Source organism: Oenanthe melanoleuca, chromosome Z (genome assembly GCF_029582105.1).
Source record: "Oenanthe melanoleuca isolate GR-GAL-2019-014 chromosome Z, OMel1.0, whole genome shotgun sequence".
Classification (NCBI taxonomy): domain Eukaryota; kingdom Metazoa; phylum Chordata; class Aves; order Passeriformes; family Muscicapidae; genus Oenanthe; species Oenanthe melanoleuca.
Genome location: NC_079362.1, coordinates 49,540,204 through 49,605,611, shown reverse-complemented (window position 1 = coordinate 49,605,611; position 65,408 = coordinate 49,540,204). Strand labels below are relative to the sequence as shown.

General features: G+C 40.7%; 3 protein-coding genes across 3 annotated transcripts in view; 2 read left to right on the top strand and 1 right to left on the bottom strand.

Moving 5' to 3' along the window:
* CDC37L1 (cell division cycle 37 like 1, HSP90 cochaperone) overlaps positions 1-7,845 on the top strand; it is a 9,354-nt gene extending 1,509 nt beyond the window's left edge. Inside the window, exons 2-7 of the mRNA XM_056514046.1 lie at positions 13-294; positions 2,606-2,696; positions 4,649-4,764; positions 5,038-5,160; positions 6,118-6,273; positions 7,239-7,845. Coding sequence (XP_056370021.1) covers positions 13-294; positions 2,606-2,696; positions 4,649-4,764; positions 5,038-5,160; positions 6,118-6,273; positions 7,239-7,340 — 870 coding nt within the window. The 3' untranslated portion in view covers positions 7,341-7,845. The remainder of the gene's footprint in view (positions 1-12; positions 295-2,605; positions 2,697-4,648; positions 4,765-5,037; positions 5,161-6,117; positions 6,274-7,238) is intronic.
* Positions 7,846-10,008: 2,163 nt separating this feature from the next.
* Positions 10,009-22,134, bottom strand: AK3 (adenylate kinase 3). Its single transcript, XM_056514045.1, has 5 exons — positions 21,820-22,134; positions 17,523-17,642; positions 14,535-14,707; positions 12,767-12,885; positions 10,009-11,421 (listed from the first exon to the last, which is right to left on the bottom strand). Exons 1-5 carry the CDS (start codon positions 21,965-21,967, stop codon positions 11,298-11,300), a joined length of 684 nt encoding a protein of 227 aa, XP_056370020.1. The 5' UTR covers positions 21,968-22,134; the 3' UTR covers positions 10,009-11,297.
* Positions 22,135-29,244: 7,110 nt separating this feature from the next.
* RCL1 (RNA terminal phosphate cyclase like 1) lies at positions 29,245-64,108 on the top strand. Its single transcript, XM_056513197.1, has 9 exons — positions 29,245-29,682; positions 32,206-32,277; positions 33,088-33,263; positions 39,358-39,432; positions 40,579-40,703; positions 43,083-43,208; positions 44,613-44,769; positions 53,923-54,026; positions 60,103-64,108. Exons 1-9 carry the CDS (start codon positions 29,547-29,549, stop codon positions 60,251-60,253), a joined length of 1,122 nt encoding a protein of 373 aa, XP_056369172.1. The 5' UTR covers positions 29,245-29,546; the 3' UTR covers positions 60,254-64,108.
* The last annotated feature ends 1,300 nt before the right edge of the window (positions 64,109-65,408 follow it).

Sequence of the window (65,408 nt, the reverse complement as noted above, 5' to 3'; positions counted from 1 at the left end):
TTTTCCTTACAGACATACAGCCAAGGGATTGAATTAGCCTGCCAAAAAGAAAGAGAGTTTGTGAAGCATTCTGTAGAATGCACATGGAACCTAGCAGAAGCCCAGCAAAAATTTGGTAGTTTAGCACTGCATAATTCAGAATCCTGCGATCAGGAATCTGCTCAAGCAAGGACAGAAGCTGCCGAGTTGAGATGGAGAGAGGAAGAGTGGAGAAGAAAAGAAGAAGCACTAAAGCAGAGGGAACGACAGAATCTATGGAACACAGATCCTGTTAGTAAAGAAGTCTTTAATAAGGTATGACCTACATCATTGTGCCTGGAAACAAGTGCTAATCTCTTTTGTTCATTCCAGTTGTTACTAGTTTGAGTGTCTTCTGTGTCTTGTACAGCACAAAAACACATTATGTCCCTCAACTTCGTGCCTGGGAAGATCATGGAATAGACCCTTCTAGAAGCTGTGCTGAGGCACATGTAGGACAGGGAGGTGGTTTGGGGCAGCTAGCACAGCTGCACCAAGGGCAGGTCCTGCTGGACCAATTCAATTGCCTCATCAGTGGACAGGGAAGATGTTACAGATGTCATTTATGTGGAGTTCTAGAAAGCCTTTGATGTGATCACTCATCAAATCCTTCTCTCTTAAACTGGAGAGAGATGGATTTGATGAGTGGGCTGTTAGGTGGATAAGAAAGTGGTTGGTTGGTAGGTTGGTGACAAGGAAAGGGAATGGTAAATGGCTCAAAGTCCCAGTGGACATCAGGGGCCAGTGCTGTCCTTCAGGGGTCTGTGTTGGGACCAGTGGTATTTAATATCTTCATTAAAATTAAACAGAGGGATTGAGGGCACTCTCAGCAAGTTTGCAGGTGACACCAAGCTGAGTGGTGCAGTTATCAGACCTGAAGGAAGCCTTCCAGAGGGACCTGGAGAAGATGGAGAATTGGATCCTTGGGACCCAGTGTGTTTTAACAAGGTCAGGTGCAAGGTGCTGCACCTGGGTCAGAGTAATCCCAAGTACCAGCACAGCTCAGGGTAGCTCTGTTGAGAAGGACTTGGGGGTACTGGTGGGTGAGAGGCTGGACATGACCCAGCCATGGGCACTGCCAGCCCAGAGAGCCAAACGTGTGCTGGGTGCATCCAGAGCAGAGTGGGCAGCAGGGCCAGGGAGGGGATTCTGCCCCTCTGCTCTCCTGAGGCCCACCCTCAAAGTAATGTACCCAGTTCTGGGATCCCCTGTACAAGGGGACACTTGTTGGAGCAGCTCCAGAGGAGTGCCACAGAGATGATCAGAGGGCTGGAGCACTTTCCTATGCAGAGAGGCTGGGAGAGCTGGGGTTTTCAGCTTGAAGAAAAGAGGGCTCCGGGGAGCCCTTATTTACCTTCCTATGACCTTTCAGTACTTAAAGGGGCCTTTTAAGAAAGATGGAGAGAAACACTTTTTATCACAACCTGTAGTGACAGGACAAGAGGGAATGGCTTTAAACTGAACAATGGTAGGTTTAGATTGGGTATAAGGAAGACTTTTTTATTATTAGGGTGTCAAGACACTGGAAGAGGTTGCCCAGGGAAGAAGTTGTAGATGCCTTGTCCCCAGAAACAACCAAGGTCAGATTGGACTGGTCTTGGAGCAGCCTAATCCAGTAGAAGATGTTCTTGCCTGGGCAGCGAGGGTTGAAACTGATCTTTAAATGTCCCATCCAACCCAGAATATGAAACTGTTAGTTTGCCTCTAATGCTGTCTACTGAAAAATAACTTACTTATATGAACTCGTTTTTTTAATAGTAGAATCTCATATTTGATTTCACAATTTAATTTCAACAGTTGTTGTTGCCTTTTTCTTAGCCCTAAAGTCACAAGCCAGACACAGTCAGGTGATAAATGTGGTTGACTTTGTATGAAGATGCACCTTCATAAAAAGGTGCACAACCTTCATTAAGGTGCACAACACACCAAAATACATGCTGAAAAATGCCCCAAAGGTGCACGTGTGACATAGAGCAGCTACAGTTTTATAAATTTAGCAAATGATCATAATTTACAAGAATGCCCACTTAGAAACACAGATGCTGAGGTAATTGCCCCTCTAGGTTTGACTTTCTTCTGAAGGACCCCCTTCTTCTCTAGGTCTTCATGGAAGAGTGTTCTCCTTGGTGTTGGAAGAACTAAGATTAGGATTGAGCTTTTAGGAATGTGTTTTGTCTTTCTTGTTAACTGAGTAGGTAAAATTCTAACTATGAATCTGTATAGTTATACAATAGTAGGCTACAGAGCTACAAATATACATTAAGAATATATAAAAGCAAAAATCTGTTTGGCATCATTATCACATCTCCTAATTTTATTGATTTAACTGATCCAGGCTGCAATGTACATGATTCTCATGACTAACAGATCAGTAAGTTCATATCTGAAGACAGAAATTTTTCAGAGACTATAAGGAGTCTTTGAAATTCTGTTAATAGATAAAAAAAACACCTTCTCAAATATGATAAGACACTAAAATTGGAATATAGCCATTTAAATAGAAACATATTAAAATATAATAACTCCTTTATATCACTAAACAGTATGTGTGGAGTTTATGTGATAGTACAATCTTTCTCTTCCTCAGAGTTTTATTAATCAAAAAAGAAAAGAAATTGAAGATGAAGCTGTGTCTGAACCACTTATGCAAAAACATGAACAAAAGATTAGACACTTTGGTGAGTCTGTTTTGCCTACATCTTGTGGTTCCTACAGAATTTGTGTTGGTTTGCTCCTTCTTGTACAGAATGAATGCTAATAAGTGGAAGACCTAAATGACAGACTGTTTGGTTTTATTTTATCAGGACTAAAGGGATATTCCACATCACTGGGAAAAAGCAGGGACATTCCTGGAAATATAAGTCATGTATATATAAGTGCATGGGTCATTGTCTGTGGCTCTCTCCTTTTTTAATGGAAATGAAATTAAATGTTTTATTAAATGTTCTTCTGTCACCTGTTAATCTGTAAGGGTAATGGCTGATTAAATGGACATACTCGTTAGCACCAACACTGAGAGTACTTGTGTTCAGAACAGTTTAAAACTGTTTAAAACTATACGTAATTATCCACTAGGTGTCACTTTAGCTCTGTTGTAATTGTTAAACCCGACTAAACACAAAGCTGATCTTGTAATGTAATCTGACATTTTTGTGGTTCTCTGAAGTGCTTGCCACTCATGCTATAAAATAGTATAACCATATTTGGAATTCTGGTACAATCAAGAATAATCAACTAGATTGGCAAAATTCAGTTGCTCTTAAAAACTTGTTTTTATGATTTTTTTTGGCTTCTGAGGGGCTTAAAGCTGTTTTAGAGATAGGACTTCGAGCTCTGTTAGCCTTACCAAGCCTTTCAAGTATCAAGTTGAGGCACAACATCGTCAGAGTATGCAAATAGCAGTAATAGGCATAGGTTCTCTAAATTACATTAACTGTTTAATGTAATGATATTTGAATTAGAAAACATCTCCCCTGCTGTGCATTTTAGAAGGTAAAAAAAATAAGATGCCATCTTTAGGCTTCCTTGTTGAGAGTTGGGCAAAATTATTCTTTGTCTAAATTCAAATTAGACTGTTACAGAAGCAATCATGTTGCAGAAGGTAATTTTTTTTTAATACTTCCTGAGCTCAAAGCTATGTTTTTATTTTAATTTGTGATAGATAAGTCCATTGTAGAAAGTCACAGTACATTAATGCTTTCTGAAGTCACTTATTCCATGCTAGCTGCTGCCAAGGAGCAGTGCAGACCTTGCTATATTGCACGAGTCCTGCTTCTGGATCCTGCTGTGGCTTCAAAGCAATAAAGAACTTATATAGAATAACTTGAAAACAGTCAAAAGAAATATAAGCTGTTGCTTTCTGTTTCAGCAGTTGTTTGCTAGAATTAAGATTAGCTTAGGTCATTACTATTGAATTATCTTTAGCCAAGTTATTATATGCTGATAGACAGGTGAAGCTGTGCATCTGGTACCTGTTGCCAATAATGACTGTCAGAGATATTTGAAGGGCAGTTTTAAGAAGTGCTCTGAGCATTGAGTTCTGATTTTTAAATTCAACTTATTACCTGAAGCTAGTGCCATGATACCACAATTCAAAGTTCTGATTAACTTTCAAGTACTGGTGTGGCTTTGTTTTTTGAGATTAAGCTGTATGTATAATCAATTTGAATTTTTCTAAAAATCTAACAAACTGTGTGTTAAAAGCACATTAATTTTTGACAGATTACAGGTTCTGTTCTTAGCATTTTTATTTACAAACATTTAGAGGATTTGTGTTTGTTAGAATCACTTAATGTAAATCACTGTCCATAGACTTTTTTAAGCTATTTGGTGTTGAAACTAATATGTACCTACACCACCTTGATAGCATATGAGAACTGATTAAAAATAAATTATCAGCATTACTAGAAATGAATGACTTATAATCTGCTTTTACTATCTTCAAAATCTATTTATGCCTTCTGGTAATGCTCTTTTGGCATTGGTTAGATGTATAAATAAAACCCCCAAATTTAGCTGCATGCTGTTATTCTGAGGTTAGTAAATTTCCAAGTCATGTACACAAGTAAGTTCCTTGCTGCATTAAATCATTTATCTGTTCAGAATATTTTAACTGTGTTTCTCTTATTAGGCATGCTGAGCAGATGGGATGATAGTCAAAGGTTTCTGTCTGATCACCCATACCTTGTATGTGAAGAAACATCTAGGTATCTCATGTTGTGGTGTTTTCATCTAGAAGCTGAACAGGTATGAAGATGTTTAAATCTTTAAATTTTCCCATTTGCACTGTAAAAAGGTGACCAACTTAATTATTTAACTGTTTGTCCAAACCTCTCTATTGATAGTGCATTGTCACCTTTGTCTAGTTATAGCTAATTATGAGTCCCCTTGTTTCTGTGAGCATCCGTTCACATCTGCTTAGGAACTGAAGCAAAAAGGATTCTGCTGAGTTTTAGAAATATAATTGCTGGAAACTTCTTTTAACCAGAACTTCTCAACTCTTTTTTCCCTTTTTTTCAGAAAAGAGCCCTGATGGAGCAAGTAGCACACCAGGCAGTTGTAATGCAGTTTATTATAGAAATTGCCAGAAGCTGCAATGTGGATCCAAGAGGATGTTTTCGTCTCTTTTTCCAAAAAGCCAAAGTAAGTTCTCACATTATTACCCAAGTAATAATGTGAGAAACTCTTGCTATTGTACAGGAGACCAGTGTCTTAGAGAGGGTTTCTTCCTAACCATGGGAGGCTAAATAATTTGTTGACTGATTTAGGCTTATGGGAAAGTGTTTTGCTAGCAATCATTTTCTGGACAGAACACTTCATTATAATTCCAAAAACTATAATTCTGAAAATGAATAACGGATTTTGCTTGTTGCAGGTGGAAGGCATGATGGAGCAGTAGGACAGCAGGTGTGTTACAGACCAGTAATAACTAAGTAACAACAGCAAACATGGTCTGGTGTTAAACTGGTCTGACTTTTGACTAATTACACTTTTTCAAAGTGTGGTTGTGTATTGTCACAACTTTTCCATTTCATCTGCATTTTACAGTGGGGTAGATATACAAATAGTGTCCTTTTTTAATGACTGAAATAGGGCAGTCCAGAGCCATGCGGGAAGAAAGTGAGAAAACTGAAACTGTGATTTGATGTAGACTGTGTTCAATTGTTCAAGACTCTTGGATCTAACATTAATAGGCTAATATATAAGACTAATGGATCTTAATATTGCCTGAATGAGTGTAGTTAAAATGTGATTTAGTTTGTGCTTTACTTTTTACCAAAGGGCTTTGGCAAGCACCTGTTGTAAGGATAGCTCCTGAGTTGGAATAAATGAAAGGCTAAAATTAGATTTAATTTTACATGTTCTCAGAAAATCAGTTACTTCACTTATGCATATAAATGCTACAGATTGTCTTAAAAAGAAATCTACCTGTAATGTAATTTTAAAATTAACTGACATTATTTCTGAATCATTCCCAGTTGTTATTCTCCAAAAGGTATAGCATGTCATTACTACTTGGATTTTTTTCAGCACTATGTATGCTTACAATTCAAAAGTAAATCTGGCTGAAGAACAAATGTTTCATTTTCCTTTTTGCAGACAGGAGAAGGCTACTTTGAGGCCTTTAAAAATGAACTTGAGGCATTCAAGACGAGAGTGAGAATCTGGTCACAATCACATGGCTTTCAAACAATGTTACTCCATGATCTCAATGTCAGTCCTGGTTGCATGGGAGAATGGACATCCTTTTTACAGGTAGGTTTATTATTTCTAAAATTTAATTTAACTAAAGCAGGATTAGATCCTGCCTAGAGAAGCTTTACCTTTCTGTGATATAAAGAGGATTGTTTCGTGAATTGGTGGTAGTGCTTGGGATATATCATGCAGTGTTACTAATGCACAAGGCATATAAGGGCTTTCTTTTTACTTGCTGGAATTCACACAGTGTCAGCATAAGGTCAAAATTGTTTGTTTAGTGCCTTTACATTTTCATGCCTAATATAAACACTGCACAAAACTGATCATATCCTAGAACTATATTCCCAGTCATCACCATGAGCAGTATAAAATCATGGGATCAGTCAAGTAAGTCCCAGAATCGCAGAATACTTTGAGTTGGAGCAAACCTTAAAGATCATCTAGTTCCAAACTCCCTGCCATGGCAGGGACACCTTTCATAGACCAGACTGCTCACAGCCCCATCCAGCCTGGCCTTGAACACTGCCAGGGACCCCACAACTTCTCTAGGCAAGAGCAGTGAAGCCTATGGAAAGTCTTCCTTTGTGATAAAAGGAAACTGAGCATTCTTTGGTATTTTTTGCATTTCCAGTTAGGCCACATTCTGGAATGAAGAAACAACTAGAAAGATTGTCAAAAATATGTATTAGGAAAGGAGCTGCAATTGAAAGTACTTGTTTGAAATAATTTGATTAAAGTACCTCTCAGAGGTATATTAAACAGCTGAATTTTATGTAAATGTGCAGTTAAGTGCTAGAAATATTAAGACCAAATACAGGCTATGCTAGCAAATTTTAAATGTTCTTGATAGAGTGATGTAATACTGGTTGATGATGTTTTCAGACCTTACTTCCTTTCTATTGTAAATTTGTCTCATCATAAGGTAGACAAGGCAAGCATTCTTCCTTATTTCCTTCTCACTGTTTTTCCCTCCATGTGTACAATTACGGAGCATTAAGCTGTCAGTTTTTAATCTGTTGCAGAACACAGGAGATCTACAAGGTTCCATAAACACAGATGCCTGCAGTTTCAACTCTGTGATACAAAGAGATGAAGAAGAATCCAAAATGATGGACACATTATAGTACTTTTGAGACTGAGGCCAAGTACTCTCTTATTTCCCCTTTGGTTTTTTTTTTTTTTCCCAAAGAAACAAACATGGCTATTTTCTTGACACTTATTTTTCTGGGTACTGCACTTTATTTTTCGTGTCAGATTTTTGTTGTTTTTGTTTGACTGGGGATGGGGAGGGACTTTGAAGGGTGGGTAATTAAGAAAAAACTTGTAATATTGTTTGAAATGTGCTGCTAGATTTTTAGTTGTCCTTGAAGAGCAGGGTTCTTATATTGCCGAATGTGAAACTGGATGTGTTTTCTGCTACTAACCTTGCCTTTCATGATTTTAGAAATTAAACATCTGCACAAATACAATGTTTACAAGAAGCAGCAGATTCTTGCTAGAATCTGCTATTGTCTTACTACAGATGTGGATATGTGGAGATTGCAACTGTATTCATGCTACCTTGCTGACAGTATAAGCTCTCAAATTTGGTTATCACTAATAGCAATAAATCAGTATCTGGTATCAGTATTTCTGATCTGAATGGATTAGATTAAAACACTGGCTTTCTACCTCTACTAAGGGGATTTAAATGTTATATTGTACTTTCATTAAACATAACTTGGTTTAATCCTAAGACATAAGCAACACTTGTCTACAAATGAGTGCTGGGTTGTATGATTTCTGGGAGTCATTCTCTTGTTCATCAGGCTAACTTCAGATTGTTTTTTTAAAACGAAGTTTTGTTATGGTGGAAGTAGTTGATGAAGGGAACTTGTACAAGGGTTAGGCTAAGACCTTAGTTAAAACAAAAAGCTTTGTTAAAGGTCATATAGAGTGAAGTGTCACAGAGTGTTTGAAAGGTACTTAATATGCTATTCAACCAAAGTGGGTTTATGACAATGTCAACTCAAACATCAAGTGGAAAACCATGAAAAGCTTCTTATTTAAGAAGCTAGAAATCCAAATATATTTTCTAGACAAGGCCTTCCACAGTACCTTGCACTCCAAAATTCTGCTGTGCTTTTCGAACTTGCTGCTATTACAGCAGGTCTGTCTATAAAAATGTGTACTGGAAGATGTGTAAAATGTGTATTGGAAGACTACAAAAACAGCATGTGTCTCAGATAATGGTATCAGTATACACTCCATCCATTACTGAATTGTTCTGATTGTATGTAAGGTGTGGAAGACATGTAGATTTCAAAAGTTCAGTTATCATAGCCTACCTCCAGTTTTTAGCTCAGGCAAAATAACCCCAGGCCATGCCATAGGCTGGGGCAGAGTGGCTGCAAAGCTGCCACAGGAAAAGGAGCTGGGGGTGCTGCTGACAGCAGCTGAACATGAGCCAGCAGTACCCATGTGCCAAGAAGGCCAATGGCATCCTGGCCTGTTCCAGCAATGGTGTGGCCAGCAGGGCAGGGATTGTCCCCCTGAACTCAGCACTGGGGAGGCCACATCTCAAATCCTGTGTCCAGTCCTGGGCCCCTTACTCCAAAAAGGACATTGAGGGGCTGGAGCAGGTCCAGAGAAGGACAGTGAAGCTGGTGAAGGCTTTGGAACATAAGTTCTGCGAAGAGCAGGTAAGGGAGGTTGGGGTTGTTCAGGCTGGAGAAAAGGAGGCTTAGGGGCACATTATCACTCTCTACAACTCTCTTAAAGGAGGGTGTAGCAAGGTGGAGTTTGGCCTCTTCTCCCAGCTAAGAAGTGACAAGAGGAAATGGCCTCAAGCTGTGCCAGAAGAGGTTCAGGTTGGACGTCGGGAGGGCTTTCTTCACTGAAAGGGTTGTTAGGCATTGGGTGGATTGCCCATCGAGGTGTTGGAGTCAGCATCCTTGAAAGTGTTTAAGAAATGACTAGACATGGCACCTAATGCTGTAAGTTATTTGGCAGGGTGGGGAAAGCCAGAGGTTGAACTCAATGATTTTGGAAGTCTTTTCCAACCTTAATGATTCTATGATTCTGTGAAATAGAATCCAGTAATATTCAGTTTTGCCTACAGCCAAGATATGGAACAGTCTAAGTCTGCAGAATATACCCCAGAGTATTAGTACCAAAGCAATAGCAGATGCACATAGAAATAGCTTTCCATATGACTTCTGCTCTCTAGCCTTCTTTTGCAAACAGACTGAAGATAAGAGTAAGGAGCAGTTCTGTCCCACATGCAAATTCGAGATAAAACTACAAGTTTCTACTGCATCTGCTTAAGTTTGACAGATACTCCAGAAAAGGATAAGTAAATACTGCCTCCTCCTTAATAATTAGTTAATTATTAAGGGGAACTTAAAGGAAAACAAGTAACTATAGGTTGTTTTTTAATGGAATGTTGTATGCAAGGGTAGGGGTAGTAAGGGCAATATGACTTGCAACTGCTACCCTTAGCAGTAGAGCCATTGATCTAGCAACCTGTTTGTTCCACAGTAGAAATTATTTTTTTAGTTTCTAATGGGATAAAACTGGATGGTGCAGAAATAAGTGTCAAATAATGAGATTCCTTCCCCCTGCTCCTTCTGGCTCACTGAAATTTGTATGTGCTGGCAAAAAGTAATTCACTGTTTTTTATGTAAAAATCAGCTACTCAGTTTATCACTGTAATATGTAGACATTTTCTCAAGCGGACAGTACAAGTGGTCAACCTTCTTGGCAAGCTTTCTTTAAATTAAAGGAAAACTTATTGTAGTCATAGCTGCTGCTTAGATTGTTCATTTATAGAATTCACAAATTCTACAATGACCATTTCTTTTTAGACTCAAATGTGTCTCAATATTCATAATGCTAAAACTGGATGTGCAGATGCAGTCCAAAGTATATCAACACCCCAGCACTGTACCTGTCACTGCTAAAGGAGATTGAACCTGCATTACTAGGACACAGCTACTTCAGACATTACCTAGACAGAGTTGTTTGTTTCTCAGATTTTGCTGACTCTTGTAATTCCCACTCTGACGAGCATTAAAAAAGGGCTGGGAGGAATCACTGAAAAATAGCAATGTCTGCGTTCCCTGGGCTGTTAAAAAAGTGTGGACTGTGGAGGTTTGTATTTCCAGTTATTTCAGAAATAAACACAAGAGCCGGTCAGAGACAAGAATCTAATGAAAACCAGTCCAGTTGCTACAGTAATATGCCAAAGTATTTTGACTGCTGGAAATCATGTCACTGGCATCAGTGAGCACTTGTTTTCAAAGATTGTATTGGCATTGACATTCGCTGATCAAGATCATCTAGCTACAGGTTTACCAGATTACACTTAATCTACTCAGTATCTGCTATCTTTTTACTGATAAAGTCTTGCAGGGTCACAGAAAGACAGAGACTTTACCAAATGTGTTACATATCATTGAAACTCCATTTCCCATGCCTGCAAAATAGTTGTTCTGAGAGTAGAAATGTAAACATAATACTTGCTTACATAATTTGCCCTGGTACTAAGCATAATTTATTAACAAAATCAAGTCACATCTGTGCAAGCAAACAAGAAGCTAACTTTTCCATAAGATCAGTTTCCATACACAGCAGCTCTGGTCTGAAATGGCTTTTTGGAGACCAGTGGTCATTTTTCTTCACAGCTTCTGGCTAGTTCCAGCTAGGCACATGTTCAAGAAATGTGCTTTCATGTTCTTGCCATTGCTTCATTTACTAACTGAATAAATCAGTCAATGTGCTTTCTAATTAAGCTGTATTCTGAAATGTGTTTCCTTCATCAATCAATATTGCAAACTTTTTTTCCAAATAAGAGACACAAGAGTACCTGCTTTTGTTTAAGGCAGTTACTGTATTTTTAAAATTAGGTATATTTAATATTAAAAAAAATTACAGCATTAAAGTGATAACCACAGGCAACAAAATTTTACTATAATGTAAGTTAAGGACAGCATTGGACTTTAATTATTGATGAGTGTGGTAGACTACTTGGACAAATCCTTGATTGCAGAATCTTATGTAATCGGGAGTGAGCTATGACAGGTGAGAAGTTTGACCTATTTTCACCTGGGGTTGGCAGCATCTTTTTGGCTCACATCTGGCAACTTGGTTTGAAGGAAAGCATAGATATGTGGCCAGATCTTATTGGTTTCTGTTCCAGAAAAGGATTTCAATAACCCTCTTTTCCTAAGGAAGAAACACAAGAAAGCATTACAGATGTCAAATTGTTTAATTGTTCCAAAATCTCCACCTCACTTGAAGATTACTATGGCAGGAGTGTGAAAATATGCATGTGATGTAACACCAAGAACAGCTGTAGCATTTGAAATGCAGACTGTACATTCATTTCACTGCTCCTCAAACTGTTAGCTACTGACCACATCAGTTCATGAAACTGATGGCTGTCTGCAGAGCACTTAATCACAAACAAGGTAAAGCAGCAATATAGCCATCAAGCATGTGCTATTACAGCCATTGTCCAGATGACTGTGACTAACACAGGTATTACTGGTTGCAACTCATGGATAAAAGAATATGTATCAGGACAAGCAAAATTAGTAAGTTATTCTGAATTTGTAGGAGCTAGTTTTATCTGTCAAATACATTATTATCGGGAATAACAGCTTAGGCATCTGTCTTACTGTGGTGCTCTGAGGCATTTTCACTTTAGAAATCAAACAAAATTGGGAATATCACTGTCTAGATAAACTTCTTAAAAACCTAACCACACCAAACATGGAGCTTCTAGCTTTCTGCTGATCTTAGAGGAATACAATGAAGGGTGATGAATATGGAAATACAGAAAGTACAATCATTGATGTTGTCAAAGTCTGATTTCTTTGTCTAGGCAATATAAGATTTTGTAAGACTAAAGCTCTACATGGAGACCTCCTATATATCTATATATTAGCAGTATGACACTTGCAGCTTTACTTTAGAGGAAACATTGTGTATAATTTTGACTTTTAAAAGAACTAGCAATTCTTATCCACTCCACAATGCAAATGACAATTCTGAATTAGCTACCTCTTCCCAAAGAGTCTTGCTAGCTCAGTCCAATCACAGTCCTGTTCTTAGAACAGCCACATTTAAATCCTCATTAACAGTTTCTCTATTTGTATATAATTTCTTAACCCCTTGCACTTCTACTTATACATTCAGAAAACAAAATACTTGGCAAAAAAAAGGAACTGTCTCTGTTTCCTCACCCACCAGAGCTGTTGTTGCTGAGAACAGTACTATGATGCATTGAATAAAGCATAGCATTCTTTATAAAACTAAATGTGGCTGGCTGCAGTGACAGGCTATATTACCACACAGATTCCAGAAGGTCACATACATCACTGGAAAACCATACTAAATACTAATTCTACTGGGTTGATTTCTTACTGAGTTCATGGAAGTTACACAGCTACTCACACTGCACTCACTGTTGTGGTATAATATATTCTGTAACTGGAGAGATCTGTTCCTCGCTATGCTGATGCACAATAAGATTTTGGAATGTGGAAGAACAGATTTTACTACTTACCGATAATACTCTAGAACAGGTTTTGTTTGTGCATCATAAGCCTGCAGCCTCTTGCTGACAGTCTCGGGCTTGTCATCGTCGCGCTGAACGAGCGGCTCGCCAGTAATGTCGTCAATGCCCTAATCAAGGTTAAAAGCAAACACAGGACTTCTTACTTCTCTTTAAGTGTGCTTTGTGTGATTTTCTATTTAAATTATGATCAATTTCCACTTAATCAGGGTGTAGATTTCTGCCTATAAAGAGAGAGGCTTGCTGCCTGTGTTCTTATGTGGAATGTAAGTTGTTGACTTTTCAGTAAAACAGTCTGTTAGTTAAAAATATTTTATCAGTATTGCCAATGAATATAAGATCATAGTAACTTGACTAATTTGCCCCCTGGAGCATTCATAGAACATGGGGAATATGAAGACAAAATGTTCACATACAAGGGAAAGCAATATTGTTGGTAATACATTCCTGTAAACAGGAAATGAGACCAACTGGACCTTCATTTGACAATACTAAAATGTGCAAAGGAGTTAATGGCCCTTTGATTTGAAGCTGCAAAATTGAGGAGTTACCATTTAGCAACAGCTGTACAAAAAAATGGCATTAGAGTGAGTTGAAGCTTTCCCTACAGAGGTAGGGACCTAATGTGTGAACTTTTGTGCCTACTAGATAAGTAAGCACTTTGAAGGTCTATTAAGATAATAGAGACAAATGTATTTCACCTGTTTAGCTCTATTCCATGTTTTAAGTTTAAGTATTGCAGTCCACTGTGTTGTGTAAGTACTAATTAGTGAAAGGTAAAGCAGTTCCTAACAGCAAAGCTCTGGCAGCCAAAGCCTACGCTGGTAAGTCTGATAATTCTGTTCCATCTTGCCTGTGCCTCTTCTACAACTGAGAATAACCATGATTTTAAACACCTTGTTTTAAACAAAACAAAGGCAATATTTTCAGTTTCTCACTTCCAGTGCTTACCTGGTATTTCAAGCTGGCCTCTTTTCCTGCAACACTGAAATCCAAAAACTACAGTGCCTGCTGTGCTTCTGATGTAAATTAATAGAGCTTCCAGGTGAAATGTGATGCCACAACAGCTAAGTTATTTAGAGTTAAGGATAAAATATAGTTTTAGCTAAGTTGCACTAAAGCAAATCCTTGTTCTTAAAAACATTTAAGGTAACAATGTACAGTCTTTATCTTCAAGCTCTTTTTAGGATATCTCAAGTCATTTTCTTAAATCTGTTGAAAAGCTTCCCTGATTTGAAAGTTTCTACATCCAGTTTTGCAGTACAGCAGCTCTTCCCTTGAAAATACCCATCCTGGTTAAATATAAACACAGGGAAAGCATTAAGTGGATTCTTCTGACTGGTGGTTTGGTGTTTTCCATATATAAAACATGACTCCTATGGAGGAAGGAAAAGAAAGCTACATTTTGGACTGAACAGGCTGCAAACAGGCTAAGGCCATGCCCAGATCCTGTGCCAGTGCGCAAGGCAGACAGCATTCCAGATCAGTGAACAGCTTTAACAGCTTACAAAACACCATGGTGTTCCACTCTGCAGGGGACAAATACACTGTCCACCAGCTTGAGGTTCTACCAGATCACTAACATACCCTCGTCCCAGCACAGCGTTGCCAGAAAGATTCAGTGCTCCCAAGAAATGAAATAAGCCTTTTTCTTCTGAGCTGCTGTGTTTTGAAACAACATATGTAAACAATATTCTACTGCAGCTAGCAAATGCAATGCAGCAGTTATTTAGTGCCAACACCAATGCATATTGCTTACCTGCACTTTGGGAGGACTGAATTCAAGATTGTAGACTCTGCCACTGGCAGGGTGGATCCAGCGTGCTGTAAGCCGACACTTTATGGTCTCAAATGGCACGTCTAGGTCAATCACAGTGTCTATGTGACATTCTTTATCGAGGGCTTCTGCCTGAGCAACTGTTCTGGGGAAACCTTTTTAAAGGAAACAACTTCATAAAATTCCAAAAGCAGACTTATAGCAAAAATTACCTGGATTGTGTTATTAGAGAGAATAATTGTTACACAGCAGAAAAACCAAAAAGCATTGTCATATTCTATAAAGATGAAAGAAACATCAGATTTTCCAGTATCTTTCAGCATGTCATAGCATTTTAACTTCTTAAATGCTTCCCAGCTTTCATTTCTTCATTTCAGCTAATCATCTTCCCAACAGTGTAACAAGTGAGTGCAAAAAACCCCCATATTCATGTGCACAACATACCACTAGACTGCATAAAAGCACTGTATACACATTTGGAGTAATAAAAGCTCCAGTAAAAAGTTTCAAAAGTCAGAACAACTTAGAAACATTTTGATGTCTCTTACTTTTGCAGCTATGTAAGTCTGGCTTAAGGTGGTGGCCATTACAAACCTGTTTTACTCAGCTGCAGTAAGCCAAATATATTTACCAGAGGCAGGGTTTAGAAGGGTTGCAGAAGTTTTAGTGTATCAAACGGTCCTCAGATATGATGACTGTGAGAGCACTCAGGTTCATCAGGAACCTGTCTCTTCACTTCAAAGATGCTGCATTTTGCTCCATAAAGTCTATGGCTCCCTACTCTATGCCCTAAACTATTAAATAAATCTAGTGGAACTTAGGAGGGGTGCAGTGGAAACAAAGAACAGGGAAGGTCTCCACAAAGAATTTGAAATGAAAAATTGAGCACAAGACCTTCAGTGGTCAAAGCTACTGCAGAACATGCTATTGCATCCTATAGTCACTGGAACAATCCCTCTCCTCAAAAAGCTCTAACATAGTGTCATGTTCTTAGTAGTTTGTAATTTGCATCCTACTGTACAAGTAAATTTCTCCATAAAGGCAGGTACAAACTTAAGAAACTCCTGCATAATGTTGGTTATCTGTCCGTTGCATGAGTGAGGGAAAACATTAGAAAAAGACAGAGATGATTAACTCAGACCAAGTGCTTGCTTGTGCATTAAGTCTCTTGCACCTGGTTTGCATCACAGTCATGAGCTGTCCTTATCCTATTTCTCACATATACACATTATCTCATGGAAGTGCTTCTAAATGTTAAGAGCAGAAGAAGAGCCAGGTCTTCAACACTGCTGTTAAACACAGTTCAAGAGCTGCTATTCTTTCTTACTATTAGCAGCCGCCATGCTTCTAAGTTATGCAGCTGGAAAATGAGTTTGCTTGGTACTGAGTAATGAGAAAATTCCTCAACAAATTGAAGTGCCTTTATAAAAGCATGTCATTGAAATTGAACTGGCATTTTCTACATAGTGTTTTCTCTATACAGAAAAAGATCTGCAAGATGTAATGAATTATGAAGATTCCAGGAGCACAGAGGAAAGTAGTCTAGGTTATACAGCACATAAATCTAAATGGATTAAACCCACAGACACATACGACTCTAGAAGACATCAACCTATTGTAAGGCAGTAAATAGGTGTTTAGCTAAGTGAGCATACAAGCAGTTCAGCACCTCTGCTTTGAGATAACTGACCCTGTCTGTTTGTTCTGCATTGCAGTTACCAAACTAAAGATTTTGGGTTAGCTTATTTCAACAGAACAGTGTTGTTCCTGTGAAGCCCATTGTGCCAGAGCTTTCCCTATTGTAATTCACTCCATCTCATTACAAATGCTGACGCAGACAAAATTTCTGCTCCAAAAGTTTAAAGGCAGGAGCACGTTAACATGCAGCAAAAATTGATTTATTATCTTATGGTCTTGACACAATCCTCCCGCTGAGAGTTGCCAGTGGGCACAGCTATACTGCTACACATCCAGATCCACATGACTGGAACTGTGTCTGCATGGGACACGGAACTAAAGATAAAGACCTCAACATCTGCCGTTCTTTGCTTTATTGTTTAGGTTTCATTTTACTGTCCACAATGGGAAAAAACCTTTATCTCAGGGAGGAACCCAACTGTGACTAAAGCCACCAGAACATATCACTGTACATAGGAGCAACTATATAAATATAACTATAATAAAGCACTAAGGGACAGAGACCACTGAGGATTTTTCGCTCCCTCTAAATAGAAAGCCACACCAATAACCTTTTTGTTTTATCTACTGAGACAAGTTGTGACTAGAGGCTGAAAAAACACACATCCAACCTAGACACTATTTTTGTGCTGGACATCCAACTGTACTCCCATGGGCTGGAATAACAAGAGCCTTCCAGTTCATGAAGACAGCAGCAAATGCATTTTCTCTCTAGTGTGAATGCTGAAGCAATAAGCTTACACTGCAGAACTGCAAAAGAGCTCACTCTGGAGAACAGAACCAAACAGTAAATGAAGGAGGCCTTTTAGGGCAATTGAGCAATGGTTTTTATTACACTCCACACTGCTCCAGTACTTTTCCATACTTATCTTGTTACTGCATCACATTCCTACCTTGCTATTTAAATAATTTCAAAGCCCCATCCTTCAAAAATTTGCTATTCCCAAGGACTTTAGTAAGAAAATACTTTAAAAAAGAGACTTCTCAATGCCTATTTTAATGGGGAAATTACATGAATTATCATAAAAAATACCAGAATTGCCAGTTTTGAAATTTTTCTGAATGTTGAGCTACCCTTTTTAATATGAGTTAAATATCCCTGTAATGTTCTGAAGGCAGGATACACCCAAAGCATTTGTCAGCCAAAGAAACTGGGGCAGACTGTCTGCTGAAAATTTCACAAAAAGCAGGCAACCAGTGACCAAAACTGTCACAAGTTTTCTAGAGCAGTTTTTCTCTCCATATATAGTGATATCCAACATGATCACTTACCATCCAATAGCCAGTTGTACCGGTCCAGACCTTTTATCTCATTCAGCATTAATTGTGTCATGATGTCATCTGGAATAAGCTGCCCTTGATCAATGTAGGACTTGGCAAGGATTCCCACTTCTGCAAAAGTAAAAGTTGCATTACATTATCTATGACCTTCAGCAAGTGAAAAAATGCCTACAAGCCTGCAAAAAAACTGTTTTGATCGGGACGACACAGAAATGTTGTAAACCAGACAGCACGCTTGCCAAAATTAAAATAAAAATCCCGATGACCAACTAGGACCCAACCATGAAAATATACATCAGATCAATTAGATGCAGCTGTAGGGCTAAACACATCTCTATCTTCACAACCTCTGAATAAATTTACTAAATTTGAATTATGTATCTGAAATATGAAGTTCCAAAAACTAAAATGAGGAGAGGCCATTAGTCAAGGGTCTTCAAAATAAGAAATAAAAGGGATACAAGTTTATTAAGATATCAGCCCTCAGACTTCCTGAAAAGAAAGTTATTTGTCAGCTTAGTGGCTGGTTACTAACTTACACTTAGACTTTATTACAAACATAAATGCCTTCAGCATTTAAGAAAGCAGTCTGCAGTGGGACACGCTTGCCAGATATGTATTTTTATGACTACTAGAGCTGCAAGAGGATGTTTATAGATATTTTACACTATTTATGGGGCCACACAGAAACAAGTTTCCCATGGAACTGACTAACCTTTAGCACCAGTCATTTATCCCACTGGCTCACTAAAATTCCATCCATGAATCATAATTCCAGCTATCACACCATGCTCCTACATGGCAGGCAGTAGCATGCTGCAGTTCACCCAAATCATGGGTATAGCCAGGAAGAAATTCAGTTGCCTGGGCTGTGTCCTAGGCACAAAGTTTCTGTGTCTTTCATTTAAAAACAATTACCCAATTACGCTAAGTAATCCAGAATAGCAGCAAGATGGGTTTTATTGTGGATATGCAGAAGCCGTTGCTTGCAGCCATTGAAGATCTAGTCACAGAAAACTAAAGAAGAGAAAATGGGATGGACTGACGTACACACACAAGATATAACCACTTTCAGTAGAAAGTAATGACAAATCACTCAGTGCATGGAATGTGCAACAGGAGAGAGGCCCTTCTTCACATGAGGTAACTGAAAGCAGTACATACCCTCAAATAATGCAAGTAGTAGCTTTAGTGATGAGGAAAAAAAAAAAAAAAAAAAGGAGCAATTTCCCTTTACTGCCTGTTCATGTCTGTAGTCAGACTTTGAAAAGTACAAAGACCATTTAGAAATAGGCACTGTGCACCTTGGCCAGACTTCAAAACATGCTCACTGTATAGAAAAGAGTCAGACTGTGGTTCCTGAGTCCTCCAGCACATTGCAAACTGGAAAGGTGACTGTCTGCATGGGTACAAAGTGTCTCTTTTCCCTACCTCCCTTCTTCATACCTATTTTATTATTCTAGTGTGCTTTGAACCATGTACCCTGCAGAAGTAGGTTGGGAAAAGGAATAAATCACATCGAGATAGTTTAATGTGTACTTACTTGATGCTTGACTCTGCTACTGATTTATGTTGCAGCATTGCTCTAGCCACAATGATCTAAAAATATGTGCAAGGCAAGGTTCACAGGTAACAATTCTAACTTACTTTCAAAAGATTAATGAGTTTTTGAACCCAGAAAGGTTTAGAATACAGCAAGCTATTATTAGACCAATAGAGTTTGAAAAACGCTGCCATTTGCCACTCTCTACAGAACTCAGGTCACTTAGAAAATCACTATTACAAAAGGAAAAAAAAATATATATAAATAAATATATATATACCCAAACAGTCATATATTAGGACAAAAAGTTGGTAGACTAGCTCACAGCTTTTTTTTTTTTTTTTTTTTTTTTTTTTCTATGCATGCTGTTGGGAGTGGGATTTCTTAGGGTTTTGTAGGTTTTAATTCTGGGCTTTCTCAGGTTTGGTCTGAAACAACAGGCATGGCAAGTTTCAGAATTACAGGTAACACAGCTTTCTTTCCTTGGTAGGAGATGACAGGCATCCATGTTCCATGATTTTACAAAGGATTGGCATGTTCTAACTACATTACAGTAACCAAGCTCTAGCCGTAATCAGACAATAATTACCTTAGAGAGATGGTCACAGACTCTCCACTGTTCAGAAGAACATAATAATAACTGCAGAATGATAAGGACAGTCATCTTCAGCAGGACTTTTCAACAATGTCCATTTTCACAAGACAGCAAATGCAAAATTTGTGCCATATAATTACTGTTAACTGCATATAATTTTCCAGGGGTTTTAACTGCCCATCTTAGTGTAACTCATTTTCCAAGGAACTGGAAATTGCAGGACTCCTCTATTATAATCAAATCTCACGGATCTTTGCTTTGACTGAATTTGTCAAGGCTCTCTGAGTTGCCTCTCAGTTGTTCTCCTATTTTCAGTGTACTACCCAGTCCTGCTAGCTCATATTTCATCTCAACCCTCTGGGAACCATTTCTGCAACTAGTGACTGACTTTCAATGAATTGCAATACAGTTTCACCGGGATTTACTAGTGAATGAGAAACTCTGTAGCAGATTCTGGTATATTCTGCTGCAGCCAAATTAGAGCAAACTTCACCTCTTAAACTGTCTGCTGACTTCCTTCCTCATATTATGGATTTTAATGTGTCTGCTAAACTTCCACGTGTTTGCTCTCCTTCCCAGTCTTTCATCTGTCCCACCCACCTAGAATTCTTTGCTTAATCACTTCTCTCTCCGTCACTTCAGGCTCCCAACCTCAATTCAAGCAATATGATATTTCCATTTGCAATTTCTTCTTCTCACATAACCTTCAGCATGATTCTGGTGCTCTGTGGTCTTGCACAAAACCTAAAGTATTTAGTAAACATTGTAAACCTCAAAACACTTGGTAAGACAACATTGCCTTCGTTTCCTTCGAATGTGACCTTCTGTAAATAAAAGGTTATGCTTGTGCAACCAAATAGAAATGGCATTAATATGATCAGGTATTTCTATGCAGGTGTGTGCCTAGCAAATTCTTAACTTACAATATCTACAATATCAACTATAGTAAAGTCAGTCACTGTACTGAAGTCACTACCTGTACTGAGTAAACAATTTTTGTGAAGACGTGGAAATCACATCACAACTGCTTCACCATCAAACATCCTAATGAGTATTCCAAAAGTAAGACTGCCAGTTACTTAGGCATACTGCAACAGTGATATTTACAAGTGAATGTAATATTTTACAGCTTGAAGTTGCTGAAAATAATACCTTCACTTCATCACATGCAGCCTGAGATGGTTCTTACAAGGTTCTTACAAGAAAAGCAGATGTGGAAGTCAGGAGTTCCATCCTTGCAAAAATCCACCAGAGAGAGGGACTGTGCTATCTCAGCTGAGGCCAGAAGTCAAGCTAGGACTATACAGCAAGAATAATTCATATCTTTACCTAGTATAAGCATCACTGTATGTAAACACAGGTAAACACAGACCATGCTGAAACATTATATGAACTCATAAGACAATAAGAATTTTAAAAGCTATGTGGTTTAAAAATTTTGCCTTTTTTTTTCTTTTTTCTTTTTTTTTTTTTTTTTCCGAAAGCACCACTATGTTATGCCTGCCAACACAGGACTAGGCCTAATTTTGGAATAGCTATTAACAATTCCAGAATTCCAGTTAACTCTACTCCTAGCTATCAAACAAACATCCAAAAAAGTGTGACTGCTCAAACCCCCTCGTCTTGGACTGCCTGTTAAATAATGTGAATATTTTTTTCTTTTAAGATGCTTCCATCTGGAGAAACCATGAGAAACTATCAGAGGTATTAGAAACACGCACCGAAACCACTGAGCATTTACAAAAAGCACCCAAGAACGAGGAAACAATGAGGCGTAACAAAACAAGGAAAACATGAAAACCCCAGATAGCCCCGACAGATGAACTTCACAGCTGATGAAGAGGCTGGCGAGCGAAGGGTGTGGAGGACCCGCGGCTGCAGATGTGAGGCCGCTGAAGAGCGGCGTGCAGTCAGCCAGTCCCACCCCCGCCTGGGTGGGGGCACACGGAGCCGGGACAGGGCTGCACAGACGGGCGGCAGGGAGCGGGAGGGCAGGGAAGCAGGAATGTGGCTGTGAGCGTGTGTCCCGTCCCCGGAGCGGAGCTGTGTCACCGGGCAGCTCCAGCGCTGCGTGGGCGCCGCTCTCGTGGGACGGCGACAGGAAGAGGCATCGCCGCCGCGCACACCCCCGCCCCCGTCCCCACTCCCACCTGTCCTCCTCTGCATGTTGTCCCTCAGCAGGTCGCCGCTGGAGAGGTGCTTCACGCCGAAGTGCTTGATGATCCGGGCGGAGACGGTGCCTTTCCCGGAGCCCGGCGGCCCCATGATGACGGCGCGCAGCAGCGGCGGCACCACCATGCTGCTCCCGCTGCTCCCGCTGCTCCCGCTGCTCCTGCCGCTCCCGGTGCTCCCGCAGCTCCTGCCGCTCCCGGTGCTCCCGGTGCTCCCGCTCCTCGTGCCGCGGCAGCAGCGCCGCCTTCCCGGGGAGCGCCGCCTCGCCCCGCCGGGCAGCCGGGACCGGCCTCCCAGGGAAAAGCAGCGGCAGCTTCTCCGGCTGTCAATCAGGGGCAGGAAGGAAAGATCCTTTACGTAAGTGCACGGCGGGAGGGAGGGATAAATGACTGACGGTAATGAAAGGGTAACTGAAGCAAATTGCAGCTTAGAACGTCGCATCAGACCGCATTCAGGCATCACTGTTCGCACCGGCCCTGACCAGCTTCCCCGCACCCCTGTGCCCAGGAGGCCCATTTTGGCTGCTCCCTAAGCCTTCAGCCCCTCAGCCAGTCAATCAGTCCTCCGACTGGGCTGGTCCCCTAACCTGTCAGTTCTCTCAGTCGTAGAATCGAAGAGTCGTTTGGTTTGGAAAAGGGTCACCGAGCCCAACAAGAAATCCAGCTTTGCCAGTCCATCCCTAACCCATGCCCCAAATTGACACAAGTCCACCTTTTAAATATCCCCAGAAATGGTGACTGCACCACTTCCCCGAACTATCATGAGGCTTTCCCAAACTGAGCTGCGACTTGGCCCCTTACCTGGCCGTCACCTGATGACTGCTGGGCTGCGTAAGGTCCCCTTGCTGTCACTGCCCTGCCCAGGTGCCCTGCGGCTGTGGCTGACTTGGCTGTACTCACTCACCCCCACGCAGCAGCCCTGCTCTTGCTGCTCTCTCACAAATAAGCTCCCGCTGTCTAGCAGCAGGCAACTGCGTTTTTAATGAGCTGTGCCTGAGTTTTGTTTATGATACTTGAATGTGAACAGCTGCAGGTTGTTTTTGTTCTGAGCAGTGCTCTTCCGAACTCTAGGGAATCTTGTCATTCCAAGATGTCCTTTCCCATAGATACAATTTGGTGATTCTCAGCCGCAGCAGAAAACCCAATGTTTTTACCAAAACATTAGATCGTCCCATTTCCTGAGTGTTCACAGTCATGTCCACAGCAGGAGAAGTGAGCCTTCCTGCTAAAGGTTCTGGAGATGCTGATGGATCTCAACAACTGTACTAGAAAGGTCACAGTGAAAAAGTGAGCAGAGAACAGAGCTGGAGTAAAAACATTGATGGAGTTCAGCTTCCTGTTTTAAAACATTGTTTCATTTCAATAGTTTTACACTGAAACAAGTAAAGCCACAGGAAAATTACCAAATGGATGTTTGGTACTTTGGAACTGTAAGGAAACGAGAATGTAGCCCCAAAACTCCCCAGTCAACAAAATTAATTGCCTTAACAATTAAGTAGGAAGGCACTGGCTTAACTCATAGAGTTTACTATAAGCATAAGTCTCATTATATAGAGAAATGTGAATATTCATAAATTAACCTAGTAACACCTCTATTCCAGATTGCACTAGGAAAGAAAGAATGAAACATTCAGAGCTTTAGCAGTGTTACCAGGGCAACACCTCAGTCTGCCAAAGCACCACAGTCTTAAACAAAATTTGGCAACAAAAGCCATTTAAATGTTAGGAGCCACACTGTTTGTTTTAAGCTCCACACTTCAGAGACTTCTGAATGGCAGAAGTCCACAAAATGTGTTGATAAATCTTCCTAAAGCAAATATAAGGGAAAATGGAAGGTATTGCATGAAATACATATCCAAAAAATAGCTACCCTTTCCAGAGAGATTATTAAATCTAATCTCCAGTGCTACCATGTATAAAAAGCAGCAATAATTTATCTGCCTGTTAAAAAGGAAGCCTGAGGTTCAGCCTTTCTACACGGCTATTAAGGAGCTCAGAACTCCCGGTGGGATTCCTAAGACAATCCCTTTGTTAAAGACTGTTTAGAAACCTCTCTGAACCTCATAACAGATGCATGAGGAAGGGGTGGGAAAGGAAAGGCACTTCTCCTGCACACACAAGTTATTACTAATTTATGGCCTTTGCAGAACAGAAGTGGGCACTTAGATTACAGAAAATAAGTAGTAAAAGAAATTATTGTTCCCTTTTCCTTCATTATCTTTCCTGAAGTCCAAACCTCACTCTACGAGTTTTGTGATTAGCTGTGACACACTCAGAAGTGGAAAAGGAAATCATGAGAGAAATGGGTCAATGGTTCACTAGTTTGTATACAGATCCTTACACAGCTATTCTGTATTTAAAGACATACAAGTGGTGTTTTTTGGCAGCCCTCATTAAGATGTTTGGAAAATGACATTTTATCATCTTCATTCAGACTTAATTATTCACATCTTAACAGAGTACTCAATGTTTATGTAACACACTTGTACTGTATTCTGATTAATCTTTTACACGTGTAGCCTTCAGTTATTAATTAAAAACTTAACTTTCATTTACTGAGTACAGAAGAACCCTCATGGTGACTGAACAAAATCTTCTTTCAAACTTATCCAAATGTTCTTACCAATAAATAATCTTTCATACTCCTCAGCAGTTTTTCAAACACAAGAAATACTTTGAAGAGGCTTTTCAAGCCTTAAACTGTCAAGAGTTTCTGCCAGGTACACTCCTTCGAGATCTGAATCCTTTCTTCTGAGTTTGATACAGAATTCTGCTAGTACAGTTGGGTAACTACCACACATATTAGATAGTTTCTTTGTCTTTTTTTCTAAACCATTGTGTCCAACTCCAGGCCTGCATCCAGGAAAAGAAACAATTTATACAAGAAAAATAAATTAGCTATAGAAAACCTGTCAAAACTGCTCTCACAATTAAAGGAAGCAAACCAAAGCTGCAGGCAGATCAAAGAACATTCAGACAGTGCAAATCTGTCAAACTTCTGTTCTGATGCATTGGAAACTCAGCACAAGGCTTATGTCCTGTTACAAGCAATGACAATACTTTGATGCAGACAGAAGTTGATAATATTCAAATAAAGAATTTTAATTATTTGAAAAACATTTCTGTTGTCCCAGTAGTTCTTTTGAGCTGTATTTGGAGTTTGTAATTTTAGTTCTATAAAAAGCAGTCATCACAGATTGTTTAGACATCCCTCAAAATACACATAAATAGAAAAAAAGAAAAGAAATCAAGTTCAAGTAAAAGAGAAGTTACATAGCTGTGTTTCTGTGACTGTGAAAACTCTTGTGGTATATGTAAACTACCAGAAAGTCAGAAAAGAGTGTTACCTTTTTGCATATTTGGAGCCCTCACACGTTAGCAAAAGGCAGATCTCTTTTGGAAATTCCTGTAATTACCTTTTCTCTGTTATTTAATTCAAGTGATTAAAATATCAGGAGATTGTCATGTTCTCCAACAACTGATTAAATGAAAATTAACATTTCCCTGAGTATTAAAGGTGAACCAGTAATACCTTTATATTTTGAGGTTAAATTGTAACAACTGCCCAGATCATGACATGACTCTGAGGTGTCACTCAGTTGCTCTGTGCCACCTCTAGGCAAATGATAAAAATAATTTTCGTGACTCAGAAATCCTTGAACTTCTAGCACAACAAGCTACCAGCATTCCCAGGGAAACAAAATCCCTTTTTTATATCACTGGGTACCTTTATGACACATCAAGCTTTCATTACAGGGATACTTACATTATACCAGCAGAGCAGTGTTTTTCAGTCTGTCTGCCAGTGATTTTTTACAGAAGTATCTTATTTCAGTTTCATGAGAAAATTCTGTCTGCCATTGGAATAATTTTTAGGGAAGGCTGTTTTCCCAGTTCTGTTTTCCCAATTTTGTTTTCCCATGCCTTGACATAAAGCAGATACTTGCAAATTGTTAACAGATGATAGCAAGTAATTGGAAGTCACAGAAGAAGGCAGGATGGACAGAACTAAAAATACATGTGTGGGAGAGCAGGGGAGTACACAAAGGAAGAGAAATGAACCACAGCAGAGAGTTCATTCGAAGTAGACACAGTGGAATAGACATTTTCAATACAAATCTAAGATCCAGAGCTCAGGCAAGGTATGGAAACTCACAGTTGCAGAAGCAGCACTTGAAAGCCTTTTACACAGCTGTCTTCACGTGACAGCTGAAGACACTCTTGATTTCAGTGCAACTGTTCATCCTCTATCACATCCCATATCCACAACCTCACAGCAAACTGTTATTTAACTACTACCCTGCAATTATGTCTAAAAGGCCTGTGAATGGAGGAAATTAAAGAAGACAAAATTGTTGCCTTAAAATAGGAAACAGTAAGTGCCAGGCTTTTTTTCTCCATTAATCATGAAGTTTAGCACTGTTTGCTCTGGAATTCCAAAATACCCTCCAAATTCTGAAATCCAAATGAATTATGCAGAGACTTGATTGAATTTAATTTTTTATAAGCAGGAAAACAAACCACCAATTTATCAATAAGGTTTTAAGAATCTTTGTGAAGTCTGGACACAGATTTATTAGCTCTGAGAAGATATGTATGTTCTTTACTGTCCTTGCACTCAGTTCTCTCTTAGTTCTGCTCAGTGCAAAACAGAGAAGAATTTCAGCTGCCTAAGCCCCACCCTCTTTTCTGTTATATTTTAGATCACAGCTGCAACTGGTAACTAATTTCTTACAAACAGAAAGTTACAATTCTTTGATTCCACAAAACTGTCCATGACAAAACTCTATTTTTCTAAAAAGACAGAGAGGCTCATCTGCACGTGAGACATGAATAGCTCTAGATATTTTTGTCCATATCTCAGAAATCTTGGGCATTGCATATGCAAACTAATGCTGTTTAACTGCTGACATTTTTATGATCCTAATTTTCCACAAATTTCTCAATATGCTTTCTTTCAAAAAATTTCTTAGGCTTTGTTTCCACACTGATGTGATCTTTTGATTTACATGTATAATTTTTCTGGGTTTGATTTTTTGCCTTAGCACCTAGGTCTGGGAAATTCACAGCATCTGTGCAGTCTGGGTGGTAAATGGATAAAGTGGAAAAGAAATTTTCACATACCAGTAAGTGGTATGTGAAAAATTGAACTTGAGAATAAAGAGCAGAGTGTCCAGCTGGTCAAGGGGCACGATAGCCCTTTCCTACTCCACGTTTGTGAGACCTCACCTGGATTTCTGCATCCATCTGTGGAGTCCTCAGTTCAGGAAGGACAAGAGGACAGTCTTAAGCTGTGCCAGGGAACATTTAGGCTGGACATTAGAGGAATTTCTTCACAGAAAGGCTGATTTGGCATGGGAGTGTGCTGTCCCATTAAATGATTGAACCACTGTCTCTGAAGTTGTTTAAGAAAAGACTGGATGTGGAACTGAGTGGACAAGGTGATGTTTGGTCATAGGTTGGACTTGATGATCTCGAAGGTCTTTTCCAACCTAATCAATTCTGTGATTCTGATTCTGTGATTCTGCATCATGGATCTGATTCAGCCAGTCTAGATGTGGGCAACAAAAATGATTGGTGGGCTGGAATAATCCCTTCTTGAGGAAAGGCTAAAAGAGCTGAGATCCTGGAGAAGAGAGAGGCTTGGTGAGATCTCATTGCAGTCTTTCAGTATTTAAGGGGGTTTATCAGAGAGACAGAGGGAGAATTTTCATCAGGAAGTAGTGACAGGACAAAGGGCAAGGGTTTTAAACTGCAGGAGGGTAGCTTTTCACTGGACATAAAGAAGAATTTTTCTGCAGTGAAGGTGGTGAGGCACTGGCACAAGTTGCCTACGGAATTTGTGGATGCCCAATGGGGACCTGTAAGTTTTGAAGGCCAGGTTGGACAAGGCTTTTAGCAACCTGGCCCATGGAAGATGTCCCTGCCCATAGCATGAGGGTTGACTAGATGATCTCTAAAGATCCCTTCCAAACCAAATAATTCTGCTTTTCTGTAATACAAAGTTTTCAGACCAGTGTATCAACACAACAAAAATCCTTATGCATGTTGATCACTAAAGTCAGCAAGCAGCAGGGGTTTAGTTCCTTCAGTTTCTGTAAAGTGTGCCTATCATTAGAAAAAAAAAAAGTTTTAAAAAAAGTTAAAAAAAAAAGTTTTAGTTTCAGGAAAACAATTTAGTAAAATAGCAAATGGAAATCATTTGTAAGGAAAAATGTCTGACTTTTGCTGTGCAACACTGGAAGGTGCTGTTGACTCTCCTGAGGGACAAGAGGCCTTGCAGAGAGAGGGATATGGATACAGTGGAGCACGGGGCAATCACCACTGACATGAAAATGACAAGTCAAAATGCCAGATTCTGCACCTGGGATAGAGAAATGACAAACACAAGTCTAAACTGGGAGAGGGGTAGCTCTGGGTTTGCAGAGAGAGGGCTCTGAGGGTGCTGGTTGGCAGCAGGCTCTGTGGCAGCCAGCAGTGTGCCCTGGCAGCCAGGAGAGCAGCTAACCCAATCCTGGGCGCAGCAAAACCCATTTCTGCTTGCAGCAAACCCCATCCTGGGTGCAGCAAACCCAATGCTGGGTGCAGTAAACTCTGCCATCCAAAGAGGTGACCTCCCTCCCTCCAGCGATGGGGCAGAGCCTCCCCTCGAGAGCTGGCTGCAGGTCTGGGCTCCACCATCTCAGAATGATGGAAGGTCCTGGAAGGCGTCTGGAGGAGGACAAGAAAGCCCGTGGGAGGACTAGATACCATGGCTGTGAGGAGCTGCTAAGGGCTTTGGGCTTGTCTAGTTTGGAGAAAAGGAGGCTGAGGGGAGACCTCCTTGCTCCTTACAGCTTCCTGAGGAGGGGAAGTGAAGAGGGAGGTGCTGATCTCTTGCCCCCGGGATCCAGGGATAGGATGTGTGGGAATGGCTCAAAGCTGCTCCAGGGGAGGTTCAGACTCGCCATTAGGAAGCATTCCTTTATAGAGAGGGGGGGGGTCAAGCCTGATGATGCCTTGAGCCTGTCAGTGTGTAAGGGGCATTTGGACAGAGCCCTTAACAACCTGCCTTACCTTTGGGTCAGCCCTGAAGTGAAGCAGTGGGGCTAAGTGATTCCTGTTCATCCCTTCCAACTAGACTATTCCATTCTAAGAAACTTCTGTTCATGGGCACGTAAATGTAGCCTAACAACTGACACGGTCACACCTCCACTGTAATCGAGGTTTCTCTTAAAATGAGAGTCTGAAAGCTTTAGTCAGTCTCGTCCTTAAGGACAGCAGGACTCTGTCATTGTCAGTAAGGAAACAGGCTGTCCCAGGGACCGCGAGCAGGACTCACTCCTCCGCTCAGTTTTCCTTAAGGCAGACATCAATAAATGACTGAAAAGTAAGGAACATGTTCCCAGAAGCTGACTCATTTCGATGTGGGGGCAGTATCCCTGTGCGGGCACCACGTTCCGCTCCGGAGCGTCCCAAGCAGAGCCCGCATCACCCGGCGGGGCAGCGGGCCGGGCACCGGGCTCCGGTCATCTCCCGACACTTCCACGCTCCTTAAGTTTCTACTGCAAACACGCGGGCTGGAAGAGCAGAGAAAAAGGCAGAGGCGGCCACCCGCGCCGCGTCTCCCCCCGCCGAGCGCTCCCTGCGGCCCCGCCCCGCGCCCGCCCCCTGCCCTTTGCCCCGCCGGTCCCAGCGCTTCCTGTTCCAACCACGTGGGCCGCGGGATGGCGGGCGAGGCGACCTGCCTCAGCTACACGGGCTGCAACTTCCTGCGGCAGCGCCTGGTGCTGGCCACGCTCAGCGGGCGCCCGCTGAAGATCCGCAAGATCCGCGCCAAGGAGGAGGATCCCGGGCTCCGCGGTGAGCGGCGGCCGCGGGGCGGGAGGGCGGGGGGCGGCGGAGCTCCGGCTCCCGGGACTGCTGGCGGGCAGGGGCAGACCCCGCCGGGAGCTGGGATAGCCCGGCTCCGTCTGGGCGGGCCCCACCGGGCAGGGGGACCCAGCTGCGTCTCGCTGTGGACGCGCTTTCCCCGAGCGCTCCGCGCACGCATCTCCCAGCGTGGAGCTGGCACACGTGGGTCGGGGCGCTTCGGGAGGAGGAGGAGCTGGAGCCGGCAGGGGTGGTGGGGAAGGCCGAGCAGGGAGGCTGTCACACACCCGCCGGTTCGTGCCGTCAGCCTCCCTCGCTGCCCGGCGGGGCGGGGGGGACGGGGCAGTGCCATCCCCGTCCCGCTGGTCCGGCTCGGCTCGGCTCGGCAGCCCTGCCTTCCGCGGGGTCCCGCCTTTTCTCCAGTGTAGCCATCAGGGGCTGGCGCTGCCCGTCCGCCCGTCCCGCCCGCGGGCAGCGCCGGGCGGGGCTCGGACCGGCTCGCTGCCGTGCGGGGGCCGCTCCACTGCCCCGGAGCTGCTTCCCGTCCCCCTGACTTCTCAGCAGGGATGGCAGAATTAATTCCCCGTCTCTCGGACCGTCGTTTCTAAGGCGTCGTGTGTTCCGTGTTTGTGGGAACTCACGTTCACGCAGTTTTAGTAGGTCACGTTTTAAGGTTTGATTTTTGTTACGGTCTACTGAAACAGGAAAGGTCAAGGAGATGAAATAATTAATTCTAATTTCTGCAGATTTGTCTAAGGGAAACCTTTCTTAGGGTGTACCGTCTCCAGTCTTGTAGAAAGCCTTTGGCATCCCAGGAAGAATGCCATCATAAACTGAAGTAAGAAAACAATAGGATAGAGTTTGAGGAAGAAACGTTATTGTGGTGTTCAGTTATTTTTTGGGCAAGGGCCCCTATTGTGAAGTTCAGAACGGGAGTAGATGCTTCTCTCCTCCTCCTAAGGAGTCTTCAGTGTGTAGCTAAAAATTCTACCTAAAAACTGCCAAAGCATTCTTGTGTGCTTCACTTAATATTTACCATGATCCGAAGTATTTATTGTCACCGTGGAGCATTTGGTGGTGATGAAGTTTGTAGATATTGCCATATCTTTTTAAAGAGTGTTTGAATTCCCTTTTAAAAGTATGAGTTCAAGTGTATGTATGACTATGACTGTAACAGAAAAATAATAAGTTGTGATTTGTGTTGATAATTCAACATGCTGTTCTTTTTGCTTTTCATGACTGGAACTTTTGTAAACTCTGATCTTGATGTTGTCCAAGAATGAAATTGTGCTGACAAGGATGCACTCTTGCACTGGAAAATGCGCCAGTGCTTATAAACCCATACAAATTTCATAAATATAAGCTGTTATAGTTCAGAAATTGTCATAACAGAGAGCAGAACCAGTATTGTGTGACTGAGGTATCAATCATGTTATGCAAATATTGTCTGACTGTAAATTCTGCAGGTAGCTCTGTGGTTTAAATTTCCATTACATCCCAGACTCAAATATAGAAAGAAAAATCTGATTATTATGTAAGAAGTAACAGGATTATTGCTAAAGGAGTTCTGCAATGTACAAGCAATTATGTAGATGCTGTTGGCTCTTAAAGCTAACTGGGTTTGGAATTCTGCATATATTCAGCTGTCTTCCTTGATACTGACTGAGTCTGTACCATGTTGGGATACTAGAATACTCGCATATTCTTCCTGGTATGGCTTTTTTCAGTTGGTTTTCTTTGTGTTATTTCCTTTTCGGTTTTGGTTGATTGGTTGGTATTTTTTGTTTTGTTTTGGGTTAAATTTTCTTGTCCTTTCATTGTCTCTGGGTGAGAGTCCACACAATCAAGAGAAACTGAGGAATTGCTTCCACATGAACTGCTATAGTATAGTGAACACAGTAAGCAAGGAAAGAAGCAGTGGGAAGATTTGTGGCTCTCTAGACCTAAGTATGTACAAAAGTGTTTTGGAAGTGGAAAATTTTAGAGTCTGCAGATTGTAAATTCTGTTTGTGGAACAGCTATGCAGCAGCAGCACTTTATGTCTAAATGTTCCCTTCTTTTAAACTAACACTTTCACGGAGAATAATGTGAAGCTGTTATTAGCTTGTCACACTTCAATATAAGGGGTCCTGTTTGCTATGATTTGTATATTTTGCTTTATACTGAGCAAAACATAAATTGTCAAAGGTTTTATCCTGGACAAGAGCAATCCCTCAAGCCACTGTGGTTAGAAATGTCTACTTGTGTTATGTGCTGTGTGCCAGAGAGAAGAGTGTGACTAGTCTAGCTGCCACATCTGAGGGTATCTCTACTGATGCGAGATGTCTATAGGCTTGGAGGCTCACATTAACATCTCTGTTTTTACAGAGAATTGCCTCTTCATGTGTGGTGGCATTATGCCACAACTTGAAGTGTAAGAGTACCCTTACTGTTGTGGAAGGCAAGGGTAAAAGTACAAGTAAGGTATTGAACTTCTAAGAAACTTTATAATTCTGTCTGTGCTCTCCTCCTTAGATTTTGAAGCAAGTTTTATTCGCCTGATTGACAAAGTAACCAATGGCTCACGGATTGAAATAAATCAAACAGGTGAGATCTGTTCTTTTTCTGCTTCATCTGTTCTGGTGTCCAGGATTTATCAGTTTCTGCAGTAGAATCAAAGTCTTGTCTTGATAGAGGTAGGTGTTCAGATAAGATTGACTGAGAAGATCAGAAATAACAAAGTTGACACTTTTTGTAATAATTGATCGTGTGCAAGAAGGTCAGTCTCCACCATAACACAGAGAGCTAAGGATCTCTCTTGCCCAAGAACTAAAATTAGTATTTTATTAGGTATGCAGGATGTCACAGTGGGCAAAGGTTTCTCTGTACCAAAATCAAATTTTGTAGAAGAAAACAGAGGCAAACTTCTTAGGTAAATTGCTTGCTTATTTATGCTCAGAAAAAGGTTTGATTATTGTGAAAAGCATCCTATGTGAAAACCTCACCTAGTATGAGTTTTTTCTTTTTTTTTTAACGGTTCTAATGGTTTTTGGTTGGCAAGTAAAGCAATTTAATTACTGTCAGAAATGCCAAGACTCCAATGACCTGAGGGACTGATGGAGGTTTGGCTTCTGTGGAGGATAGTAATTGCTTGTATCAGCACTTTGGAGATTGCTAAGCGATCCTTGGTTTTAGGGGGAAGGGAAAGGAGGAAAATGGTGTGCAGGACAGACAGACACTCATGTGTTGACCCAGTTATTAGCTGCAGACATGCAAATAGTGCGCTGAAAGTGCTATAATTTTCCATATGGTCTTCAATTTGCCTGCATATGTTGTTGCAAAATGTTTTTATGCTGTTTTAATGGGCAGTGTTGTACAGTGCTCTCATTTGGTTTGCTCCCCTGGCCTCCTCCCCAGGTACTACCTTGTATTATCAACCTGGTCTTCTGTATGGAGGCTCACTGGAACACGACTGCAGCCCCAGCCGTGGTATTGGCTACTATTTGGAAAGTCTGCTCTGCTTGGCACCTTTCATGAAGCATCCATTGAAGATTGTCTTGAGAGGAGTAACAAATGATCAAGTAGATCCTTCGGTAAGTAATAAAGTTTAAGTATCAGAGAAGGATATTTTCCCCCCTAAAATAACAAGATTGGGAAGAAGTGTCTAAAACATGCTGCCTTTTTTATCATCACTCCACCCAAAAGTGTCCATTGTTGCTGGATTTGACTCTCTGAGTCAAAAAAGCACCTGCAAATTAGAGCATATCACACTCTAAACTTCAGTTTGTAATCCCCCTTCTGACCTTCAGTTCTGACTGCTTTTGTCTTCTCCCCTGCAAGCTCTTTTTAAATGCAGTGTGAGGCCCTGCCACAGGTTTGGTTCTCCTCTTCTTGTAGAATTTAAATGGATTATTTCATGTATTTAGTGTATAAAGAAGAAAGTGTCTTCAAAATATGATTGCAAAAGGAAGGAATCTTTCTATTCTGTTGGATTCTGGACATAGTCATACCACTGCTGCTGTCAAGCCTTCTTTCTATTAAAAACAGAATTCACATGGTGATTAGGAAATTACAGTAGCAAAAGTATGTAATAACTCTCTGGCTCTTCAGAAGCATGCCAGAAGGTATGGTAGGTCAAATGGCTGTTAAATGCTTGCCTTGGTTTCTATCACTGATCTGCAGTCCTTTGTTTTGTACCTATGCTGTTACTAAACAACACTGTTGTTACAAATTCTCAGCTGTGTGAGACATGATCAGAATGCTGAAGTAATGATTAGTGGTTATGCTCTTTATTTATTTTTCTCCAAAAACTCCAAACATAGCTTTTGCTTGTGGAGAACAGCATTACTCTTTACTTTTTGAATGATGACTGGACACTGCCTGTTTTCCTCTGAGTAGAAGATTAAGGGCACATTGTAATCGGAAAATTTAACCAGTTTAGATGAATACAAATACCTGGGAAGTTTAACTACAGATACTACACAAGCCCATGAGTCCTGCTAGAATTTATGATTTTTCACCTGTGTTTTTCTGTTCATTTAAGAAACTCACTCTCTCACCTGGGTTCTGTGAGACATCCACATGAGTCAAACTGTGGTCAAAGTGGATTGTACACAGCACTATTAGGAAAAAAAAGGAAACATTTTTTGCTATCCTTTCAGTCATTGTGATTAAAACTAGTTATTGTAACTGGTAAGTAGTAAGAATCAAAAAAGTCTTATTTTGTTGACTATTTAATCACAATGGAGGAATTCTTGCATAATCTGAGATGAAGAGCAGTCCAATGTTCATATTGCTTTCAAGTAAATTTGGACACTCGCCTATGCAATGGAGTCTTGATTCTGGAAATTATATCCTTTTGGCATCAGTCACATGGGCCTGAGATTAAACTATTTTAGTTCAAATGGGTGCAAGAATTAAGGCCTTTTTGTGCTTTAAGGGTGCTTGCACTTGCCAAAACTCAAACAAGGGGGTTGGCATGCATCAGCTGACTTCAAGCTCTGGACGCTAAATGTAAATCAAATGCATGTAAAGACTTACATCTTAAATTCATTGTGCTATAGTAGCAACTATGTATTAGTAATTAGTGATAACACAGTAACAACTTCAGTTACTTTGACTCAGCTCATATTTGTTAACTTGTTAAGTGGTTGTAACTAAGTACGAGTTCCTAAAATTTGTTTAAACCTGGTTTATGTCTGTTTAATTTGGGTGAGTGAACATTAATCATTGTGCACACCAATAAGGTACTTTAAGGACTTTCACAAGTTGTTTTGTATAACATATGCCTCTGCTGGTTTCTGAGACTAAAAGCAGGACTTTAAGTGCTACCTTAATTGATTTGTGTGCTTAAGTAAATAGAAACTTGGTTTTAAATTAATTTTGTTTTTTATTTTTCAGTAGACAGGGGGTGTTTATGAACTCAGTGGACAATTATTACCTTGCCCAGAAATTATGCTTGCCCAGAAAGAGATCCTTAAATTTTTTTATCCATCTATATGCTTTCTGCTTTCCAAGGAGATGGTGGAAAGGCAAACCAGTGTGGGTTTGCCACTCCTACAGTGTGGGAGCTTAGGTACTTTCCTTGCTGCTCCTCATGTAATAACCTCTCTATTTCAACTTAGTGGGTTGTATTGGATTTGCATGGCTGGGTTTTGTGAGCTGAGGTGCTACAGAGGTGGCTTCTGTAAGAAGATGACAGAAGTTTGCCCTTCATCCAGCAGAGGCCATGTCAGCTGGCTCCAAGACAGACCCACAGTCTGAGCCCATCAGTGATGGTGGTAGCACTGCAGGGGTAACAGCTTTAAGGAGGAAGAGGGTGGGTAGAACTGTGGAATAACCTGGAGCTGGAGAGAAGAGTGAGAATACGTGAGAAACAGCCCTGCAGGCAGCAGGGTCAGTGAAAAATGGGAGGTGTTCCATGCACTGGAGCAGGGATTCCCCTGGAGCCCATGATGAAGACCATAGTGAAGCAGCTGTGCTCCTGCAACCCGTAAGTGTCGACAGCAGAGCACATACTCACCTGCAGCCAGGGCAGGACCCCACGCTGGAGCAGGTGGATGCCTGAATGTGGCTGTGAACCCATGGGAAGCCTGCACTGGAGCAGTCTCCTGCAGGACCTGCAGGCATGTGGAGAGAGGAGCCCATGCTGAGGCAGGTTTGCTGGCAAACCTGTGAACTCATTGTGAACTCATGGGGAACCCACATGAGCAGTTTATGAGAAACTGTAGCCAATTGGAGAAATCTATGAGGCAAGTAACAAGAATATGTGTGCAACCAGAGGAGTGTGACCTTTCTGTCATGGTGGCAGTGAACAGGTAGGCTGACACGCTGGGAAAGTGAAATCCACTTTCAACACTGAGATCTTAGCTTTTACACAGCCTCAGAAGTATTTGTGGGGTGTGACTGCTGTGTAGTTTGAGGGTGCTCTTTACCAGAGACCTCCTTGTCAGTGCATGCAAGGGAATATTGTGCATCTTCCCCTGTAAGGAGAGATAGAGATACAGGCAAGAGGAAGAGTTTCTAAAGAACGTCTTGTAGAAGGAAAGGCTTCAGCTGAGTTCAGTGAGGCACAGGTCAGGCTGCTTTCCCTTTCTTAGGGTATAAGAGCATGTGTTTACTTTGATACATTAATAGCCCTCCAACAGGGTGCAATGGAAGGCTCTTTGACAGCTGGCATCAGTCCTAAGGAATACCGTGGCCACTGTATATTCCAAGTGGGAATGTGGTGCCATTATTACTGATAATATTATACATGTTATTTAGTGTATTATTAGACACTGGAACAAATCAGCCTGAGAAGTTGTGGATACCACAACCCTGGCAGTGTTCAAAGCCAGGCTGGACAGGGACCTGGTCTGGTGGGAGGTGTCCTTGCCCATGGCAGGAGCAGGTGGATCTAGATGATCTTTAAGGTCCCTTCCAACCTCAAAACATCCTATGATTCTGTGATAATACTGCACAGTATTATTACTGTGTGAGTGATACATCCTAAATGGGTGAAAGGAATGCTGCTTTGCTCTCACTTGTCAGAAGGAGATAAGCCTTTGAAATACCAGCCTGGACTGTTCATTGGCAGCCTACACTTGCATTATGTTTCCTGTACCATCACTGGTGAAATCTGACCCCAGGGAGCTTGTGGGACCAGCCATATGGGACTGGGTGGAGGCAGTTTAAAGTTTCTCTGTAAAGTGATTATGTAGAGGGTGTCCTCTGTAAAGTGCCTTTTTGAAGGCAATGGAGGTGGCACACAAACGATAGCTCCTATTTTCCTTTCCTTCCCTATGTATTGTTATTTTGACAGATACAGCTGCAGTAACCTGTTTTAGACTAACCATTCTTGATGTTTGTGCTTCCAGCTGTCAAAGGTTTTTACAGCTATGCCATGGGATTTTGAGTTCAAATGACTGTCATGCTGACATGAGACTAGCATATGAAATTTTAGCTTAGGAACAGTAGTCTTCAATCTTAATCAGAATTCAACCGTTGTCTGTAGAAAACAAGAAGTTTTTCCTACTGAGATTTCCTCCCACATTTCTTTCTTCCTTGTTAAACTGTTTCTTGCCTTCACCCTTTTCCCAGTTTAGGCCCTTTTTCATGAAACATGACGCTGTATGTGTGGTGGAGCTCAATGAACTGTGCAATGCTAATGGATACACAGGCCAACTGGTGCTTTTCCCTTTCTGTGTGCTGCAGGGCCTCTATCTAGGTGTTTTGTTTGGCATTTATCTTTTTGTGTTTTTGCACTGGATATGGGATTCTTAAAGTTACTTTTCCACTTTTTTTTTTTTACCTATTGTAGATTTGTTTAGAGGGAAGTGATTAGCATTTACACAACTTTGAGAATAAGCAATATCTATGGGACTTAGAATGTTGTCATTTGTAATGAGGTATACCATCAGTTGTAGGATGCATCTATTTCAGTGCAACTTGGTGTTATGTTGTCTGCTCTGGAAATGGAATAACTGCCCTCCAAGGAGAGCTAAGGGATGGGGTTTATGGCTGAGGGTTGGCAAGAGAATAGAAAATGAGTTTACACCTCAGTTCAGCTGCTGTTTTGTGATTTTCAGTGAACTGCTTCTCATCCTGCCCAACTCTCCACTTGTCTGCAAGGCAGAACAGCCTTTTCCCATTCTTCAAATACTGCTGATTGCCTCCTCTATTTAGGCAGCAGAATTGGAATAGTCAGTCTTATTATTTGTCTGTCTGGTACCTCTAAGTATTATGCCTGGACTTTTTCTGAGGACTGAAAACTATGACAAGTCTTGGAGTTTTTTCAGTTCTTAACCTACACAGTAAAGCTTTTATTTTTTACTGGTAGGTTTTGTTTCATGAGAAGGAGGAAGAAACATTGTGTAATTTTAATTTGAACCAGATCAGCTTGTTGAAACTTCTGCCAGTGGTATTCGCATGCTTGTGCATATGCATGTTTGTAAAGGCTTTGCTCCAAAAGTCAAATTTGCATAGTTAATGAATACTACAGAAGGACCAAGGCAAGGTAGCTTGGCTGTAAAAACCATATACTTTGTTAGTTAAAAGAAATTAAGCATTGGCTTACAGGTTTGGTTTTTTTAATGAAGGCATTCTAATATTGATACTAGAAACAACATCAAATGCCTCTCTGTAAGAAAGGAGATGTGTTGTCCAGCAGGATCTGAAAATGAGAACTGCAACAAAAACTCATAGCTCCTCAGATGCCACTAATAGAACGTTCACAGTTTTGTAGATGAGGTATATGCTGCTATTTTTCCGTGGCTTCTACTCTCTTTAAAGCAGAGAAACTGAAGTTCAAGAATGGTGAATTTTGGCTAAAGGCATGGGAAAGAGTGGTTTTTATCTGCCTCTTCAAATGCTATCTACCTCATGACTGTTTCCTTCATCTGTTTTTATTTTCACTTCGGTCATGCTGTTCTGATCCTGTCTATCCACAGCTGTTTTTCTTGGGTAACTCCCTGTGCTGTTGCACTGCTAAATAATTTTTATCACTTTTGGCAATACTACTGAAATTTCAGAAGAGGGAAGAGGAGGGCAGTCCCTGTAGTCTTAGGAATTAGGAAGAGCAATGGCAAGGATAATTATGTTCTGGCCTGGATATGGTGGGCACTTGTCTTAAAAGGGAATACACTGATGATATGTTCTGATATACTTCAGGTTCTTCTAAGTGCTTCAACAGATGCTACCTGTAAGCTTCTTTTTCTTAGAAACAGGTAAAAAGAAGTTGTTGATAGAAGAATGATCTTTCTGCCAAATCAAGGGCCTGCTCTTGCAGTGATGATTGAAAAAATGCAGTGGTTATTGCATTAATTTGTTTAGCAACAGGAATTTTTTAGTGACAGAAGAATATTATTTTCTCAATAGCAGAGAAATGTTCAGAAAAATGTTTCATTGGTCTGAGAAACAAGTGAGATATTTTACATAATGGAATTCAAAATCAGGCTGAGGAAGAAAGCCAGAATAGGAAATTCTATCTGCCAGTAATTTGTTCTAGGAAATTTTTTAGTAATGATGTACTGTGGTAGTCTAACTAGATGAAGCTCTCTGTGCTGCATTCCCATCTCTTCCCATAAAATATCTTCTATGAAGTGGACTTGTCTCTGTTAATCACCTCATAATATAGTGATTTTAAAATTATTGACTAACCTAACTTCCAGTAGAGAGTCTTTTTTAAAAAAAATATGTGTTCTGTAGGTTGATGTCCTTAAGGCAACAGCTCTACCCCTTCTGAAGAAGTTTGGAATTGATGGCGAAAGTCTAGAAATCAAGGTAAGACAGTTTGTTCCTTCTTTTCAAGAATGTGTTGAAATTATGCTCCTGCAGTACTTCACAGGGCCATGTGCTTGCTGTGGGTTTCTGTCTCTATCAGATACAAAGAAGACCGAGAAACCTTTTTGCTTTTTGTTGCTTTTCAGTTCATTTATTATCTTTTTATTTCTACCTGTTCATTCTGCACCATGCTTGGGGCTAGGGAGTAAAAATGGAATCTTTAACCTTTTTGGCTTGTATGAGAGCTGGATCTGTGTTTGGGTAGTTGAGGTTTGCTTCCAGTTTGGAAAATAGAGGAAAGAAGCTTTTATTGAAGACTACATTTTTCAGAGGCACGGTAAATCAGGATATAAAACAATGTTTGGGTTTCTTTTAGGTTGAAGAAATGTGTGAGGGGTCTGGCTACAGTACTGGGGCCTGCTGGTGCCATGCCCTGCAAAGCCTCACCCCCACCCTGCCCACAGCCCAAGTCCCCATGTCCCCATGTCATTGTCCTGGCACTGCCAGGCTCTACTCCTGTGACCCTGCAGAAGGGTTGGCATTCAGCTCAGCACAGCCTTGCCCTGTCTGGCTGTGGGCCTCCTTACCAGAGCCACTCACTGGCCCGTGTCCCAGCTCCATCTTTGGCTTGGAATAGTGGCTCAGTCTAGAGATACCTGTTTGTGGGAGTCCCTCACACACAGAATAGTGTGAGTTGGAAGGGTCCTGTAAGGATCATCAAGTCCAGCTCTTAAGTGAATGGTCTATATGGGGATCAAAGCCACAACCTTGGCATTATCAGCAGCATGCTCTAAGCAACTGAGCTCAAATCAAATAGCTCTAGTCTCCTCTGCAGCAAGGTCAGGTCTGCTACTAGAGACAAGCTTTAAACCCAAGGTTGTTTTGGTAAAGACATTTGTTTGGTTTTGCACTGTTTCCTGTTGAGAAGCTATGGCTTACTGTAGGAGGAGAGGAATAAAGAAATGCTTTTAGTTTTGATGCAAAACCCATTTCTGCCTTTAGGATGTAGTTTTCTTGCCTATGTTCACATAATGCCCCTACTTAAAACATTTTATTCTATGTGAAATAAAAGTGTAATTTTGGGGTGTGTAGGTACATTCTGTGTACTATTTACTAACCTGCTTTTTTCTCCATTATTTGTTCTAGATCAACCGAAGAGGAATGCCTCCCAAAGGGGGTGGAGAAATACTGTTTGCTTGCCCAGTGAGAAAGGTCTTGCAGCCTGTTCAGTTCACAGACCCTGGAAAAATCAAGCGCATCAGAGGAACTGCGTATCCTTTTTCTTTGTCTGTTTTTCTACTTTAGTATGAGTTTGCTTCTTTAAAAAAAGACCTCTAACTTGGAATTCATGGAAGTGCATCCACATTTCTGAGCATGTATCTGGGTGACACAGGCAGACATTATACAGAGGGGTCATACGACTAGATTTCAGTTGTTTGTGTCTCAAAACTCCTGTGTTCAAAGCATTCCTGTTCAAAAAACATCTGTCAGCAAGTAAATACATTCAGAACTGAACAGTGCTGTTTAAAATCTTTTCAATAGCAGGAAAAAGTTAAAATATCTTCCATCAAATAATGTAGGAGCACTAAAAGAAATCTTACTTTGTGTGTAAATTCAGTAGTAATCAATGTAGTGTAGCTGTGCATTGACATCTTCACAGTTTAGCTGAAATTAGATGGGAGCTTAAATCTTAGTTCAGCTTACAGTGCAGATGGAAGTGGGGGAGGTTTAATTCCACATGGAAATAAGGGCAGAAAATACTGTTGTGAACTCCTAACTTTTTCAAATATCTTCAAATCTAGTCAATGTTTTGGATTGTTTTTTTCTTTTTGATTTTATTTTTTTCTTGTGGCCTTTGTATGGTGTCTGTCATGAATCTGTCATTGTAGGAAGAAGGTAGAAATCTGAAAACATGAAACTGTCGTAAGCAGTGGCCAACATGTAGTTTAATTTGTGTTTTAGAGTCCCAAACATGATTTGGCATTGATTACTCAAAAAGAAAGCAGGAATGAGGTCATGTCTGCCAGAGGTGTAGATTTGGAGCCTGTTTCTTCTTTTACCTTATGGCATGCCATCACAACTGCCTGAGAACTGGATGTTTTGACTACATTGTCCAATTGCAGCATTTAGATAAATGCAGTAGTGCCATGCAAGAGCAGTTTTACTGGATGCACATGCTGTAGAACAGGAAAGGGGCAACTCATTGTGCTTTTGGTGATAGTTGCTGTGGTATATTGGTGGACAGAGTAGTTTTCTTGTGCTTCCATTCTGCTCTGTATTAAGTAGTTCTATATGTTTCTGTGTGGAGAAGGAAGCAATGATCATGACTTTATTGGCATGGTTCTAAATGGAAATTACCATGCAGCACCATTCTGGGCCACTTTGACTTGTTTTGATTGATGTAACTGATTGAATTCTGAATTTCTACCTTGCTGTAGGCTTTTCTTTGGGATATAGGCTTGCCTTTAAGCCTGGTGAGAGGCAGTCTCATTTTAGTTTAGCCATTAAGTGGACTTTCAAGGCAATGGAAAACAAAACATCTGGAAGAATAAATCCTTATGTCATTTTTATGTGTACTTTTCTTCCTCCAAGATTCATCTGAGTAAATCTTCCTTACAGCTGTGGAGATCGTATTACAACAACCTTTTATATAATCCTAAATACTGAGTGCATCAACTGTTCAGAACAACCAGTTTTCTAATTATTTTTTAATGATTTTGCCCTAAGATCATGAAGTTTTTAGTTTGCCTACTCCAGAAGAGATGCTGTAGAAATTTGTAGAAAAGAAAATTCCTCCCTGCCAGCTGGGAGTTTTAAGACTATTTCTCTGCATTGCTATGGGCATGTATTTGCAGATGGGTGATTAAATGTGTAGAGCATGAGTCTGCATAATAGTTGAGCTGGAATTTAAAGCATAAGGTGCTTTGTACATTTGAAGATCTGTTGAGAGTTTCTCTGAGGCAGCACCTGAGTACAAGAGCAGAAAGGCAGTTCATCTCTTATGTACTGTGAGGAGGTGGGTTGAGGTGGGTAGGAAGGTGGGAAGGAAGGTTCTTCCTTCCTGGAATCTTCAGATGCTGAGTGACTAGAGAACCAGTGAATTTGATAGACTCAGAAAACTGCAAAATAATTGGAGATAGCAAAGATATTTTTCTTACAGCCTTTTAATTTTTTTTTGCTGGAACATTTGTCTTTAATTTCTTATTCATCTTCCCAGTTTCTCCCTGACAGAAACAGAAAGGCAGAATTCTTTTGCTGCTAATTCATAGAAACTTTACTCAGGATCATATTGTAATAAAACATGAAGAACAGAGCACATGGTACTTTCTTCATCATAAGAAAGTACAAGATGACAGAGCAGCAATTTAAATTTGATGAAGGACATTTTCAAGATAGATGTTTACCTAGTCGTAATCTGTTCTCCAGCACATGTTCTGTGTACTTTGCTTCAAGGCCTGTCAATGAGAAGACTGTAGGAAGCACTTATGTGCATATGGTTCTGTAGGTACAGGAACATGGACAAAAGCTCATTAAGAGATGTATAAAACACACGTTTTCTGGAATAATGCACTGGGCACTCTTTACTTTTGTCAGTATCTGCTTTCAGTTTTTCTTGTGGCCACAATGGATTTCTTAGCTCAGAAATGTAGATACTCTGTCCGAGTGTCACCACAGATGGCAAACAGAATGGTGGAATCTGCAAGGGGCATCCTGAATAAATTCCTCCCAGACATCTATATCTACACAGATCATATGAAGGGGGTCAACTCTGGAAAGTGAGTATCCAGAATGTACAGGAAATAGGCATGTAATTCTGCATTTGTTCATCTGCTAGGGTATCCTGATTTAATTTTACTGAGTTGTAGATCACAATCTTCTATTCTGTTGATTTGAAATGAATATTTCTCACAAAGAAAGAAGGGGTGGTTCACTAGATACATTTGTTTTACTTACATAACAGGCATAAAAGGATGACTGTACACCTTCTGATGGAAGAGATAGTATTAAGCATGGGACTGAGGTGTTTTAAGGAAGTATTAGAGCAGTATGGGTTATCTTCTGCTGAATGGCTGAGGGAGTGTCCTCTCACTAGCGAGGACTGGAAAATTAATTTATTGTACTTCCACAGATTTTGTTTGCTGGCAGAATACAGAAGTGGTGGATGTGATTCAGACAATTTTTCTGGTATCTGTAATCTCTGTTGTCCTCTTGTCACTCTTCCTTGAAGTTGAAAGATTCTGGATGACTCAATTGTTTGTCTTCTGTCTATGTGCTCAAATGCAGGCATTCATGTTCTCTTTCACTTTCTGTTTTTTGAAATATTTCCTTAAAATTTGTTATATTCAGAAACTGATGAACCTAGAAATTGTTGAATAATTTTTTGATTTTTGTTTTTGTCTTTTCCAATTTTTCATCATATTTAATATTCGAGGTTTGTAACTTTAATGGCTCCAGACTGTTTACAGGATCAGGATTGCAAAAATTTTCCTGGGAGTTGTGTGGTTTTAGGGTCTCAATTTTGTTTCTCATCCATTTATGAAATTTAAGGAGTCAAATGAATTGGGCAACAACATAATTTTTACTACATGTGTAGAGAGATAAACAATGGCATGGGAAGAGGAACTGAATACCTTTCAACCTGGCTGCTGGGTTTCTGATGCTACTGTATTGTGACATTCATCTTAAGTATGAATCCATTATGATAGCAGTATCCTTGATACTAACTAATTAGTCTAATCTTGCTAAATATTGCGGCTTCCAGGGGAAAGAGCTGAAGCCTTAAAGAAGGGTAGTTTTTTTTTTTAATGTTGCAGGGAAGAAACACCATCTATCTTTGAAAAGTTTATTACAGACAGGTTAAATAAATGTGAAAGGTACTCTCCTCTATTAAAAAACAAAAAACCCAAAACATTTCTGAGATTTGTATGGCTTTTTGTTTTCTTTTTCATTTTTCTTATTTAAAGAGTTTGGCCCAGGAAAAGCCAGCATAGAGGGTTTTGTGGCAAGTGGTACTGGGTTTTACTTTTAAATACTGTTGCTAATTTTCTTTTTCCAGTGCCAATCTGTTGTATCAAAAAGAATGTTTATCATCCTATAGGGAAGCTGTTATGACTTGAAGTTCTTGGCTGGTTGCTCCAATTTTATCCTTGTATCGAATGTACTTTTTCACTTTCTTTCAGATCACCAGGTTTTGGCATGTGCCTTACTGCAGAAACGATCAATGGCACTATTCTCAGTGCTGAGCTAGCCTCAAACCCTCAGGGCCAGGGAGCAGCTGTGCTTCCTGAGGAGCTGGGCCAGAACTGTGCTAAGCTGCTGCTTGAGGAGATCTACAGAGTAAGTGACCAATATATTTTGCATATGTGTGTATAAATGTAAGGGAAGGAGGTGATAAAATAGGTTTGGTCGCACCCTCAGATCCAAACAGAGAAATGATCTGATGCTGCCAGTGTCTTTTTCATCCAGGTAAAGAGTGGTTTTGCATGGTTCCTGTAACAGTGTAATGACTTACTGGGGCATGTTATTTCCAGTGTCTGATATGTGTTATTATGAATCACAGAAGCAGCAAATTCTTCTATTGCTTCCTGTCTGCAACAGAATTCAGTTAGCTTCATATGGGCTGTTACTTTTCAAAATTATATGGATAGGTAACATAGTCAGTGCTTTTAAAGTGGTTGGAATGGGACATTATGAGTGGAAGAACAGAGGAGGGAACAGAAGGGGAAAACAGCTCAGCAAGGCTCCGTGTTGACCACTTTGTGATGATCATGACAAAGTCAGATGTGCTAAGAATTATTAGTTGTATGAAGAATTGTCTCAATGGATTGTTGGAAGGGAGCTAGGATGGTGTTTACTTAGAAATCCTAAGTGCATTGCAGTTTTCTTCAGCATAGATCCCTTTATTAAAATGATTTTCATTTGTGGCAAGAATTTTAGTTGAGGAGTGTCGGGTTGTTTTGTTTTCTTAAAGAGCTGAGCAGTTATTAGTTGCTGTAAAGCTGTTTACTGTGAAGGCACCATCAGTCTTGAAAGGCAAAGAGTCCAAAGTGTTAAAATCCATGCTAAAAGTTTTTGGCATAGAGTCCCAAATAGAAGTAAAGTCCCAATTGGTGCAAGGCCCTGGAAGGGCTGAAGTTGCTGCTGCAGGTCTTGTCTGATGATGATGGTGGTGAGGGGAGAGAAGAAGGAGAGAGTGTCTCTCCCCAGTGCATAGATTCTTATACACAAATTACCCAATAAGCTAAAAATACAAATTTGAAGCATTTCTTCTTAACCTATTAGAGTTCTAGTTTCTTAGTACGAAAGTTTACAAATAATCTGCGCATATGGTATATCTGTTCTATCTGAAAAATGTAAGCAATATTCTTACTATAGTTGTATTATGTCTAAAACTATGTTTTGGAGCTCTCATGAAGACTTGTTTTTTTAATACTTGTTTTCAATGCTGATATCTAGGACTATGTTTTTCAGCTCTCACTGCAGCTTGTTGATCTCTCTCTGAGGAACTCAGAGAGGCCTCTGTTTCAGACTCCAACAGAGAAGCAGCTTTCAGTGTTACAAATTATTTGACAAATAGTGCCCTGATGAGTTTCAGATTTAATAAAGGACCTTCCAGCTGCTTTGTTTTGTATCTCCACAAATCTTTGAATAACTGTGTTTTCATATTGATAAAACACATTTGGCCTTTAGGAGGCAGTCATCTACAAATTTTGCTTATTATTTAAAACAACAAGTAGTTACACTGAACTGTAATAACCCATGTAACTTCACAAAGTGTTAAAACTGCCATTATTGAGATCCTGTATTAGGTAATGTAATTAAATATAAAAAAGCCCCTCAACCTGATAAATCATATCCAAATCTGTGTTAGATTGTTAATTTGTGCCCAAATTGTTTTTCCTTTTCTCTGTTGCCGATCTTTCATCTGTTTGAATTACCAGTTGGCCATTTTTTCCAGTCTTCAATTAATATTTTGTCTTTGTTTATTCAGTGTATAACCTGTGTTGCTAAAGGACTTTTCTAGCTCAGGTTTCTTGTCTCACAGAAATGCCACCACCAAAATGTTCTCCTGGGATTGCTGGGTACAGTCTAGACCCCTTGTATTTGAAAGTCCAGCATGTGTGGAGAATGTGGTCACAACTAGTGACTGAGGCAATTATGTAGTGTCATGTGGTTATTTTTATTTCAGGCATGAACTGAAAAAATCTTTTGGTACATTTGTTTGTGTAAATGTCTTGGAAAACATCTTCAGGTAGTCAGATGTCCAGAGACATCAAAAATCCAGTCTCCACATGTTTTTATCAGCAACAATAGGATTTTTTTTTTCCTTTAGAAACCATTCAGCACTTGACAGATTAAAACTAGTGACAGAATTTGTCCATATGTTGTGTTTTGCACAGAGCAAGATGTCAGAGAACTTACAAAATGAAGAGAGCTGGAAAGGCTTAAAGCAAGTACTTTTTGCTTTAGTGTATATGACAGACATTTGAACGTGGTGAGTCAAATTCTGTGAAGGATAGTGAGAACCTTAAGACAACAGGAAAATAAGTTTGAGGAGGAAGCAGGGTCAGACAAGTCTTTCAATGGTAAAGAAATAGGCTGTCAAGTTTCTGTGTCTTTGAAGATGAGATTCTGAGTGAGTGAGGCTGTTAGCTGTGGCTTGCTTTGGAAGTGCTGGTGCTCCTGGAAGACTCCTTTATGTGTGAGTGACTTCCGTCCAAGAGTCACTGAAAAATGCTGAGCAGTGTACAGACTCTTTGTGTCCTTCACAATAGCAGTTCTCTGTAGAAAAGTTCTAGTTTGCTAGCATTTTTATTGTGCTACCTTTTCACTGCAGTACTTAGTCAATATTTAATGAATTCCCCTCTCCCTCTGTCATGGGCAATGTGATGGGTTTTGTTGTTTTCAGAATACATACTTGAATTTATATATGACACAATGGTCCTACAGTGCTAGCCTGAATTTTGAAAGATAAGATTTCTTTCTCATTTTCTTTCTTTTGTATTTTTTGGGGGTTAGTTTGTTTTTTGTTTTGGGATGGCCTTTTTTAGGGTGTTTGGTTTTTGGACATTTGTTTTTTTGTTTGGGGAAATTTTTTGTTTGGTCTTTTTTCTGTTTTTCTGATAGGTCAGTTTGATTTTTGATGCAAAATGCACAGCGTTTGCTTAGGTTTCATATACTATTTTTATGTTTCTTTGCCTAGGTAAGATGTTTAGTGAAACTAAAAATCTGAAAAAGCAAGAATAGATTGCTCTGAACAGGCAATCTTTAAATCCCACATCTTTTTACACCACCTACTTGTTGAGTACAGGGCTCAAGGGAGAATTTATTTTCCTGTTTTTAGATCTTCTGTTTATGAGATTATTTCACCATCTATATCACCATCTATGTCTTTGCCAGTATGTACTATGCTGTGGGAACCAGGGAGGGTTGGCCAGACAAGGGCACCTTGAGAGCACTGGAGACAATTCTAGTGAAAAGGGGCTCTAGGTGTTGGGATCACCCACAAATCTGCTGGAGTTGGAGTTGCTGCTGAAAGGGGTCCAGGGACATTTTGTAAAAATTGTGTAAACTTTGCCACCTAGGAAATCTAAGGATTTGAGTCTTGCTAAATGTCATTTTCTTAAGCCTTCAAAAAGATACTAAATAGGTTTCATGATTACTTGGAATCAGCAGAGCTTTTTTAATGCACTTTTGTTGATGGAAAGATGTCATAGCTGGTTGACTAATAATGAGTGGAGCAGTGCCTTAATTGCAGTGGCTCTGCAAAAGGGGGCAATGGAGTGACTGACTAGCATTGTCATTATAGATCCATATGCAGTTCTTTCTGAAGCTTAATTGTAGAAGGCCAGTAAGGATTTTAACTCTTGTCTTTGAAAAACATTGTTTATGGGAGCTTTATGTAGAGAGTAATTGGCAGAATGGAAAGGCCTGGAAGAACTGGGAAAGGGCTTAATTTTTATATTCTTTGTAATCATGAAAAATAGGAGAGTACATGTGCCTATTTAAGGCTGAATTCTTTAATGAATAAAGCCCAAGTTGCTAGGGGACCTTGAAGGGCCAGGAGGGCTAAAGCTGTTTTGTTTTATTGAACTAGAGCTAAAATGAGTGAAGGATTTCATTGATGGCTTAATTTTCAAGATGGTCTTACTTCAGTGTGGTAAGCCTTTGCTCCATTCTTCTGGGAAAAACCCCAAACCCCAAAAACCTAAGATACAAACCCCCTGCCATAATTTGTTACCCTTTGCATAACAAATTATTGAGTCCTGCAAATGTGTACCACACAGGTAAGGATGTGGTACAAATGGTGTGTATGCCAAAATATAACTAGCACTCAATCAAAGCTGGGCACAAGCTCAGAAGAATAAATCTTTTTGAAACACTGTTGTCCAATATGCAGGGTTATGACATTTGTATGTACATAGTCAGCTGTAGTATTTGTATAACATTTAAAAATGGATGGGATTTTAAGTGATCTGTGTCCTAGTTGTCACAAGTAGCTGGATTTGGCTCTGTAGTCAGTGTAAACAAGAAGGGAGAAATTGCCATAGACTGAATTAATACAGTCTAGAAGCTGCAGTCTACATTGGTATCAAGTGTCAGCTATTTTGGAACAAACGTACCTTGGCTCTGACTTTGCCCATCCCTTTTTTTTGGGGAGGTTTATTTTTAATTTTTGACTCCTGAGTAAGTGGCAGATGGACTGATAGGAAAAAAACTTGACCTCCTTGCGGGAGTATTAAGTCCTTTACTTTGTGGAAGTTACTGTTCAGTCATTAGATTACAAATAATCACTTTATGTCACTGTCTGGGAACTGCCTTTGTAGGAGGGTGTTGCAAATGAGTAGTTTAGGTCACTTAAATGACTGGCGAAAGTATCATCAAAAGCAAGTTTTTGTATAAATTTGTTAATGTGCAACAAAGTTTGATGGCAAGATTCATTATTGCTTATTACATGGATGAAGCACACAAAGAAAAATTGAATTAGAATAAATCTACAATGATTCATGCAGAGAACTGGAATGCAGAAAAGGTAAGGAGGGAAGAGGATAAGACTGCAAAAGGAATAAGGGAGGTCCTCCATTTGGGTCACAAAAGTGGACCCCTTGCAAAATGTAGCCTCAGACTTGATCAACAATTTGTCTAAAGAATGGAGCAGCATTTAGTCATTGACTACTGGAATGCTGACACAATCTAATAACTTCTATAAAGTGCATGTGCACCAGTGCATGCAGTATGGGGAGCAAGCAAGATGAGCTAGAGAACTGCATGCAGTCACAGGGCTTTGATCTTATTGTGGTGGCAGAGACATGGAGGAGATAGTTCATGTGACTGGAATGTTGGCATAAAGGTCTACACCCTCTTCAGGAGAGACAGACCAGGAAGGCAGGGTGGCGGGGTTGTCCTCTGAGTGAGGCAACACCTGGAACATATCGAGCTCTGTATTGGTGTGAGTGGGTCAAGGCTAAAAGGGCAGACTAGTAAGGCTGGCACTGTTGTGAGTGTTTGCTGCCTGGTCAGAAGGAGGAAGCGAATGAGGCCATCTGCAGCAGCATGAAGCAGCCTCAGAAGTCACAGGTCATGGTTCTTTTGGAGGCACTTTAACTACCTCAACATCTGCTGCAGAACCAGCTCAGTGAAACACAAACAGCCCAGGAGGTTTCCAGAAAGCACAGATGACACAGGTAGTGGGGGACCCCACAGGGAATGGTGTGCTGCTCAACTGATACTAACAAACAGGGATGGCCTTTCTGGAGGTGTGGCCATGAGAGTGTGGAATTCAGTCCTGGATGAGGAGAAAGCAGGGCAGCAAGTGAGTTTACAACCCCAGACTTCGGGAGAGCTAACTTTAGCTCCTACAGGGAGATCCTCATGGAGGATTATCACTGATGCTGGAGACAGGCACGTGATAGAATACACCGAGGTTCATGCCAACTTTTGCTGAGTGCTCTTCTCCTTACATAGTTTTGAAGGCCCGCGCGGTTGGTCCTGACCTGCTGACTAGTTGCCACCTGGCTAGCTGCCGATAGCTGCCCCTGTCCCCGGCAGCCTAGACCTGCTCCCCGATGGTCCAGACTGGTCAAGTTACATAATGAAGGTACTTAGATAATTAATTATGTAATTAGTTATATTTCAGTTGTAAGATTAGGATTATTTATAACTGTGAGGCCTTCAGGCCAGCTGTTAGCCACCACAGAGAATGACATGGGAACAAGCCCCACAGGGTCCAAGAGAGCTGGTTGATATTCTAGGCACGAGCAGAGGCTGGGAACTGACCCACTGGGGAATAGCTCTGTGTATCCTGGTGGACAACAAGCTGTCCATGAGCCAGCAGCGTGTCCTGGTGGCCAAGAAGGCCAGTGCTGCCTGGGGTGCATTAGAAAGAGCACTGCCAGCAGGTGGAGGGAGGTGATCCTGCCCCTCTACTCAGCCCTGGTGAGACCACATCTGAAATGCTATGTTCAGTTCTCAGGACAAGAGAGACATGGTGCTTCTGGAGTGTGTCTAGGGGAGATGACAAAGAAAATTAAAGAACTGGAGCATCTCTTATGAGGAACAGCCAACAGAGCTGCACCTGTTTGGTGTGGAGAAGTGATGACTGAGGGGGACCTTATCAACATATCTGAAGGGAGGGTGCCAGGAAGACGGATCCAGGCTCTTGGTGGCACCAGCTGTAGGGCAAGAGGCAACAGACAGAAACTGATGCATGGGAAGTTCCACCTGAATATGAGGAAGATGTTTTTACATATCCCAGTGCAGGTGATTGCACACTGGAATCCAGAGTGCCCAGAGAAGTTGTGGAGTCTCACTCACTGGAGATATTCAAGAACTGTGTGGATGCAATTCTGTGCCAAGTACTCTGGAGTGACCATGCTTCAGCAGGGAGGTTTGAACTGCTGACCTGCTGTGATCCCTTCCAATCTTAACCATTCTGTGACTAACTTTTACAAAAATATTCAGTAAGATTTCTGTAAGCTAAGTAGTAACTGAGTTACTAAGTAACTTAGTTAAAAAGTTAAGAGATGGCAACATTCATACTATGCTTGCTATAGTATTTAAATCAATTCATACATGCACATGCACAGAAAATAAGGATGTATATAAAAAGGTTAAAAATTAGGGAATTTTTAGTGTAGTGAAATATCTCAGATGGCTTTGTACCTGTCAACAAGTGAAGGGTTAAGCTTTGAGGGTTGAGTGGATCAGCCCAGGCCCTGTCAACATCTTTTGGTGATTGCTCTCCAAGTGCTGTAGGTTTGAGGGTTGTTGAGCTTCAAGAGGTGTACCACTTAGAGGGAGGTGCTAGTGCAGCCCACCGTGGCCTCAGAGAACTCAAAGACCCACACTTAGTACTGCTGCCTATAGGGCTGTGAGGTGCTTGGCTTTAGCCTTCTGTCATTCTCCATTCTGGCCACAGTCTGGGTCAGCTGTTACTGGAATTTTCATCAAAAAGTGCAGTAACAATAGTATTATTTCACCTGGGCTATGATTTAGACAAAAATAATGTTCCAAGGCTGTCCATTAGAAAGCAGCAGTTTGTTCACCAGAATTTCCTAGGAACAGACTGTTTCTGGTAAGCTAAAAAGCAACCTAACTGCCCAAGAGCCATTAATCAAGGTAAATGTCTAAGGAGAATTCCTGAGGAGATCATAGGGTGGCCCAAGGTGGGAGTGCACCACCACAAATGGGCATAACAGATTGCTACTGCACAGCAATACTGGGTATGACTGACTCACTGCATTGAGAGAGCTTATGTAACCAGTTAGGACATGAGGATGGATGAGTTGTGTTTTGATGTATTTCTTAGGACATGGTTGTTTCCATGCTGATTGAAGCTTTTGTATAACTTTGGTTATAGAAGTAGATACTTTATAATATTTTCAACTGTAGAGAGACAAAACAAGCGCAGAAAAATGTGATGTTTTCATCCAAGTAATAAGGAACATTTTGAATTACTAACCAAACTACAACTACAGAAAGTCTAGTGTCAGGAATACCAAACTCTTATCTTCTTGTGTTTCTCATTGGTAAATATGACTAGTGAGATCTGTGACTCTAGATTGCACCAGCAAATTCCACAAGTACCCTGTTCACTCAAGATAAAGCACAATTTTTATCAGTCCCATAGGAAGAATTAGGTTGAGTATGTGAACTTCATTTTGGTATGGCAAGTTCACACAGTTAAAAGGGCAAGTACTGCTGTAAGAGCATGTTTTGGGAGTTGTGTCATGGTAGTGAATGTAACAGAGCTGCTTCTTTTGCTGTGCTGTAGTAAGTTGCATGAAATGCAGAGATGTTTTTCAGAAGAATAGACCTGAGGCTTGTCACACAGAAGCAAGACCATTCTTGAAAATTAAATCTTCAATATCACCTCTTGGAAAGACTCTCCATTTCTGCCTCTCACTGAGTGAATATCACTGAAGTTGTCACATTGGCTGATTCTCTTAATCTATGTAGTCCAAAATTTATTTTCTCCCTTGCCTTCTTGGATAGTATTATGTCTTGAAATTACAATGGGTTACCTTGCTTGTCAACAAAGGTAGCTGTCAGTTTACCTCATTAGAGAATTTGATTTTAAAAATGAGTTTTTAGTTTCAGTGTCTCCAGAGAGCCTATCTAGAGGACTTAGCATTGGGCCTGATGCAGTAGAAAACTGTTCATAGATTTCATGTGGCTGTGGATCAGTATGAATATAAGGACAGTAATTTTTTTTCTATTTTTAGTGTTTTTTGCATAGCAATAGTTGGTAAATTCTCTCTACAGCAGCCTTGACTGAAAGTATCCCTTTAAATTTGTATTTCAGCTTTGTAAACACTTATTCTTATTTCTAATTCTAGCCTTCCAATTCTAATTAATGTATGCATTATAGTAAACAACTTCCACATACAGAACAATTTACCTTGCATATGACTTAATACAGTCAAATATGTACTAGAGTATGTGTGGTTCTACTTCATTTTATGTGTGGCTCTTTTACTTAGCAATAAAAAAAAATCTTCCATTTTAATTGTTGAAGGGAAATGTTTACAAGCGTAAACCCACAAAAGTTGGCAGCAAAGCTTTTTGTGGATAAGTGCTAAATAACTTTTAACTTGCGTTTTTGCACCTGCTAACACTGAACTATTTGTCCAAATGCAACTATTGTTATCATGAAGTGCTGTAATTCATGGATCTTCAGATTTATGTGAACTAGAACTAATATCTCTTTTCAATTTACTGCAAATAAATTCTTCAGTGTTTACATTCTGGGATGTTAAAACAGATTAGGAGAGATGCTTAATGTGACCTTCTTAGGGGTTTTATTTTAGTTCTGTTCTTTTCCCAGCCTGCCACGTGAAATTAGTTTGTCATTGTTAAAAAATCTAGATTTTTATCTTCTTGGCCCTTAAAATTGGGAGTGGTATTTCAGCCTTTTGCCGTTGTTAGCCTCCTCCCGTCCCGATTTCTGGTTTGTACAGAGGTTAATTATTAAAACATTTTGGTTTTCAGGGAGGCTGTGTAGATTCAACAAATCAGAGCCTTGCTCTGCTCCTCATGACCCTTGGACAGCGGGATGTTTCCAAAGTCCTGTTGGGACCTCTGTCTCCATACACGTAAGTTGTTTTGTTCAGTTCAATTACACAGCCTTGTTTTAATTCACTAATTTTATTGCACAGCTGTTTTTATATATGGAAGACTTTGCCTATGGTAACAAATAGAACAACTTGTACCTGACTTCAAATGAAACAAGTGGTGTAAGTAGCCTAGAGTTTTGTTTCTACATGTTAGATGAGTCTTTTACTGTTCTATATTATTCCTGTTTCTGAGAATTGCAGAGACAGGATTTATTGATGGCTCTTGACCTGGAATGTATGTGTACATCAGTTGGCTTTTTGTTGCCTAGTGTACACTACTATGTTTTCCCTCGTGATCTCTCTGTAGCTGTGTCATTAAATGTCGTATTTCAAATGGCTAGTCAAACTATAAAGCTGTGATTTTTCCTATGAAACAGCTTAAGACTTCAATTCCTGGAGCTATGTGCTACTTGAAGGTTTTATTGAGCAGCAGAATCCTATCTGGTCCTTCAGTCTCAATTTTTACAAAAGCTTTGTAGCTGGTAGCTGTTCAGAGGAGAGAAAAAGATGAGTTTCTTATATTGCTAGTTATAAACACAGGTTCCAGAATCATCAAGGTTGGAAAAGACATCTACGATCATCAAGTCCAACTTTTGACTGAACACTGTTTAAGAGCTAGACTGTAGTGCTATGTCTGGTTGTTTCATCAACACTTCCACAGATTGTGACTACACCAGCACCATGGGTGGCCCATTTAAATTCTTAACAGCCCTTGCAGTAAAAAAACTCTTCCTGATGTCCAACCTGAACCTTCGATGGTGCAGCTTGAGGCCATTTCCTCTAATCCTCTCATTTGTTGCCTGAGAGAAGAGACCAAAACTTCACTTGGCCACACCCTTCTTTCAGGCAGTTGTAGAGAGTAGTAAGGTCTCCCCTGAGCTTTCTTTTCTTCAGGCTAAACACCCCCAGTTCCCTCAGCTGCTCCTCACAGGACTTGTGCTCCACACCCTTCACCAGCTCAGTTGCCTTTCTCTGGTCTCCCTCCAGCCCCTCAATGTCCTTCTTGTACTGAGGGGCCCAGGACTGAACACAGGATTTGAGATGTGGCCTCCCCAGTGCTGAGTACAGGGGGACAATCCCTGCCCTGCTCCTGCTGGCCACACCATTGCTGGAACAGGCCAGGATGCCATTGGCCTTCTTGGCCACCTGGGCACTGCTGGCTCATGTTCAGCTGCTGTCAGCAGCACCCCCAGGTCCTTTTCCTGTGGCAGCTTTGCAGCCACTCTGCCCCAGCCTGTGGCACTGCCTGGGGTTGTTGTGACCCAAGGGCAGGACCCAGCACTGGCCTTGTTGAGCCTCACACCACTGGCCCTGGGCCATGATCCACCTGTCCAGATCCCTCTGCAGAGCCTTCCTGCCCTCCAGCACATCAACGCTCCCACCCAGGCTGGAGTCATCTGCAGACTGACTGAGGCTGCACTCAATCCTCCATCCAGGTCATTGAAGAAGATATTAAACAGAACTGGCCCCAGTACTGAGGCCTGGGGAGCACCACTGGCCACCAGCTGGATGTAACTCCAGGCACCACCACTCTCTGGGCCCAGCCATACAGATGTTTTTTTTTACCCAGTGAAGAGGGTACCTATCCAAGCTATGGGCTATTACTGTAGTTCCCTGGGTCCTCCTTTTGACCCTGCTGGTATGAGTGTCACACTGGCCTGTCCTCTGGGACCTGCTCAGTTAGCCAGGACTGATGCTACATGATGGAGAGCAGCTTGGTGAGCGCTTCTGCCAGCTGTCTCAGTACCCTTGAATGAATCCCATCCAATCCCATAGACTCCTGAGTGTACTTCATCCTGTACTGCAGGTCTGTTCCACTCCTTGTACCCCAGCTCAGGGGACTGGTTGCCCTCAGGATTAGAGTCTTACTGTTAAAGACTGGGGCAAAGAAGACGTTAAGGACCTCAGCCTTTTCCTCATTCTTGATGACAATGTTCCCCTCCTCATCTAGTAAAGCATGATGATTTTCCTTGGCCTTCCTTCAGTTTTTAATGTAATTTGTCTTTCACAGCAGTGACCAAATTGAGTACTAGAAGAAACTGGTTAGGGAAACAGCATCCATTATAAAAAATTTAATTTTTCAGACTTGCAAAGGATTTACTAGATCACAGTTATTTCTAGAGACTAAGCAGTTATTCTGTATTCAAATGAAAGGATGTTTGTTTATCTGACAATGGCATCAAATGATAAGAGTATGAACTGTCCTTTTTCGGTTATCATGGTACCGGTGCTGTATACGTGAAAGGTACAGTACTGTGATAACTGAAGAATGGTGGTGCCATCACATGAGAGCTAAAAATTACCTAACTGCTCTTCTCAGCTCCTGATACCTTGGAAACAACATTCATCAGATTTTGAGGGGAAGACAGGGACTTGTCCCATTGCACAAAGGGGAAGTAAACCCCTGTAAAGTAAGTATTCATGTGCAAGATTTCAGAAGAGTAGATATTAGTGTTTGAAGTGCACAGTTAAGCATATGGGACAATCCAGTCGTTTGTCATTGTGAGTATTTTTAAATTTTTTACAGTATTTTTGTTTTGTGAAAATCAAATCACTAGTTTATTTTGTAAGCTGGCTGAGTTCAAGTTGGTGGGTTGTCACTTCTTTCAAGCTAGGTGTATGCAGTAGGGGTAAAGGTCAGGAGTACACTTACTGAAGCAGCACATAGTAAAATCTATGATTCTGTGAGAATCTGTGACTCATCAGTCCTGTGAGGATCTGTTCAGATAGAATGCACCTTTTTATGCAGCACCCCCATGCCCTCAGCTAGGACTGCTTATAAAGGACTGGTAAATTTGGCTCCCAAGCAACTCGTTGGATACACAAGCTTATGAAGTAAATTACAGTATTGTCATGTTCCGTGTCCTTGTCCCTTCATTTCTCTCAGAGCTGTGACATCTCTGCATTTAACACTTTCACCTACAGAATCTGAAGTTATTTAAGAACTCTGTTATGCTAGATTGGCTTCCCTGTCCAGTAGAATATAGCATGAATGTGGCAGTTCAGCTGGCTAATGAGAGCATCACATGGGGACAAAATACTTTGGATTATATCCATTAGAATGAGGAAATTTCTTAATTTCCTAGGAGACATCTGTCGCCTCAGCAAACAGTGGAGTGGAAGGGCAGGCAACACTATGAGCAGGGCTGGCTTGAGTGGCAGTGGTGCTACCAGTCTGCATAACCAGCAGCTGTCTGCATTACCCATTTCTTAGCATTTATATTGCACAGAAGCAAGTGCCTTTCTGTCAAGCTGAGCTTAAAATCAAATGCAGGGTCCTGGCCATGCTACTATCTAACAGAGGTCAGCCTGGCAGGACAGACCTGTCTGCATGCAGGTGGATCAGTGTGAGCCAGGGATGCATGAGGGACAGCAACAGCAAAGTCCTAGTGCTCCAATCCATGGCTTTGCAAAGGCTTAGAGAGGTGGGGTTAGGGTCTCTCTGCCCAGCCAAGCTCACAGTTTGTTGCTTCCATGACCAGGAATGTCCACCCCCAGCTCCTCAGTCTGTCTCCTCCTGGGAAGGGCAGGACTCAGGAGAGCAGTGCTGGGGCTGCCAGTGCTGCCAGGCAAAGCTCTGTGCAGACCCCAGGGCAACTGAACCACGAATGCACTGCTGGTGCACAGGTCTTCTCTCTCACTGCTCTGTTAGTTGGTTGCTTTGCCCAATACATGAAATTGTGTACTTTTTCGTAATTCTCAGCAGGCTTTGGGGGAAAGACAGCAGTTTGATAACAGGCCTTTTACTCTTGTTGTTGTTGGCTGTAAAGCCTCCACTGTGGCTCACGTTGCTGTCCCTACACCTAAGGAGCAACTCTGTTCAGCTGCTGCCTTGTTCTTGCCTGAACACGCAGTGTAAATTTTCAGCAAAATAAACCTTCTTTGTACCTTTCACCCCCTCCCTCAATCCTCCAGCCTGTGCCTGTGTGGTTGGTGCAGCCTGCACTATTATTTGAGGTGCCCACCTGCAACATAGACCAACCTCAGAGCTAATACAAACCTGCTTTCTGTCATGTACCTCTGCCCTCCTGCCTTTCCCTTCTGTTTTCAGGGCTTGTACCACTTGTGCTTCCACTGCTACAAGACAAAGCTGGCCTTTTGATGCTTCTGCATTCTCCCCTGGCTGTCCCCAGGCAGCCTCCCCCTTCCTCGCTCTCCAGTGAGTTTTTCCCATGTACTTGGGGTCTGATATACTTCTTACTCTGCCTTTATTCAAAAGGGAGAAGAGGCAGAGATGCAGGGCAGCCTACCTATGTGCAAAGAGAGGTATGGACTGAACTGAGCTTACCAATTTTGCAGAGTTTCCTGATCATCTTTTAGGATTTTTCCCTAAGTCTCTGGCTCCACATGGCCTCTGGCATTTTTACAGTTTATTCTGTGCCCTCCTTGCCATTCAGCATTCTACTCCTGCTGTTTTGGGCTTGGCTGCTTCCTTGTCACACTGCCAGAGCCTGTGAAAGGACCCAGCTAAGGAGAAGGCTGATACAGAGCTTGTTGTCTGTCAGTTTTACTGAAGCATTTATGCCAGCATATGCCCATTTGCCTACTATAGCTGCAACCAGAAACCTTGCAGTTGGGGAGGCATGGAAGAAAAAGTGCTTTTCAGTTCTTCCTTTCAACTGTGAGTTCATCTGAGAGATGAGAGAGCTGGTGTCTTTGCTGAGGCAAGTTACCAGTCCAGGAAGGTGCAGGAGAAAGTATACATAGCACTGGGAGCAATGTTCCCACATTCACCCTGCAGAGGTATCTAGCAGATTGCCCCAGACATAAGTAAGATCATCCCAAGCACACACCAGTGTAGGTAAAGCAGCCTGTCTTTTTCCGGCTCCTGCCATTTTCCTCCTCTCCTGTGCATGTATCTGAGTGCAGGAACAGCAGAATGCCCAGCTGAAGCGTATAAAGCAATTTTTCTCCTGCAATTTTCCTTGTACTCCTTCACAATTTCTTTGAATAGGAGCTGCCAAGAGGCTTTCAGAGGCCTTGTGATGTCGCAGTGGGGATAGGCTTAGGCTTTTGGTCTCCTTCTTTCCATTTTGTGGTTACTTGCTCTTGATTTATTGTAATGTATATGTGTATTGTGATGTATGTGTGATTAGCTTGCAATTATGCTTTCAGCATGTAGAGCAGACCAGCCAATGTGTGAACTGAATGTCCACATTCCCTTTCCTTAAACTAAGGAAAGCACATAGCACTTGCTGGTGGAGATTAAAGCTTAGTTCAAGACTGCAGACTTGCTTGTGGCCATGACTGGAAGAATCTAAATTTCTGCCAGGAGCAATTACAAATTTTCTTTTGTAGTCCTTTGGTGCAATTGCATGTTCCCTCTTTTGGAGAAGCCAGTAAAAATGTTCTCTTGGATGTTTTCGGGTTTTTTCTTTTTTTTATAGTTTTTTGTGTTACTTACCCTCCACTCAGTGCTCATTTGGGATTAGTATGATTGTTTAGTTTCTTCTTGCCTTTCTGTCTGAAATGATGAAAGGAAATTTTTTTTCTGAAAATGAGAAAACAGGAAGAATTCTGAGTCCGAGTAATTCTAATGAAATGTTTAACTGAGAAGTGGAGAGGTCACTAATCAGTAAGAAATCAAACATATGGTTTGGGATCTCTCTTAAAGTATGCGCCCAATCTTTTGGCTGTCTCTGTTTATATTTTATTTCTGCTTTAAGCATTGGGCAAGGGAAAGGAGAGTCACAGGTTGGTGTGGGGTTCACGTAGCCCTGATGAAAAGTCAGCATCAGGATTAAATGACCTTGCCTGGCTGCATTTCTCTCCTTTTTTCCCTCATCATTTGCTATTTTACCAGCCATTCACTTATACAGAGAATACATTATGCTTATACAGAGATTGCAGAGGTTTCAGGAGGGATCACTAGCTGCTTCTACAACACAAGTGAGAACAGTGTTTGGAGCTTGTAGACCTGTTTCTCTCTTTGTACTAAGCAATATCTTCATATTTCATTCAGCATGCTCATTGCTGGAATCTGTGTTAGTATGTAATGCTATTGGACTTACTTTTTTTTTTTTTTCCTTAAACTGTATTATTTTCTCTCATTCAGAATTGAGTTTCTGCGACACCTCAGAAGCTTCTTCCAGATCATGTTTAAAATTGAAACAAAGACTGCTGAGGAAGAGCACACAGGTGGAGAGAAAGTCTTAATGACATGTGTTGGCATTGGATTTTGCAACCTCAGTAAAACTATGAGATAAAAAACATCTACAGACTTTGTGAAAGACAGAAAATGCTGCAAAGGTCTAATAAAACCAACCTGTCTCTGTCCTTATTCTGGCATAAGGAGACCTGTGATGATTCCAGTGCGGGGGTACCCAAGCTCACTGCATGTAAACAACAAAGCTGACTGTAGACTATTTAGATCTGTGCTATTTATAAACGCAAATTCTGTGCTGCTTGGAGTGGCTCTCTGAAGTCTCTCTCCCAAGCTGACATGGGACTCTTTGCACTGTATTCCACTGAATGAGGCACAAGTGCCTCATGTCACTGTGCTCTCAAGCCTTAATGAGGTGAGTGCTCTGGTTCTATGTATTTACTGATTTCACTTGTAGCTTTTTCTGAAGGGTTTAGATAGAGAGGGAAAACAAGCTTTACCAAAACAGGCTTTGCATTGCAAAACAAATGATCACAATGGAAATATTAGATTCTTGAGGTAATTGCAGAGATAATATTGGCATGAAAATTAAAGTAAAGGTATGACAGCAATTCTTTGTTTATGCATTGTGTGTGTGTAGAATTTGTCAGAATCTCCACCCCTGTTTACATCTACTAAATTCACAGAATCACTAAATAGTCAGAGTTGGAAAGGACCAGAAGGATCACTGAGTCCAGCTCTTAAGTGAATGGCTTATACAGGGATGAAACCCATGACCTTGGCATTATTAGCACCATGCTTTAACCAGCTCATTTCATCTCATCTCAGTTTCACAGGAACAATAAAATATTTGTCTTATTTTTCCTAATGTTAGAATACTGCAGAAGAGATCACAGCCTATACTGTCTTATTTAGCCTTCTTTGCAAAATTGGACATGGGAAGAGAAACCTCCATCACAGCTTTTGACTTATCACATACATTCTTTTTAGATTTGTTTGGCATGCTATAGATGTGGCTCACAATTAATTGGGACAAATAACAAAATAGCTGTAGGCTTTGAGAAAGAAAAATATTTTCAGTTCCACCATCATATTTTGTGCATCTGCTCCCTTTTTAAAGTGCCAGTAATGCTCTATGGGCTGTATGCTTGGATTGACAGATGCAAAGAAGTTTCTAAGGGTTGTAAAAATTTACTCATAAAAGGCTTCTGGTAGATACCTGGCAAACCTGTGAACTCCTGCTGAACTCCTAACACAAGGGAAAAAATTTATATTTGACTTTAGACTATACTTTGTGTCTGGAGGAAAATAAAACTGTGTCAAAGGCTGGTGTATATATAGAGAGCAGAGATATTAGTGACTGTGTTAAAATGGTTTTACAAACTCTATTTGATGCCACTGTAAAGTGGGTATTACCTCTGTAGTATGAAAAATACCTATTGGACCCAAAAAGGACATCGTTTACTGTTTTGTTAGCTTTTGCAGGCCATGTAATTTTTTTACTGTACTTTGTTCTTGCTGCAATCTGTCAGACATGATTTGAAAAAATGAAGGGGTTTTTTTCCTAAATAAGGTTTTATTTCCCTTTAAAGCAAAACAGACAACCTGGGGGAAAAAAGCCTGGAAGTCTTTCTTGAGCCGTTCATGACACAAGTGGCTATCTTGAACTGATATATCAAAAAAACAACTTTGGGAGTTGCCAGAGAGGGAGGAAGGGAGAAGGTGAAGCCATTCTTATAATTTACTGTCTTTCCAAGATTTGACTTGCAAAGGAAGTCAAGACTAAGGAAATCCTAAATAAAACAATAGGATGTGAAATAAAATAACTTGACTATATCTTTTACATTTTAGTTTAGAAAAAGGTAAGTAGGCCTTAAAGAATTTAAGTTGCTCCCCACTGTCACTATGTAATGAAAAAAATAGAAACTTTATGAATTAAAATTACCCAAAATACGAGATTCCACTGATGCAAAAGGTGAAATGTGCAAACAAAAATTAAAAGCCACTAGAATACAAATAGAAAGCTTACATTAATTAAATATTCAATTTTATGCCACAGCTCCAATTGCTCCAAAAATTGCTTAAATAAAAATTTGTGTTGTTTTTCAAAATTTCAAAAATGAAAAGCTTTATTATAATTTTTAAGCTTATCTATAAAGTTGTGAGTTTTCCCAAATGCTCCAGTTGCATAGAGATGGCAATAAGTTGCCCAAGCAGCAGGTACTTCAACAGCAATTATGTCACACAATTACCTGTACTAAACTTCAGTGTTAAAATTGGACTGGTAAGCCTTAGCCCTGCTGCAAATTGCATAGCTCTACAGCACAACTCTTGCTGCAATTCTGAATTTGCTTGTTGCTTTACAGAGAAAAATAAAGGTATATGAAACTAATACATTTTTCCAGGAGAGTCACTCTTCGGAGAAATATTAACAATTCCAGAGGAGGTTTTAGGTAAGAGCTTTACTATTATTTGACCTTCATATTCTGGAAAAAGTACTTATTAGAAGGAAATCCTGTGGATAAAAGCTGGTTTGTTTATCGGCAAAACAGCAATTGACATTTGTTTTGGTGGTCTGATTACACAAGCTATAAGATAGTTAATTTTAGAGTTGGGCAGAGGAAATTATGAATTTTTTTCACCAAAAATTAGTGTCGGTAGCCACAGACTTTATGGTAAGGATAATAGTTACAATTCTTTCATCTCAATCCATCCATAGCAGAGTAATACTCCGATAATTTAAATTTGAAGTGATTAGCTGTACATAAATAATCCTGTACTCTTTGAACAATCTATCATTAATTTAGTTAATCCCTTTAGGAGAGCAGCTCTAATCCTAGAATCAGAATGGTTTCAGTTGGAAGAAACCTTACAGATCATAGTTCCACCATCCCCCAGCCAGGTTGCTTAGTCTGGCCTTGAATACCTCCAGGGATTGGGCATCCGTAAGTACCTTGGGCAACCAGTTAGAGCAGCTTACCACCCTCACAGTAAGAAATTTCTAACTAGTATCTAATCTAAACATACCCACTTTCAGCTTAAAGCCATCACCACTTGTTCTGTCACTACATGCCCTTTTAAAAGTTCCTTTCCAGCCTTTCTTTTAGGTTCCATTAGGTAGTGACTTAAAGGTGCTATAAGGTCTCCACAGAATCTTCTCCAGGCTGTACAAACCCAACTCTCTCAGCCTGTCCTGATGAGGAGAGGTGCTTCAACCCTCAGATCTTTATGGTGGGCTTCCTCTGGACTTGCTCCTAGAGATCCACATCTATCATTGGGGGTCCCCAGAGCTGTATGCAGCACTGCAGGTGCAGTCCCATGAGAGTGGCAGTCACAATGGAGATATGAAAAATATTTGTAAAATATACCTTTACCTTGCATCTCCTGCTAATTTCGTAATATGTGTTGTCAAACTTTTTTCTAGGATGCTATGATTGTAGTTTGACTGCACCTTCTGTGTTTATGTCAGAAAATTCATGCTAACTTGCTGTAGGACAGTTTCTGGAGTAGAAGAGATTAAATTTGAAGCAAAATTGTTTCATTCCAAGCTAGTGCACTTTACCAAAGGCATATGGCTAGAAGCCAGTGCAATAACTGTCAGGGGAAGCACACAGTAGGTACATTAGCTAGGCCAAAACAGTAAGTACATTGCTGTCTTGGGTAATGTTTTCAAAATGGTGTTTTGTTACTGCCAGAGCATAGATATTTTCTCTCTTCTCCCTCTTCCCCTTGGGTGATATAGATTTTGCTACAATCCACGGAAGCATAATTCTCTGCTTGCATATTCTGGCATTCATTTCCCTGTTTCTCAGTCATACTCTTGACAGAAATTAGAGCTAAAAATGACAAACAAGAAAATAAACAGTTTTCAGGATGCATAATTTTGTCTGAGTTAATTCACCCCCCTCCCCCTTTTTTTAAAAAAAATATTGTATGGCCATCTCCACGCTTTTATTTTGTATGTCTGATGTATGTCCACTTGTATTTAATCAGGCTCCTAAGGCATCCCAAGTGTGACACACAATTGTGTCAGGGCAACTCTAAACAAAATAAAAATGTGGAAGGAACATATTTTGCAATTACTGCCTAGGTCTTGGTAAGCTGTGTCTTAAAAGAGCATTTGTGATGGGGTTTATAATGTCTTTCTTCTACCTGATCTCTGAGCAACACTGACAAGCTCTGAAAAACACCTATAACCTTGTCAGTGAGAGGGGTAAAAAGACAGAAAGTCCTGCAGGGAAGAGAGTGTGTGGGCTGAACTGTGTGGTGACGACATTGGATGAGTAACAGAAGTAAGTCATGCACTGTGTCACAGCATCACAATGTCCAAATAGCACTTGCACTAGATATAAATTGAGTTGTGACATTGTTACAAGACAGAACTATTAGCATGATTTGTAGTAAATCTGTAGCAATAGATGTCAGGTGTTAGTGCTAATCTCTTTCCTGGAGCAGTAAGATTATGTATATTCACTAAGAAGAGTGGCCAGAGCTATATTCCCATGTGTATTAGAAAGTAGGAATACTCTGTATGTGTATGTAGCATTAAGGAGACCCACAGAAGAAACCAGGTTTAAAGTGGTACTGATCAAGGGTGTAGCCACAAGAAAACAAAGGCTAAAATAAACTCTTTGTGTGAGGGTGAACAGTGGCTGGATGCCCATGGAAATGAAATAGCACCTGCTCGGCACACACAGAGGTAGGCTATTTCTGCACATTTGCCCTCATGCTGTATGTCTGCCACACAGTCACTCCCTGCTCCCAGTGCCAGTTTGGCCATGCTTCCCTGGCAGGCTCCGCTGTGCTGGTCATACAGCAAACACCAGTACTTCAACAGTGAGCCCATGGTGAAAATCTGTAGGGTCTTGTGGAGACTGATCCATGCGAGGTATCTGGTGCTTAACTATGGATGAGCTAGTAGGATTAAGGGCTTGATTCCACTGATCATCACTACATGCCAAGGACACATCCCATTTTACAGAATGCAACAGGTTCAGGAGGGCACCCATGTTTGCAGGATGTCTCAGAAGTTACACATTTAAGAATAAATGCCTTAGCCTTTCTCAGTGCATTTTTAACCTGACTCCACCTTGCTCCTTGAAAGTTACTAATATCTTTTTTCAATGCTAAACTGTCTCAAAGAATAAGAAAAAACTACTTTAGCCACTTTTTGCATAAATGTAGGTATAGTTTCTTAACTTTTGATGAATGTGGATATTTTGTAATATTCTGTAAATTAAGACTATGGTTTTGAATGG

Excerpts from the sequence above, each read along its gene's own strand:
- AK3 (XM_056514045.1), bottom strand. The coding sequence starts at position 21,967 with ATGGTGGTGCCGCCGCTGCTGCGCGCCGTCATCATGGGGCCGCCGGGC. Across the intron at positions 12,886-14,534 it reads TCAGTCCTCCCAAAGTGCAG|GGCATTGACGACATTACTGG; the intron begins GTAAGCAATATG and ends AACCTTGATTAG. Across the intron at positions 11,422-12,766 it reads CCTGTTCTAGAGTATTATCG|GAAAAGAGGGTTATTGAAAT; the intron begins GTAAGTAGTAAA and ends TTTCTTCCTTAG.
- RCL1 (XM_056513197.1), top strand. The coding sequence starts at position 29,547 with ATGGCGGGCGAGGCGACCTGCCTCAGCTACACGGGCTGCAACTTCCTG. Across the intron at positions 39,433-40,578 it reads GCGAAAGTCTAGAAATCAAG|ATCAACCGAAGAGGAATGCC; the intron begins GTAAGACAGTTT and ends TATTTGTTCTAG. Across the intron at positions 40,704-43,082 it reads AAGCGCATCAGAGGAACTGC|ATACTCTGTCCGAGTGTCAC; the intron begins GTATCCTTTTTC and ends TCAGAAATGTAG.